A 71555-nucleotide genomic window follows, 5' to 3' on the forward strand; every position below is an offset into this window, starting at 1 on the left:
GTAATAAGGGGTGGAATGTTATGGTTTTGCAATTTGGTTGGTGTTGGTATTCCACATCAGAACACCATGCCTCATAATGGGAGTAAAGGGGACAAATTTTTTTTTCTGTGGGCTGCCTTAATGGGCATGTGGGGTGGGGCACCGGAAGGGAAGTGAGGAAGGGGACGGGGTTGCTGGCTCGGCTCCCTGCGAGGAGACAACGTGGTCAGAGCTTCCTGCCTTCCACAGCGCCATCGGTGAGATTGGGGACTTGGTATTCTCTTTGTTGAAACTCTCTTGTTGTTTGTTTAGCATTATTGGGTTATTAAACTGCCGTTCGTTCTCAGATCGCCTTTTTTCCCCCTCATTTTTTGTTAGACCTAATCGCAATCTCCCTTCCCTTCCCCTCTCCCTAAACGCACGTGGCCGGGCCGGGCCACGCCGCACTTTGCCGTACCGTGCCGTGAGAGAAAAGGGGGGGGGCTTTTGTTCCTGCTGCCCTGGGTTTGTGCACACTGTCCCGGAGTGAGCTCTAGAGAGAACTCCGTGACACTCTGACAGAAAACAGTCAAGTCAATGCAAAGTTTCCCATTACTTCCTAATATAGAATTAGGCTGGAGGGAGAGTGAGTGTGTCGTCCCACAGCTGCAAAGACCTAGCTCTCCAATTTCTGCTGTCAAACTATTTTTACTGTATCAGGTTTGCTACGAGCTTCCCTAGGCTTTGGCTTCATTTTGTATATCAGGAGCAGAGATACTGCAGAGTTACAGGAAAAAATCCAAAGGATATATGGGGTCTGCAGAAGAACTAGCAGCTGGACAAATTCCACATTTATTCCTCTAAGCACAGATGTGCTCTCCCTACCAGGAGGACTCTAAACATTGTTATGCAATTGCTGCTGAGGTAGGAACACTTCTTTAGCATGTGGAAAACAAACAACACCACTCAGGTGTAGTATTTCTTAAATACAGTTAATCCCAGCAACATGCGCTGTTATGTAAGTAAACATACAAGATTTTCTCATTTCCCCCAACCTAACCTGGAGCTGAGCTCCAGTCTACACTTGCCAACAGTGTACAAGCTCACACCTTTCTGACATTGCTAGCCACCTGATTCCAAAGTCAGTAATCAATATACATAAAAGAAAATACATGTTTTTACAAAAACAACTCATCCTTTCTGATCAACGCCTTTTGAGTTAAAGCACTGGTTGCTATAGTGAATCTCTATGCCATAGCAACAAGAAAATGCTTTAATCCATCATGAAGTAGTTGTGAGCTGGTTTTCATCAGTACATTTTCATAAATATTCTCAGGTTTCTGATTCAGATCTCCAGTAGGGAAACAAAAAACTTGTGTACTGATCACTATCGCAATGTTGTCATAATTAAAATACTTCCATTGGCTCATGAACTGATATGACTTTAAAACTAGCTCAAAATCTGAACAAAATCCAAGGAAATAAGTTCTTATCTTGGTTATCTTGGTTTAAATGAATAACAATTCAAATTTCAGAGATCATTCCCCAAGGTTAAACAGAAATAAATGAGAAAATATTTTGATACCGAATTTCAAACATAAATATTTTTAGGCTCTCATTATTTTCATGTTTCAAACCAGGTAACAGCTGAGGATGCTAGCACCCTTACTTATTCTGTGAGCCTGATTGCAAAGAAAGGATGGTGCTGCATGCGTGAACAGTGCCCTAAGCTCTCAGTGAATATGGGGACAAATGCCAGCTGTCTCTGGGCATATTCCTCTGTGCTAATAGAAGACAGTCAGGGCTCTGTACTTTCTGTACCAAGCACTGCACCAGGAGAAGAAGCAACCTTTGCTTTGGACAGAATCACATAATGGGGGAACCATGGACTTGTTGCACTACATTCTGAAAAGCAGTCTAACATAGCAGTCTGCATAGCACTATCTGTGTCAAGGAACGATGAAATTCTGGCTTGAATTGGTAGGGACCTTAAATATCATTTGGTACCAAGCAACCTGTCATGAGCAAGCCACTAGACCAGGCTGCCAAGGGCCCTGTCCAACTTGCCCTTGAGCATCTCCAGGGATGGGGCATACATAAATTCTCCAGGCAGCCTTTGCTATTGTATTTCCTCCACACTCATAGATTATATCTAATACCTACCCTTTTCTGTATCAAAGCTGTTACACCTTGACCTATCACTACACACCCTTGTAAAAAGTACTCCCTCGTCATTCCTTTAGCCTCCCTTTAAGTACTGGTAGGCCACTACAAGGTCTCCCCAGAGCTCTCTTCTCCAGGCTGAACAAGCCGAACTTTCTCAGCCACAAGAGAGATGCTCCAGCCCTCTGCTAATCTTTATAGTCCTCCTCTGGACCTGTCCAATTGCTCCAAATGTTGAGCTGGTGCCTCCAGACCTGGATGCGGATTGGGCCTTACAAGGGCTGAGGAGGGTACAAACCTCATCCTTCTTTCGATGTAGCTTAGGATTCTGTTGGTCATCCAGGCTGAAAGCATGTATGGCAGGTTCATGTCAAGTTTCTCAGCCACCAGGAATCCCTAAGTCCTCTGTAGAGCTACTCTCAATCCATCTGTCAGTCAATCTGTAATGATGTTTAGATCTGCCTTTACCCATGTGAAGGACCTTGCACTTGGCTTTGCTGAACTTCATGAAGTTTGCATGAGCCCATCTCCCAGACCCAGTAAGGTAACTCTGCGTGGTTTCCCATCCCAGTAAATTATCAGCTGGAGCAGTCACCTTGGTGTTGTCCACAAACTTATTGAGGATGACCTCATTCTGCAGAATAAATGAATTACTATTAATATTCTGCCTCCTTAGCAAACTTCCCCCTCACTACTCACATATTTTCTCAGAGAGAGGTGATAATAATGTTGGACCTCTTTTGGAGAAGATTTGATAGGCTCTGTTTCAAGGACTGTTTTGAGATATTAGAATTGGAAAAAAAAATGTTCCTAAAAGTGTTGTTTTTTTTCCAACAGCCTTTCAGTCAGTTAAAATAGAAATATTCCCGTTCCCTACCATTTTTCCTTATTTGCATATTTTGGTGCTTTTCTAGTTTAAGGCCAGAAAAAAGCAGTCTTATATTTAGGTTTTGATAGTTTATGTTTTTAACATAATAAAGGTTGCATGTTACATTTCCTAGAATTGTTGTACACCTATGTAAAACACTTCCTGGAATTGTTACCAGGGATTTTTAGTGACTAGATTAACACCCAGTTAATGTTTCAGTACAGAGCTTCACAATGCTTTCGGACAGATAGCGACATCCTGTGGATCGAGGCACGTACGGGTTAGTCTATCATCTGTCTTGGCTACAATGCAGTGTATGCTGCTGAGCCAGTAACTGCAAAGCAGGTACCACGCTCACTTTTTTAATCACTACACAGGCTTTGCCCATTGCTTAACCCTAAAAGTTTGCGAAGTTTGAATCTATACAAGAATGGAGTGCTAGCAAACATTTGATTAAGCAGAGCGTCTTTGTAGCTATGCGTTCTGTGTCTGTTGTTATTGATAACTGTGTTGCTGGAAATGTGTTCCTGAGCACTTATAACCCTGGGACCAAGCTGCCAGGTTAACTCAAAACATATGGCTCCCTTTCTGTTGTTGATAGAGCCTGCATTCCTGACACCATCACAAAGAAGGGGGCAAAATATTCACCTGGAACCATGGTGGTACTCAGCAGTCTATCCAGCTACCTCTGCTTCATTTGTTACGTTTAGGATGCAATGCACCATCTGTATTACCTTTTGACTGAGATAGCTGCAAAACTGTCAGACAACCTGTTTGACAGTTATTGTTTCTGCTACATTTCTCTTGAATACATGTAATTCTGTATTTCACGTCAGCTAACTCAGAATTTATTTGAAAGCTATGCTGCGCTATAGTGATAACGATCAATAAAAACTGTGCATGAAACTCACTCTGTTTTAATCTCTAAGACACATTCGCATCAAGCATTTGAGCATGATCTGCAGTTAACAGGAGTAGAATACACTTTAAGAGCACTGAAAACAGAGGTTGTCACGCAGTTTCCTAAATCTTAGAGAATGAGGCCAAAGAAAAACACCTAACAACAGGAAACCAGTACTGAAATTCAGAAACAGTAGTGATATTAGCATTTTGGAGAATTAAGTCAATAAACTGAATTTTACAGGAAACTCAGACCTTTTAGGATAAATCCAAATCAATGCCCACTGAAAACAGCTATATTGGCAGCTGTTTAAATTTATTAATTCCATTTTCCCAGAGCAGACTCTGCAAGAATTAATGGAAAGATGAGAAGTTAGTTGCATATTGTTTTGTCGGAATGGACAGATTCATCTCTATCAGTGTGAGTTATGCTCTAGAGGGTGTGTTCAGGCTATCTGACATTCCTGTACTTCAGAATTTAGCCCTTTTAATTTAATTTATTTATTTGTTTTATTTATTTCCCCCCAACTTTCTGGCATTGCCAGTGCCATGGATAGGAATATATATACAAATATTTTGCAAAACAATCCATACATAATTTTTCAATTCTTAAGCCCAAGACAAGAGCAGAACTTGAAGACATAACACACATACCTTTTTTTTTTTTTTTTTTTTTTAAATAGGAATTCTTCACTTGTGGCAAATAACACCTCATCCATCAGAAAGATTCAAAAACATACATAAATTTTATTAAAATTATTTCATTACCTAAATGTAAGTAATCTTTTATTATATTTACACACACAAACACAGTGTTCTGCATGGGGAGAGGTAAAGAAGGTAGTACAGCTGCTTGAAGACAATAATAAAGGAACGTAACAAGTAAATCTTACACCCTAGAATAAAAAAAAAAAAAAAAAAGGAATATAGCAAATAAATCTCATGTTCCTTTATGTGCTGGGAACCTTGCTTCTAGGCAGCAACAAACAGACCCCTGAAGGACCTCTCCATGGTTGAGAACTGCACAGATCACTGTGGGAAAATTCAGTCCTGTGTGAAATCAGGACTCCTGGCACCTGAAAGGATGTCAAATTTACTCACTACCAAAATTCCTGTTTTGTTTTTTTTTTGTTTGTTTGTTTTCCGTACCTTATTAAAACATCTATTCTATTATGCAACTTACTACAGGGCTTGTCTTAGTGAAATTTGGAAACAATCCTGCACCTGTTTGTTTAACATATTTTGTTTGATAACACATCCTTCTTTGTAGTGTCTGGTATTTGAGATCCACTAATGACGCTTCAACAGAGAGCTGGATTCTGGCTTGATCTTATACATGTGCTGTTGATGCTGTGTTGATTCTGCCGGGAATATGACAGTGAGTACTCACGTGGTGACTGTGGGATCAACCTTTGGCAACAAAGGTTGAGAAGAATTGATGTGGAAAACTTCCTTTGGGATTTGGACGTTTCCAATTCATGTGAGTTACCTGTAACCAGGAATCAGCCTCCTGAATCCAGATACAGACAGGATGCCTCCTACCTTCTGTGGAGGGCAGAAAGAGATGAACTAGGGCATACTGTGGTTAGTCCTTGGTTTGGGTAGTTTGTGACCAAGGGGATGAGGTGCATCCCATGCTAGAAACTCAGTTCACATGTAGCCATAGTTACCAGAAGAAATGTACAGAGATTTCTGAAAACAGAGGCATTTACCTTGGTGCAGTTAAATCACTTCTGAAGTATCAAAAAAGAGCAGAAGGGATGGTAATTCTAAAAATACTGTTTGGAGTTCACAACTTTCTATAATTGCATCATCTGAGCATGATTTTCTTCATGCCTAGAGTAGTTTTACACTACAGATTCATCAGTTTCAGGGTAGAAATGAAATCAGAAATGTTCTCCTCCTTTTCTGATGTTTAATGGGAGAACAGATCTATAGCAGGAAGTCCCTTGCTTTCATCCCAGTTTAATTTTGGAACTAATTCTATGTATGTCAAAAGAAATAGGCTTGCGGGAGATAGGAAACAAAGGTCCATATCATTCACAATCACAGAAAAGAAAGGTTTTTACTGCCTTTCTGCCAACAAACACAGCTCTTAGTTATGAATATCCCACTCCAGACTAAGGCTTAATTCAAGTGCAATCAAAAGTTGTTTGATTCAGTATTTGGCAACATTTTTTCCCGAAACTCAGGGTGTAGTTTCCTCCAGAGAAACTCTTGTGAGAACTGTTTGCCCTAGAGAAGAAGGGAAAAGCAGTAATCAGATTTATTCCTCTTTTGTGTGCAAGCACACACACATACACATACACATGGGCATGTGATTTTTAGAAAGGGACTGTAAATGCATTAAAATTCATTACCTGATGAAGATCTGCTGGCAGCATTCAACCAGCTCTGTGCTGTTGGCAAGAGAACTTGTGGAGTTGAAGGCATTTTGTAATAAAATGTGGCATGGAATTTCCACATCAGGGGCGGCCAGCATTCCTGTTAAGTAAGGAACAATTCTGGTAATTGTAAGATTAGGGAGTGTCAGTTGCTGGAGCAAGGTTGGATAAAATGTTCTGGCTGATTTGAAATCATCCCTCGTGACAGTACTATAAAATCCTGCCAGTTTAAAATCCACAAAAATCCACAAAAATTTTAGGAATTTTCAAAAATTTTACAGAACTGAATTAAGGAATCACTTTTTTTTTTTTTTTTTTTTAGTGACCCACTGCACTAAGAACATTTGGTCTTTTTATGCTTTTTCATGCTTCTAAAAATGTACACTAGTGCTGGGTCAGGGTGCTTTCAATAAATAAAATGGAGCTATGCTACACTTATAGCAACACAAATATATATGCAGGCCTTTTTTCTGTTTTAAAAGAATGTGTGTGGTTTATCTACCTGCTTTGCTAGATGTTCTCCAAAAGTACAAGCAGTAACATCCAGTGTAGGGATGCAGACACAACAGTGTGAAAATAACAGCTCTTCCTTCTACTTAGTGCTGTGAAACATGGCCATGTTTTTAATATGTTGTCTTACATGAGACAGTAAAAATTCTTTGACTCTTTCACCTTCTGGATGTAATGAAAGCATTTGCCATGCCAGAAGTGGGTAGAATGTAATTTTCTTTCCACAGCAGATTTTGTTGTTTTGGAAAGATTACCCAGCAGCTGTTCACAACTATATTCTTAAGGCCAAGTTTGTGAAATAACAACTTTCAGTAAGACTTCCTGATTCCTCAGTTATATGCAGCAGTGTCATGTATTGAAACATTATGGGGGCACTGTGCCTAATGAAATTTCAGGTAGTCTAGTACTATAACCTTCAGAAAATAGAGCAGAATTATTCTTACAACATGTATGTTTTTGCTGCTGCTGTGATCACATAGGGACAAGAAAGCTCTGATTCCTATAGATAGATTTCTTTTTCAGCTAAATAAACAAACAATTTTATTCTTCATTGAATAAATACCAGTGCTTATCACATGCCCCAGAAAGAAAGCTGTGAAATGCATCATTATATACTAGTGATGAGTTCTGCCTGCAGAATCATACCTGGGCATATCTCCTGTGAGACTAACATGTTATTTTTCATATACTCTCTAGAGTGTCTGTTTCCTTGTGATTCTTCACTCAATATGAATGTGAGAACTTGAAAACAAGGGTCTCCTGTTCAGTCCCACCTTAAGACAGTTGTCTTAACTTAAATACACAATGGGAATACTATTAGCCTCAAACATTCTTTATAGCACTAAGATAAAAATTTTGCAGCTTCTCTCACTTCTCTCTTGTGTACTACTTCCTGTCTAGTTCTCTGTTTCTGATCTGTAATTACTCCTTTATTTCTACAGATAGCAGTGTAAGGAAGAGATTTTATTTTAACTATAACTTGCTAACATCTATTTTTCTTGTTGGGTATTACACAAACAAAAAAGTTGAAACTGAAGAAATATATATTTCATATACTCCACTTTTCAGCAGCTTTTAATTCAACACTGACTTTTAATCTCTTGACACAAAAAATACAAGTTTTAAGTAACAGGAACTTCCCCCCCCCCCCCCCCAAGTTTATTGTGCTGATGCACTGCCGCCCTGTGGTCACTTTCACCAAATGCACCAAACTCCTGAACAGTACCTGCAATGCATGCTGTCATGAAACATGCAACAGTTCCAGCAATCATTGCTCTGAAAGCACCACTAGCGATTTCCTTTTTTTTGGAGGGAGCCATGCTTGCTAGGAAGAAAAGCAAAGTGTGCATAAAATAAAACGTTGGATATCGGGAAAAAAACTCTTCACTAACAGATTATTCCAGCACTGGAACATCTGGTCTTGTCCAACCCCTGCAATTCTGTGATAAATACATGTAGATACAAAAGAAAAATTGACCTGCAAGCTTTCCCTTCATCTGAGAAAAGCCCCACCCTGTGGCTCTAACCAGAAGAAATCAGGAAGGAAAATAAGGAACATTCAAAAGCCTTGTGGCAAGGTTTGCTTACACTGTTAAGAAGTTGGCTTGAGCATAAAAAGGCAAATTATGTTTGCTTCAGCAATTTGCACATCTCTGCCAGCCAACAGATGCTTTCAGAAGTGAACCTTGGTCATTATACTGGGATCTGGCTCCACAGCAGAATCCTGCTTTTACACACTGGCATTGCAGAGCCCATCTGGGCTCCATGTTAAAGAGACCTAATAGCAATTCTGGTTCTCAGTAAGAAAGTTAGATTGATTTTTTATTATTATTTTTTTTTTAATCTGAGAAGTCGGTGCCTCTTTCTCTTTCTCTCTCTTTCTCTTTCTCTTTCTCTTTCTCTTTCTCTTTCTCTTTCTCTTTCTCTTTCTCTTATCTCTTTCTCCTTTTCTATTTCTTTCTCTCTTTTTTTCTTTGTCTTTTCAGTCAGTTACATATGTGTAGCGTTTTTAGAGAAAAACACTGATTTTGTCTTTCATACTAGTAGGCTACAGCCACAGTTTGTTTAACCCCAGTGCCTAAGATCTGCAGTAGCTGCAGTGGTTGGCAGCATGAGTTCTTGACAGGGAGACCTGTGGACAGGGCTTGGTCCCCTCACCTTGTTCCCAGCTCATTTCCTGTACCTCAACATGTACATCCCCCACCCATGCCCAGCTGGGTACTGGTTCTCTCCAAAGAGAGACTCGGCCGCTAAAACTGCCAAGCTTCACCCACAGCCCATCCCTCTGGGTGTTTCCTTGTTATTTGCTTGCTAAATAAATAATCCATGAATGGCATTCTTACTTAGACTTCCTATTACCATTCCCAGGGAGCCAAAGTTGGCAAATCCACAAAGAGCATAGGTGGCAATGGTTTCAGAACGGACCTGAAAAACAAACAAATACTCAACTGAATGAATTGAGGCAGCTTGTGCTGCTTTAGAAGTCTGAATGCAAGGCACTGTGGCCCAGGGCTCTGAGAACTGAAATCACATTAAATTTCACATGGTTGTTATCCCAGTGTGTGACTTGCAACAAGGTTAGCTCATTCTCTTCCTGCAGGTATGCAGGCTTTCATATCTGAGGACTCACAGACCGTGTGGTGAATTTCCTCTTAGTGTATATTGATAAGTACAAGTAATTAAAGACAAAAATTATTCTTAACTCTTAATTTCAGAGTGCCACAGACTCACAGACTCATAGAATGATGTGGTTTGAAAGAGACCTCAAGGCCCAGCCAGTTCCAACCCCTCTGCCATGGGCAGGGCTGCCACCCACTGGATCAGACTGCTGAGGTCCCCATCCAGCCTCGCCTTGAACACCCCCAGAGACCACATGTTCTTTGAGTTGTCTGTTTCTGTCTTGTGGGAATACAAGAAGGACTTTACAGAGTAAAGTATTACCATACTGTCTCATACCACCCTCTGAGTGAAGAATTTCCTCCTGACATCTAACTTAAATCTCCCCTCTTCTAGTTCAAAACTGTTCCTCTTTTCCTATCACTATCAGACTATTTAAAAAGTCAGCCCACATCTTTTTTATAAGCCCTGTTTTTTTTTTTTTATTGGAGGGCTGCAGTGAGGTCTCCTTGGGGCCTTTTCATTTTAAAGTGAAAAAATTCCAGCTTCCTCTGCTTGAGTTTGGGGAGGTGCTCCAGCACTGATCAACTTTGTGGCATGCCTCTGGACCTGCTCCAACAGTACTATATTTCTTGTGCTGGGGGCCCCAGGCCTGGTTGTAGTATTCTGGATGCAGCCTCACAAGGGCAGAATAGTGGGGGACAATCCCCTTCCTCTCTCTGCTAGCCATCCTTCTTTTGCTGCAGCCAAGGAGATCGTTGGCCTTCCAGGTTGCAAGCACGCACTCCTGGCTGACAACCAGCATTTCATTCACCAGGTTTTTCCCTGCAGGGTTGCTCACTGAGATGAGTTCTCCCAGACTGTATACATGTTTGGGATTGCCCTGATCCAAGTGCAACACCTTTCACTTGGCTTTGTTGAACCTCATATCATGAGTCAGAGAGCTTTAATTCATCTTGCTGTTCATAGCTGTCCTGCCATTGTAACACTGCTGAAATCTCAAGTTTTGTTATGTTGTCCCTAACAAGCAGAGATTTATGAACACAGCTGCTCTGTGTACACTCCACCCTGTGTATGGAAGAAATAATGGAAATGTATTTCCTTCAGGGTGGGTGCTTTCACATGATACAAGGCAGATGAATGTTATGATTTATGAATCCCTATTAGTAATTTATTTGCTTCCTGACTTTAGCAATCTTCCTTCTCTTGGGCAACACACAAGCATGGGTTGCCCTTTGCCAACATGGATGAACCGTTACAGGACGCAGAACGGCTTTGAGTGGAATCAAGCTAGAAACTTCCAGACAAATGTAGTTCCAACACTTGGGAAAAATGCAGCATTTCTCAGCAAATAGACTTTCTCCCCCAGGCAGCTCAGAAATTCTATTTACTGTATTTTATGTGCATGGCAGCTGAATGAGTGTTCTAGTAGCTTTCCTATTTATTAGGTTTCTCTGTTTCCCTTCCTGTTTTATGAAAACAAATTTGTAGAAATTTTCAGCCTGCATATATGTGGGAAAATGTTTTTCAAGTGCACATTCTACCTGCTCTTCCTAGAAGAGGCTTTGTGTACTATGACTTCCCTGCTTTCACTTGCATTCTTCCAGCTCAAAAAAAAAACTGGAAGGTTTGTTATTAGTTACTCAGATGAGGCAGTAAAAAGGACTGGTTGTTTGCTTTCTCTCTCTGAATATCTGTGACTGGATATACTAGAGAGTGTTTATGTGGAACAGAAATTAGAACTGGAAGCTACACTACTCTCAGATGAATGGTTGTGCCAATTAAAATGATTACTTGGCCATTTTTACAACTGTTATGAATCAAAATTGCTTTTACATCTCAGAGGTTTTTATTGTGGAAGCTAATACAGCTCTTTGAAGGTATTAAATATGAACAAAGAAGTCTTACACTGCATTTTACTGAAAAGAAAAAAAAAGGAAAGCAAGTAAAATACAGGTGATGGGATCTAAATCAGACTAAATCTAAGCATTCATTGAATTCACAGCCATTTTCCCTTTGTAGAACACAGTATGACTATAGTAAGGGTGATCAAAGTTCCATCTAGCTCAGAGATCTTTCTCCAAGACAACAGATAATGGCAACATGGGCAAGAGTGTGTGAGTTTGATCAGAGTAACTGGCTTTATACCTCAATTTCTGAAATATGTTCCAGGAATAAGGAATGCAAGTGCTAAGGAACAAGGTTTTCGTTTTGTATCAAAGCAGGTATCCGAAGTATCATACTAAAGTAAATGAAAATTGAAGCTTGTACCTAAGTAGGTTTCCTAATTAAAGGTCCTCTACACTGACAGCTTATCTTGACTGGAATAGTAAGGACCAGTGGAGGTGGCAAAGCTCACCAAGTGGAGATGCTGGAGTCACAGCTGCAAAAATCAGTCTTGGTCACTGTGTTCTTTGCCCCTGTGCAAATAAGTGCAAATTATATGGCATAAAAATATATGGTGTATGCCATGTAATATGCCTTGTACTACTGCCTTCTGCATGGGGATAATAACTTCCAGTAGAGGTGTGGTATGGACAACAAGATGATAATATTTTAAATGGTATGAGGTAGAGCTTCCTGGATTCGTCTCCTGAAGCATAATGCTTGAATAAATCTTTATGGACAGGAATATCCTCAAGTTCTTGCCCAGACTATGCTTGTCTGAGATATAGTGTGATAAAAGTCATGGCAGACTCACAAGACAATGCTGTATTTTAATAATTATGACCTGCTGCTGAAAGGCACAGTTTAAACCAATATGTCACCAATAGTCACTATGAGACTATTCTAAAAGATAACTTACATTGCAGCAAAAAAGAGTTTGATCAAATATTCATAAAAGAAAATGTTACTTACAGTCATATATTGTTTCACATCATTTATGTACATGCTCCCACCCTTTTCTCGATTGTGAATCAGTTTTGAGAGACGTTCATAAGCCACAAATTCATTGAAGAAAGTTTTGTAACCCAGAAGTCCACCAACAATAAAGCTGTCTTCCCAGTCTACTCCCATCATAAATGAGAATGGCATAAAAACATATGCACAAATGTTCTGCAAAATATGTAAGACAAAACTGGTCAAAAGTGATAATTCACCAAAGAACAATGACATCTGGTTAAGTTCCATAAAATGAAAGTAAAGGTAGATTTATTTCAGCATAGGAACATTGGTCTTCTTACTGTCAGCAGATCTGAGAGACTGGGAATTACTGAATAATTTTTAAAAGACCAACCCAAAGTTTAGATCAAAAAAAGTAACTGGATATGTCCTTAGTTTTACACTTAAAATAATTCTCTGTGCCATTTTTTTTTTTTTTTTTCCCCCAACAATGACTTCAGAATGGACAGAGCATTTGAAGAAAATAAAGTGTTGAGTTATCAGTGTTGGCAAAAGAATAGAGAAGTCTGGTTCATATGCTGTCTAAGTCAGGTGTTTTAATGAACAGGCTTTACTAATCCAGTTATTGAACTCCAACTGGTATTAAAAAAGGGCTTATATCTGCATAAAAGCTGTACTCATGACATAATTATGACAATACATATTTTTCCTAGCATAAAAACTATGCAAGAGAAAACAAATCTTATATTCCAGTATAGTTTATTTTTGCCAGTGAAAGAACAGAGGTCCAGCAATGAAAGCATTTTATCAGATTGTCTTTTGTGAAACTAATGGAGATGTTTAAGCAGTTACTGTTCTTGCATGTCTCTCTGCCCCCCCAAAAGTATGTCCTCACACCAACATCTTTCTTTTCCATTCAAGACAGGAATGCACAGCGAGGTCTGTATGTCCACAGCACAGTCCCACTAGGCTTACAGACCAAACTGGACCTTCTTCAAGAGCAGAACAGAACACAACAGAAGTTAGTGACTCTCAAAAGGAATGGCTGAATGAAAACATGCTTGTGTGCTGCATCTTCTTATGATTTATCCGTTCATCCAAATCCTGCTACATCCAGTAGTTACTGAAGCACCACCCTTACAATAAACATGGCTGAGGAATGCATATACATGCATTACCTCTGCTGTGGTTGCCTGTGTGGTGGGATAATCTGCGGAAGTTCTGTAGGGTAGTATCTTAGTATTGCTAAATTCTGTGTGAGTGTTTAGCCACTTCTTCAGCACCTGTATCACAGTGCTATATCCATGTTTCACACTGCTGCTATATAAGGAACTTGGAAAACATAAAGTCCAAATCCATTGAATCATTGTTCTGTTGAGTCAAAAATGATTTATCATCCTAAGCTAAAAACAAACAAACAACCACCACCACCACCAACAAAAAACAACAACCTAAAAAACTAAGCCCCGTTTAAAGTCTGTTTTCTCAGCTGGTTGATTCGGGTGTAGTTTTTTGGTTTTTTTTTTTTTTTTTTCAGAATTACCCGGGTTGGAAGGGACCTCAAGGATCATGTAGTTCCAACCCCCTGCCTAGCAGGGCCACCAAACATACACATTTACAGATCAGGTTGCCCAGGACCCCGTCCAACCTGGTCTTGAACACCTCCAAGGACGGGGCATCCACAACCTCACTGGGCAGTTCTACATTTGTGCTGGTAACAAGTCTAGTCTTGTATCACTGTCCTTATTTAGGTGAAGCTGGTGAGCATTAAGGACTAGCTGAAGCTGTCTAAAGCAGAAGGCACTTCAGTGTTCGTTTAAAGGAGATGTTTGGCAGTACACAGCTAAGCCAGAGGAGGCAAGTATTAGCACACATTACTCAATAAGGTGCACTGCTGCTCATCAAAAACAATCCACAGGGAAACTTTACATGTAATAATGAGCAGAAATACATGGCAACAAGTTCCCTTTGATAGTAAAGACATTTTTGAAGAATACGTTTTCAAAAGTATAAATTTTCAGATCATATTAAAAAAAAAAAAACAAAAAAACACAACAGAACAATTAACAACAACAAACCACACAGATCTATAATGGAAGAAAGGCAAATTATGTACAGATATAAGCTGTATTAAGGACTTGAAGACCATACCTCTCAAAATTCAGCTGTGGATAGTCAAACAGACTGCCTACCCACGAGAGGGCTGAGTCAACGAAAGCCAGCAGGGCAAGGAATGAGATGAGATTCACAGCGATGTTAGCCACTAACAGAATAGAGCTGGATGCACCTTGACTGGCTGCCTCCAGCAGGTTATTTGATTCACTTTATCGGTGGAAGAAAAAATAAGACAACAGAGTGTGAACATTTTGTAACTCAAGAAAAATCACAGATCTAAAAGTTGCATGAATGTGATTTAAGAATCAGCTCCCTAGAGCTGCTTATGCAGTCATAGGGAAAATAATGGTCAGATGAGTAGGTTTGTGCCATCCTCTTGGGAGGTAGTGGGAGGGGTGTGTCTTTTGTAACCTGAGGGCAAATTCTGTTGTGGTTGAGAGTGCAAGTGTTTTGAAGTGAAGGTTGGGCAGCTATGTATCGCACTGCTTGAGACACTGCTGGGATGAGGGAGTAGGCACTGATTGTTTTGCAGGCAGCCCTTGCAGAGATGCTTGTACTATTCAGAAACAGCTCTTTCCAAGACTATCTGCTTTGTCTGTCATTCCTGAGGCAAGTGAACCTTCCTGCAGATGGGCAAAAATTTTGCTGCCGCTGCCATCACTGAAATGATTGCTCTACCTTTGTTTTTGTTTCCTTTTAGTTATAGATTTGTTGCAAAGACAAATGGGAAAAATATTTTGGTGATTCACTTTGGACAGGCATTTCAGTCCCAGGTCCATGGCAGCTCTTCACCTGTTCACGTGAGTGGTGTACCTCCAGACAGAATATAGTTGGGCATGCTGCACTTGAATTCGAAACTTTTAGCTTGGCATATAGCAGCATGTACTTGATTTATTGCCTGCCCTCATTCTATCAAATGTGCTGCCCCTAAATTATGTGGAGGAGTAATTGCTTCTCTGAATTGTGTTTCCACAAGATTATTACTATTAACCCAGAAACCTAGATGAGCTTACCCTTTTGCCATTTTTAGGCCACTCTTCAAAGTTACTTTAGGCTTTTCAGTTTCAGGCCAGAACAGTTTGGAGGTGGCTAATGATGCTGGTGCAGACATGACAGAAGCAGTCAGTAGATGGGAGGCAGAAACCTAGAATTTTGAGCAACAGAAAATATACTGTGATAACTGCATCATGAACATCATAAACAAGCATGCAGAAAGCAATTAAAATCATTAGATGACTGGATAATTTTTCTACAGGGAGTCATTAAAAATATCACATTACTTACAGGGAAAGAAAGAAAATGGGAAAAATTGGAGACAGGGGAAGCCTAAGAAGTAAAAAGTATAATTGTACTCATTCCATAGGAGAGCTGCTTAAGAGAAAGAAAGAAAGAAACAAAAAAGCCAGATGCACAGCATACCAAAACCAAATCTAGGTCCTGGATGTAGCATTAGAAGATGTGTGCCCCAGTGGCGCAGTGGTACGAATGCTGCGCTGCAACACTGGGGCCCGGGTATTTGAATCCCCCTGTGCACAAGTGGTAGAAGTGCTGCTCTGCAGCACATCGAATCCCGGGGGTTGGACTCGATGATCTCTAAGGTCCCTTCCAACCCGCACGAGACTATTACTATTACTATTACTATTACTATTACTATTACTATTACTATTACTATTACTATTACTATTACTATTACTATTACTATTAGAAGAACAGGGTAGTCAGAGCTAGCTTCTATAATACTGTGTGTGTGTTCCTTGATAGCCAAATATTGTTTCTGTCCTTTGAAAGTGTAGTTAGAAAATAAATTACATGGCTTAATTCCTCCATTACCCTTTCAACCCTTCTTTCACAAATTTCTACACAAAAAATTTCCTCTTTGCTAGCTTTTGCAGTATTTTTATCTCTTCCTCTCTTGCTTCCTGGTCTTTCCAGTCAGTCCTCCCTTCTTGCTTCTGTCTCTCCATTGTGTTTTATTCAGATATGGAACATATTTATCATCCATCTCCTGGTGACTTTGATAGAAATCACATCTTTGGCCTTGCTTTTCTGTTTAGCCTTGTGCTGCTAGCCTCATGGCAGACAAGGCATTCATTACTTGTGCTTAGCCAGCACTATTAGAACATTGGTCACAAACAGAGTCTTTGGGATCATATGGCTAGCAGCCACTCCTGAGGGACTTCATCTGTGTCACTGCAGCAGGCATTGACCAGCTAGCATATTCCATGTTAGTTCATCTGGACTGTAGAAGTGTACAGAAATCAGTAATTTCCTCACAGCTATGGCAAGATTCTCTGTACACCTAAGGGGTATTGCTCTACTTAAGATCAGACCATGTTATCTTCTACCATCAGGAGACAAGAAATTTTTTTGTGATTACTTCTTTCAGGAAGAAAAAAAAAAAAAAAAGGAGTTAGAGGAGTAACTCAGGTGTACTTCTCAATATTTTAGCTGGGTTTCTGGTTTTAATGATTTAACCTAAGCTGTATGTTTTCAGTTCTCCCTCCTCACTTACCCCAAAAGAAATATATGCTCCTAAGACGCTTCCAGCAATAGTTGAGAATCCTGCTGTCATGACTGCATGGAGTTCAGATTTGGTGATGTATGGTAAGTACGGCCGTACCAAGAGAGGAGATTCTGTCTGAAATTGAAAAACAAACAACAAATTCAGAACTTCCCAATAAGTCCTCAGAAATTTCTCTTACTAAATGGGCAGGAAAATCACTGGCTGTGTTGCACTTTCCTATGTGTTTTTTGCTAGTCAATATTAGTGCTAGTAAGGGCTTGCTCTTTTCTGTGGGAGGGAAAATTATGCCAGCATGTATATTGCTGATAATTTTTGCAGATTTTAACTCTCCTCCAAATGCCAAGTGAAACTGCCAAGAAATCCAAATCTAATTCTAAGTGAGCCAGAAACAGCCATGGATCTGAGCTGCAGGTACGGCTGTACATCATACCAGCCAGTATTTATAGGCATGTCAGGCCTTCTGGCATGAGTGGGAACTGAGGGTAATGTTAAATGGACATACTAGAAGTATGAAAGAGTAAGGCACTGTTGCAAAATAAGTATGACCTGTTCAATGTGTTTCTGGAATTGGACACTACTCATTCATCTTTTCACTCTTCTCTGAAGACATGGACGGATACTGCTGTAGTGTTATTTTACTAAATTTTCCATTAAGTGAACTATGTGCTATGTGCTCTTGGCTAAGGCCTTGTGCAGATGAACCAGGGTCCTATTCTCTCAACCACTGTCTATCTTCCTCATGGGCCCCCTTTTCATCCCATTTTTCTTTTCTCCTTAATTTAAGGAAATTTAAATATATATATATATATATATTGCCCTAGAGTAGTCTCATATGGAAGACCTACTACCTACATTTATATCCAAATTCCTTTTGGGAACAGATGTGTTTCCCAAAACATGTCCTGTTGTGTATCACAGCCAACATACAAACTTAGCAGAATTGTATCTTCCAGAAAATCAACCACCAGACTTTCTGTACTATTTGTCCTACCTTCATATGAATTGAGGATTATTTTTATAAACAGATGTTGAGTAGTCCAATGTCACAATATTCAATAATCCCATTTTAGCATGTTTTTCCATGCTTAAACTCACCTGTCCCACAAATATGTTACCAGCAGCTACAAGAGACTCAACAGGAGTTGTCCCCATAAAAATTTGCATTATCCAACCAACCTAAAGTGATTAAAAATGAAAAAAGAAAGAACAAATAAACACATTGGTGTGCCTGATCCATTAACTCCTTGAATTAATCATGTCAGCGTCAGTTCTCTGAGACTCCATATTTAATTAATGGTTTAAACATCAAGATAATGTGCATTCGTTTAGGAGTAGCATGCTCAAATAAGACAAGAAGGAATAATTTAACAGAATTTAGAGTAAAATGCTGAAAGACATCAGGCTCCTCCTGGGCACTAAGTGCTGAACTAAATTAACTGAAGTAGATATTTTATTACATCATTATTACTTATGTATTATTACCTTTCTAGAGGGATTTTGACCATATGAATGGGAAATAATGCAGAATTTTATTACAGCTAAAAATTTAGTACACAGTATTTCATCTTGGTCAGATTTGTGGTTAATATGTAACAATCCTGTGTATGTGAATGACAAAGGACTTTTCATGTTTATCCAGAAATAAGCTTTAACTGTCACCAACAAAAAGATCTTTTACCTCATCTGATAAATTCACTGGGCATATAGGTAGAAAGATTAATTGTTGACTTTCTAACAGTCTTTCCAGACTGGACTCAGGACCTAAGACCTGACAGAAATTAAGACTTAAAGTACGAGGTGAGGAAACAGTCTCTGATCTTTGATTTTGGAGTGGTATTGTGTGGATCCAAGAGTTGGGACTAGATCCTTGTGGCTCCTTCCAACTCAGAAAGTTCTGGGATTCTGTGATTCCATTATCTTATTCAGGGAGACAGGTTCCCTGGGGAGCCTGTGTGTGAGTGGTGTCCACAGTCACTCCTGCAATACTTAGCAGTAGGCAGTACATCACTGGCTGTGATGTAGCCTTAATCCTGCATTTTGTGGGATGGTCAACAGACATGGGACAGGTGCAAAGGAAGATTTACGTAAATGTGGCATCAGAGGGACACTGAAGCAGCCGTGCAAAGTCATTAGCTACTGTGGTGTTAACAGTACAGTCTGGGGAGGATAGTGTGCTTGGTGATGTCAGTTGGGATTTTGTATTGTTAACATTCAAAACTACGGCCGGGTTAAAAATAAACTACTTTCCATATGTCTCTCCCTGAAATGATGCAGGTGTTCAAGAAGTGTCTCATATTAGGCAAATAAGAACCTACTGTCAGAAATTCCTACCTTTCCAACGAGCCACTGCATGAATCCAGTGTGATAAAGCATAGACATTACTGTGCTGAAGAAAACCACAATTGGCAGTACCTGGTTGGGAAGCATAAAATCATTATTCAACTTCTAGAATGATTTTCCCGACCTGGATTCTGTAGGCCATTTAATTTTAGAAGGAAAAAAAAAAAAAAAAAAAAAAAAAAAAAAAAAAAAAAAAAAAGATCATGTTTTTTGAGATACACTTAGAAGTCTTGAAAACTAATCATACAGTTTACATTTATACTGTAAAACTTTTAACCTTCTTGAATTATGTTTGTATTGTGCTGGAATTATTTATTGTGTATGTGTGAAGTATTTGTTCATAGATGTACTTATGTGAGTTCAAACATTTCCTGAGCATTAGCACTTTCTAAGGCATGTACAGACTTTGTAAGCCATGAAATATATAGAATGGCATAGAATTCAGAACTTAGCTCCTCTGTGTTTATTTCTGAAAAAATCCTGATTAGACAGAAGGGACAGAAATCTTTCAGAAGACGGAGAGATTCTAAAGGGAATTGTAACTGCCTTGATTTCCCACAATAAATGGCAGCTTGCTTAGAAAGCTCAAGAAGCGTAGCTGCCTCTTAATGACACAATATAGCATATATTTTTTCATTATTCCATTATATTGGTAAGACTGAGTGTGGCATATTGAAGAACTCTGTAACTGCAAGCACAGACACATTCTGCTTAAGAACAAATTCATGTGTGTATAGTTATTAAATATAAGGAGAATTAAATATGTACCCTTCAGTGGAAGTGGAAGGAATGTTTTCCTTAAACATATGATTTAGAACAATTCCAAGAATGTCTAACCCACTATGTGATAAGTTATTTAGTGTCTTGGTTTTTCATGCTGAATAAAATGAGTGTCACTTAATTATCAAGTTGCTAAACACACAGGATCACACCATTTCTATGTCAATATATAAAAGGTAAAAAAAAAAAAAAAAATCACTCAGAAGTCTCCAGGATTAGTCAGGCTAATTAATTATGGTTAAAGCAATGCCACTAACACTAGTAAGATATTATGTGTGCTTATCTGAGGTCATAATATATCATAAATAAAAGCAGTATACGGAATGAAGTAAAACCAAAACATGTTGTTATTTCAGAACTTTCCAGCAGACTAAAGTTATTCCTCTCCAGATGGGAGTTAGCACAATCAGCAGTTTTGATGAACTCTAGAAACTCAATTCAGATAACCAGAAGTCAGCTGTGTATGTCAGATGTTAAGATCATAAGTGTCTTTCACTTCAATTGGATGAGAAGAGCCATCAGTTGATACAGCAGAATGTTCCTTGGCTGAAGGAGAGAAGAGCCAGTGCTCTCTGTGGTAGGTGACAGCTGACATCCCTTTACCTCACTTCAATCACACCTTCCTGTGAAAATAACTTGGAGAACTCTAAGTCATGCTTCTTCATTTTTGGGTTGCAGGCAATTCTGGATGTAGCTTACTCTTTATGAAACAGATAGGTTATTTTCCGGTTGTGACAATTTCTGCCTTGACTGCATAAAAAGTTGGAGACTATTTTAAAACTAAACTCTTCTTCCTGAATCCCGAGTGACTTAACGTTGTACCTACTATGTCACATCTTCACCAGAAAATAGCAGCAACCATTTCATAGGTAAATAGCTATTTTAATGATCTGTTCAGGCTAGCAGTCATCTAGGGTGTAATAAAATCACATGGAAAATATTTGCAAATCATTAATATAAGCACATGGAAATCGGCTACTTGCAACATAGTGCACTACAATGGATTTTCAATTACACTGTCTGCAGAAATAAATGCAATGTAAAACACTTAATGTCAAATGACTAATTCAACTGAAAGCCAAACCTGTTCATCAATGAAGCTTGGGTATACACACAAGTAGAAACTGTAGATGAGGAATATATTAGTGCCAAGAAAAGCAGATTACAAAAAGCCACTAGGTTGGTCAAACAGGACTTCCCCTTGGTGAAGCCACCATAATTCTCCTGTATCATCTCACTGCTTTCCATGTGCCTCAGCAGAGCTCCCAGGAGGATCTGCTCCATTATCTTTGCCAGAACAGAGGGGAGACTGGCAGGTTGGTGGTTCCTGGAGTCATCCTTATTATCTTTCTTTAAAATGTGTGTGATATTGCTTTTTTTCTAATCACCAGGGATTTTACCTGGATGACACAACTTTTCAAATAACATTGAGAGAGGCTTGGTGACTACATCAGCCAGTTCCCTCAGGACTCTGAGATGCATCCACTAGGACCTGTAAACTTGTGGATATTCAGGTTCCTCAGGCAGTCATGAACCTGATTTTCGCTAACAGAGAGAGGGACATTGCTTCCCTGATCCCCTCCTACCAAACCAAACATCTGAGTTCTGTGTGGCACACAGTTATCAGAGAAGACTGAGGCAAAAAAGTTGGTAAGTACATCAGCCCTCTCTTTGTCTGTTGCTACCAGTTTGCCTGTGTCACTCACTAGGGCTTGTATACCCTCCTAGACTTGACTTTTCTGGTTGAGGTATCTGTAGAATTCATTCTTCTCGGCATCCCTTGCAAAGCTTAGATTAAGCTAGACCTTATTTTTCCTAACCCTATCCCTACACAGCCTTGGAGCTTCCTTATACTCTTCTCACATTAAGTGCCCCTGTTTCCACTGCCTCTGCATTTTCTTGCTCTTCAGTTTGAAAAGCAGGTCCTGGTTCAACCATACCAGTCTCTTGCCTTCCTTTCCTGACTTGTTACACTCACATAACATAATAAAATATAATTTTTATTTCTTGCTGAAACGCTTCTCTCTCTGTCCCCTCCTCACCCCCCCCGAAATTATTAAGAGCATTCTTAGTAACAACATATTTTACAGGTAGAATCTTTTTTTTTTTTTTTTTTTTTTAAATTACTTATAAGAAGTGATAGAGCGAACTGTGAAGAATATAAGAATATCCTGTTTTGATATCTCCAGGTAAGAAAGAAGATAAAAGCTGTGTAAGTCCATAATCAGATGTCTAAAGTGCTAGACTAAGAAACAGCCCCAATCAGAATCCTGATACACTTAGTGTGTTTTTGTTGTTGTTATTTTGAACATATAAATGCTCTTAATTCCAAACTAAACAAGTGCCATGACAGGAACTACGTGTGGGAACAAAACCACGCAGAATGTTGACCCAAACTAGGGAGCATAGTGCACTTGAACTGTATTTCAGTATTTTCCCAACAAATTCTAAGGGAGAGATGGAGAATATCCTGGGGATCACATTAATGGCAGATGTGACTCATGCAGTTTTCCCTGCTTCTGCATGGGCACCTTCTCTTTGGTTTAAAAATACACTTAGGCCTTCCACTTTTACATAGGCAATGTCTGTCAATTAGTGGTCTTGACAGCAAATCAGGATATGACAGTATAACACAGTATAGAACCTTTACTTGTGAAGACATGAAGATAGGCAGGAGATAATGTTTCTTTACAGTGGAAAGGACACCTTTCACCAGATCAGGCTGCCTGTGTCCCCATCCAACCTGGCCTTAAACACCTCCACAGATCAGGCATTCACATCCTTAATGAGCCTGTGCTGATGAGCCTGTGCCTGTGCCTTGCCATGCTCTTGGTAAAGAATTTTTCCCTAATATCTAACAGAAATCTACACTGTTCTATCTTAAAGCCATTAGAACATGATCTCTAACTACAGTCCATTATACATGAGGTTCTCAGATCTTCTATGCAGAGTAGAATACAGAAGAGTTTGCCTCATAGCTGATCTTTCTGGTTACAACACTCTTATCATAAGATATATAATGCATATATTTCCCAAACATTCTGTTCCTTTCAGCAGCCTATCTTCCCATACTATATTTATAAAAGCTGCCTTACCTTAAAAGCAAAGAAGTGATCTGTGTATTTTTCACCAAACACAAACTTAGCACCTGTGTCAGAGTACTCCAGAAAAGTCTAAAGGCAGATATAAAGTGAAATTAGTCACAGGCTCTGTGTCACTGACAAAAAGCATGCCAATACTGCTAGACTTCTTGCAGCGATTTTGTGCAGTTCAAGGACCTTGTGCTATGCTCTTTATGGGTCAAGGCTTAACTGACCTGTGTCTGTCAAGGGTCTCTGCTCAGTTCTGCCATGAGTGCAGATTGTTTCCAGCTGTGTAGGTGAACAACACAGGGCAAGTTTTCCTGCTTTACTAAGAGGAGAATATGTTTTTTAATTCTGACACTGCGATACATCTCTACATTCCCTGTAATGTAAATATGTACAATAAATGATACAGTCTGAAAGGATGATATAATGGCTGAAGTAATGAGTTGTAAAAGGAACAGCCAAAAGCTGGCATAAAAGATTTTACTTTTTTAATTCAGGTATTGTGGTTTATTTTTATGTTCCTGATGCCAACATGTGCTATCAATGATAAAACGTAAAAGGGACATGTAGTGGCTAGTTACAATGGCAGTGGCCATAAGCTGCTAATGGAGCTAATGAGAGGGGGCATTTAATGCACTTCTGTAGGAACTGAAAGGGGAGGCTGAGAATCTGATAACAAAACCCAGGTAATTTCTGTTGCTTGTGGGTTAGCAGCAAACAGATGTCAGATGTGCGCCTGTACATTCTGCTCTGTCTTACTTTAGATGCAGTTAGATATCTGTAGTGTGAAGAACAGTCGTATGAATAGTATCTCTGTGATGAAGTCTCAGTGTCCTCCAGTGAGTACTCTCTAATTTGATTTTTGGATTTTTCTTATTTAGTACTTTACAACAGTGAACTTTTATACAACCCTTGTGAGTGCAGACTACCTGTACAGATAGATACCTATGGTAAGATTCTCCCCTACTCTAAAGATCTCTTACTCATTGCAGTGAGCTAGCTGTTTTGCCTTGTCTCAGTGGTGGATTCTTCTACTTGTTCTTTACTTTCTTATATACTGTGGTAAGTATTACAAGCCCCTGGAATTAGGACTGTTCTGAAGATAATGGTACTTCCACCTTACTAAATTTATAAGCTTTTCAGCTTTGAGAGGGTATTCTGATATTGGACAAGGTCTTATGTATTTCGATGGGGGCACTGGGGCAAAAGTAGTTTTGCATTTGGAGAGATGCAAGATATTATTTTATCCCATGGAAGGTAAAGACATTAATAGGGTTATTCTGGTCACTCTTTATCAATCTGTTGCATGAGGTCTTGTGGTATCTGGATGGAACAGAAATGAGAAGACTTGAATGCAGGTTGTCAGTAACTACTCAGTTTTCCTCATGAGGGGAAAACATTTAGGGGCAAAAGGTTTGTTGCACTGCCTGACTGTTAGGTAAGAGACTCGAGACACAAAATGATATAATAAATAAACAGTTATTTCCGGTAGCTTACCTGGATCTGAATGCCTAGCCAGTTAAATACATTGAACCCTACTTTTGTCCTCAGGATAAGAAGCCCAAGAAGAAACTGCATTACTATGCCTGAAAGCACAGGTCTCCAAGCTACCTAGATGGACAGGAAAATAAAAACAGTGAAATTACTTGTTATTTAAATATATAACAATGTACTTTAGTTATTTCTTGAGATAATGCTTTATGGATTGTTTGGCTAGTCTGCAGGATAGCAGCAGCTGCCAAAGGAAGGCTCTCAGAGCATAAGTCTCTCCTAATGGGAAAACTCTGGGATGTGGCTATCTCCCTCTGTGATAAGCGTGAAAAATCTGGCTATATAGGTGTCAACATGCCCATTTCACCAATACAGTCTGCAAGCGAGCAAGTAGAAAGAAAAGGAGACAGTTCTTCCTGTGTTACAGTTTAAAGCTGAAATAAACACACTTGATGGCAGCAGGCAAGTGTTACTTTGACAGGGTTCTTCCTGACTCTCTTCCTTTCTCTCTCCCTTTCTCTCTTCTCCTTTTTTTTTTTTTTAATATATATTTTTAATTTTTTTTAATTTATTTTTTTATTGGTGAGAATCTGATAATTAACAAGACAAATTTCTGAGATGGCTCTTGTTAATTCATTCAGTTGGTATTGTAATAATATGAACAAAGTAAGTATAACGAGGACCCATTGGAGAGCACAAAGCTTTTGGAAGCTGAGGTGAGTTGCCATGGTTTTTGTGATATCACAGGGGTGCAGAGAATTACAGTGGAAATCTCGGTTGGAAAGTTAACATGAATGGCATCAAGGATCCTATAACAATCTCTTAGTGAAATCTGTTTGGCATTTGCAGTGGGAATCAAATTTATGAGAGAACAAGAGCTCCAGTTCCATGCAGTGTGCTTTGACATGACAATAATGTACATTGTCAGATACATCTGTCATTCTGGAAGCGGTGGTGAGCCTGCTGAGGTTGAGAGGCAAGGAGCAACCTGCTCAGACTTTCACTCGTGGTCTCCAAGTAAATGCATTCCCACCCACAGCTCTGCAAGTTCAAAGGACAGGAAATGGCCTGAACAAGTAAGGGCCAGCTGCTCATACAGCCCCATGAGTGTTTCCCAAGATGTCAGAGTAGACTGGCTTTCCTCCAAAGTGAAACACATATTCTGACAAGATTAAATTCTAGTTTTAATGAGTTTTCTGCTACTGATCTTAGCCCTAGAACAGGGAAATAGTTTTTGAGATATTACACTTAAAATAAGAAAGATCCAAAACAGACTAAATACTCACTCTCATTGGATATTTGGAGAATATAAACATCAAGAGAATATACATCACAAGCCCACCAAAGGAGATCAGCTGATGAGATCCTTGTTTTGCTGTGTCGAGGATGAGCCAGAAAATGATAGCTATAATAAGAACTGCACGTAGTACCCTGCAAGATAAAAAAGTGCCAGGCATTACATTGTGGAGGAGTTCAGATACTCCTTCCCTCCAGTCTGTCCCTGACATTTACCTCTCTGTAAAAAAGATCTCTGAGCACCAGTATTAAGCTGAAACATTTATTTGTACACAAACGGGATCCTGTCTTTGTGCTGCTGTCACAGTCACACCCCTCAGTGTCATCCTGTGCTCCCAGAGTAAAAGGGTTGGGAACATTCAGTAAAATACAAGTGACTGTTGCCTAGGCATTATGTTTACTAAGTGAAATGTGAAAACTTCCCATCCTTTCCTACTCCATCTTCTTCTCCCTTTCTGTCTTCCCCATTGACTAGTTTCTTAGATCTGGGCAGGAGCTTCATTTCAAACTGCACTGTGCAGATTAACTGACGCACAAAATGCGTAGCACTGAAGAGCAGGCTGCAAACTGCTTACTTCTTTGCAATTTACTGTAGCCTGTTTAGAATAATAACTTTTAGTTGCAACAATTTTTATTACTCTAGAAACAATGACGAAAGCAATGTATCCATCAGTCTCCACTAACAAAGAACTACTTGTGGTTCCATATTAGGGTGACTATTCTAATAACAGCCTGAAAGGTAGAGGAACATGGCATCTGGGTTACAGAGGGGAAAACTAAACAGTTCCATTTATTTCATGTTAATTATGTCCAACTGCTGTTTAGCTTCCACTGATTTGAGTGGTGTTTAGCTACATTTACCTGTGTAAATTTCCCTTTGATATAAATCACAAGTACCACAGGCTAATTGTCCATCTTTGCAAAATTGTCCATTGCAATGCTGAATAACACTTTCTGCACCTGACTTTCTTTCTCTTGGTGATCTGCGACCCACAGTTAACCACTTGATCTGGAACATGCTATTTAATGGAACATGCACTTACTTCCTCTGAGTTGTTCCATCTGCCTGTCAGGACTCTCCCACTCTCTTTGTTTCTTCCCCTGACAAATTGCCTAAGGTAGGTATTTGTATGCAGCTGCTACCTGATGTGACTGATGTGAGAAGAAGGACCACAATCTTTATAGCATCTTTGAAATTTATACTCCTGGGACAAACCAATTAAAAATCTTAAGAGAAGGACTAATTCATGGTTATTTGCAGAACCTGGAATGATTTCTCTTTATAGCTCAGTCTCCCCCTGAGGTGAGGTGACACAACAGAGAATGAAGGATATTGTACAATCTTTTTTTATTTTAAAGATATTTCACTTGGTCTTCAGAATCTTGGTGAGCCTCCTTTCACCCCTAATTTTCCCAGGAATAAGTTAGATACTCCTAATAGTTGCTAAGAAGTATTTGGACTAAAAATCTACCATATATAAGCATATACAGTTTATCTACCACTCCAAATAAGATTGCATGATGTTATTACAACACCAAACATGGCTATGATCCAACTTCTGAAGATTAAATCAAAAAAGTTCTTAGCTCATTGCTATGGGGATATGTAAACAAGTAGTTCTTCAATAACACATTTCAGTATTCAGCAGTCTACTAAAGTTAGAGTTAAGGTGTTTTTGTTGTTGTTGTTTGTTTTTCACAAATTTCACAGTTCTCTGAGTGACTGACAATGACATTTTTGACTTGTAGAATGAATACAGAAGGCTACAACATCCCTGAACTTCTCTGAATGTATTTTTTCACAGCAACAATCCCAACATACCTTAATTTGAGAAATTTTTTACTCTTTCTGCTAAGAAAGCTTTTTGCACTGCAGTATTAAAGATATTTCTGATGTGCTTTAAGTGGAAATAATTTACTAGTCTGTGTATAGTATCTAATCATGTTGTACTTTTGATGATTAATCTATCTTTCATTGCTTATGGACCTTAAGTTTTAAAAAATCTGTAAGAGTAAATTAACACTTTGTTCTTTTGCTTAAGTAGTCATTCATATTTACCATTTCAGCCAAAACCAGTGTTTCTCCAAATATCTTTCTCCAGGAGAAAAAAATGCAGCAATTCTGTCTTCATACTTCGCTACTAAAAAATCCCAGCAGATGAAGAAGATGGCTAGGATGGTAATGATGAAGAGTGTCAAGGCTCTCTGAAAATCCAAGCTGCAGGCTGCAATAACTGCTGCCAAGTAAGCTGCCACAGAAACGTAAGTATACATGTCAGTTATGTCTTGATTCTTTATAGAGAGAATCAAATATTAAATTCAGTGATAAGGTTTAAAGTCAGGTCTAATCTTATCTTTGAGTGCTTTGGTGCTTTTCTGACTCTTCTAAATATTGAGAAATTTTGCTTTTGTGGATAGTACTGTATGTATGTTCATTGATATAAACTGTACTGCTGGAAATGGTGGGGTTGTTCTTCAGTGGCATTCTTCTGTGGAAGCAGAATATGTACAATTTCACCAAGTCAAGTTCATATCAAATATATTCATTGCTTGAGAAAATAAAACCACCTATAGAAATGCTCTGTCCTGTATTAAAATCAGTGAATTACAAATAATTCATCTTCTTTCTTTCACAAGAGGATGAGTTTATCCAGTAAGATCAGAAGCAATGCATAGAAAAATTTGCCAATTTCCTAATCTGATGGGCCTCTGAAATAACTGGGAAGCTTAAAAGAAGTTTATCTATTTCATAAAGTAGCAAGGAAATACTTTGTCATCTGTTATTTCATTGCTAATGAAACTTTCAATGCTTCTAAATAATAATCTGTTTTTTTTCTATGTCAGGTAAGAAAGAACTACGGATTTTTGTAGGCAGTTTTCATTGAGTTAATCTATAAATCCCTGACATAGTGTTGGACCTCACCTCCTTTCTCGAGCCAAGGTGCGTTCATACTATGACAAAGATGAGCTGATACTAGGACAGGACATTCACTACACAAGAGTCTCTCTTATAACCACTTTATATTATGCTGATGCTTGTCTCACAGACATGATTTAGGTCTACATGTTCTCAGTAAGTGTTCAAGTAGAAAGAAAGATCTCAAAAAGAAGCTTGGTGAAGTGGAAGGAAACAAACCAACCTACTGGATAATTAGGAAAGCAACAAGCAAGAATATCTGAATTACTTTGCAGTGCACGCTGACATACATCAGAATATTTCCTACAGAAAACATTTGCTGTTTGCTTAAGAAAGGTCAGAACAAAAAGCTTTCATTTCCTATGGACTTAAGTCTTATCCAGGTTGGTTCCTGAAACTTGCTAGGTTATTTCATGGTTTTGAGCAGTTCCTGACATTGTAATTTAGCAAGCCACGTGGTCTCGGCTGCTAACTGACTAGACACAGAGACTAAACTACCCTTTATGCCCTGAATAACAGCTAGTCAAAGTTAAGACATGCTGAAGGAGCAATGTATGCTCTTGTTATGTTTGGAAATGAACGGAGGTTTCCACGTTAGAGCTTTCTTTGGGACTAAATTCATTTTAACCTTGTTTCATATGCATTTTTAAGGTAGTCAAGAGTATTTTTTTAAAAAATTATTATTTTATTATTTCTTTTGTGGGTGTGTGTGTGTCAGACAAGCACAGTCTACAGTCTCAAATAGGTAAATAGATAAGGGTTCACAAACACTGGGTGTAATATACTGTACCTGTGATTAAAATGCTATACATCACATAGTTAATTCTGGTTCTATGTTTCTTGAAAAAATTGCAGGCTTTATCGTATTTCTTTTCTAAAAGCCTAGAAAAACATAAAAAACAAACAGATCAGAAAACTTGAGCTGCAGATAAAAAAGTGGTTTCCACAGATTTAACAGTTTAAATTGACTACTGGTGTAAATTTATCTACTGGAATATTTTTAACTGGAGTAAAAGCTGAATTTGGATTCATAAGTGCCAAGGAAAAATCATTCTGATATCTACTAAGGTTTTTGTGATTATTTTCTGCTTTGCTGCTGGACAAGTAAAAAGGAAAATCAATCAGTTATCTAATAGGCCAGTCCAGCAGGTATCTACATGATGAGCCAAAGTTAGCAGGCCAGTTCTGCCAGCTCTACTTGTGAGGAGCTCTGTTTACAAGGTTTGTGTAAACTAGATAAAGATTCAGTGCCCATTACTAGACCCACAGAGATTGTTAGTGTAGTCAGTTATTGCTACATGGAGTGGCTGTTTTGCTGTAGTTGTGAAGGCCCAAGGTTAGAGGAAAATTTCCTGTGACAATTTGACAGTAATAATTTGCCTCAAGGCTTGTAGCTTCCACCTGCACTTATGGATGCAAAATAATCGATATAAAGCAAAAATCTTAGTATAGTGAGCACAGATGTTTCTGGATTTTAAAATTTGTTACTTACCTGTGCTGGTCTGGAAGTAATGCCTGTCATTTATTTCTACAGAAACTACAACAGCTACAGGAGCACAATAGATCTTTCTAATAGAGTAAATTCTCAGCTATAAAACAGTGTTTTTCAACATAGTCACCACCATCAGCCAGTGATGCATTTAACCAGTGATGAACAAGTCTGCATGCTGTGCTTGTAGATATCTGCTGGCTATTCGGAAAATGGCTTGTCTTTCACAATACTGTCACCAGTGCTGAAATGTATCAACCACTGCCTCACATCCATTGTTTGGTCTCCATAAACCTTCAGCAAGCATCAGTGAATGCCAATGGGTTCGATTTTTTAGTATGTAGGAATTCAGTTCTACATCTTGGCTACATCAGTACTTCCATGTCAGATGCCATTTTCCGAGACTGTCTCTCTGCTGCCATCTGTCACATGGCAACAAAAAGTAATAGAATATTGGTGGGAAGGTTCAGCCTCTGCTGCCGTACCACCAATATCCACCTCTGATGCTGTGGGCCAACATAAAGAAATAGAAGGCATTACTTTAGGAGCAGCTCTCTTACACTAAGCATTCACCTAAGACTCTTCAGTTCATGGGAGGTAAAATGATTTCTAATACATTTTTTTCTAGTGTCTGTTCTTGCAATTATTAAATACTTGATTTTGTTTTTCTTTTCTCATCTTACTAGTGGTAACACCAAGTGATTTCATGAGGAAGGCTGAGGTTAAGGGAAACAGCATTTTAGATAATAATTCAGCATAGATTTCTGATGTTAAATGTTTGATGATGTAGGTGTATTTTAGTCACAAAAGCTGTAGCTTAATAAATCCATTAGTATTGCACAAGCTGAAAATGAAATCACAGCTATAGCTTGTGTCCTTGTAAAGTCATGTCTCCCACTCTTACAGCTTATAAAAGCAACAATATGTTTAGAGCTGCTAATTGTCCAGACTGTACATGTTGAAAAATCAGATGCATCTGGAGTCAGATACGTGCTGACATTCAGCATGAATACCCTACTTTTTTGCCTCACTGTATACTCAGTTTTCAGCAGAGAAGGAACATTCTTGTTCATTAGTTCAAAATGTAACTTTTAGAACATTAAGATGAGAAATCTTAATATTCCACTTTTTTTCCCCCTAAAAATTCCTGTTGCCTCACAGATCACAGTCCTTTGCTTTTATTTGTTAGAAAATTATGTTATCGACTCAGTCTCAACAGCGAGATTAGATACAAGAGAAGAAATAAAAGGGGAAAGACAGATGCATAAATAATCCAGAGTGATTTTATCAAACTTATCTTTCTTCCACCACCACCAACATAAAAGGGAAAAAATATTAGCTTTGGTTTCTTACTATATATTATGAGTCACCTGGAATTTTAAATCACTATTTAAAATTACAACTCCTTGCAATTTCTTATTTAATCTGGCATCTTTCTCTGTCTTGTTACTTTAACTGTTCAGTGATTATCCCTTTGATAGCAGTATATCTTAAATATATCAACATATATGTTATAAATATACAACTCTGTTTCTGAAAGGTAGCAGAAGAAAATGATCTCCCTTATTATGTTTGGTTCTCTTGCTAAGTAAACACTGTTTGCTAAAGGCTGACCATTGATTTATACTGCAGCACTGTGCTGATGGCTTTTACTTAACTGAAGACGTTGGAAAAGCAAATGCATTTTAAACAGACTTAAATGAGAGATTTAATGTGATACATTTTCACATACCAACTCTGTTACTGTTTGTATTTTACTTGTTCTGATCTGCATGTACTCTGTGAGTGAATGTGCTCATATTTTGTTATCTACAATCAGACCTTTCAAAGGTTTTGTGTCTCAGATCACAGTCTGTTCAGTGCCATCTATTGAAAGAAATCAACAATGCATTCAAAATTAAGGGACACTGTGAATACTCCTTTTGAGCAGCTAGAAATGAAACACTAGATCACATTAAAGCACTGCCCAGCAATATAGGAGAAGCCTCAGCCTGAATATAATTAGAACAGGGCAAAGTGCTCTTCAGCTTCCAGTCTGCAAAGGAGCTCTCACTGCCCAAGGGCACGATACCAGGTATTGCTGGAAGAACAAGATAACCTAGAGAATGGTAAAGCCCTGTGAATTAAAAGCTACTTAGCTCTTGGCTCTCCATGGGAGTACAAATAAACAAGAACTAGTGACAAATATAGAACCTCACCTCTGCCCAAGTGCCTATCTGGGCCGAGCTCCTTCTGGTCCAGTGAGGCTCTGGGCTTGGGTCTGCGGAGGCATATCCTACTAATCTCATTCATGCACTTGTGTACCAACACTTATGGTCCAATTAGTTTATTTCTGAATATGTACTGGATACATATCACTGACATTTGATCTATCAAATCTCAGCTTTTGTTTTGGTAAAAAAGACTGAAAATGTTTAGCTATGAAAATGTTTCTTGTTATGCACTGCTATAGGAAATACAAAATCTCCAAAGAACAGAGAAAAGAAATAAGAGAAAATTTAAAGACTTTAAGGACATCTAGAAAATTTTGCTGGCTCTTCAAAGCAGGATTTTAATAATATAGTGGCATCAGAAAGCCTAAACATATTCTTGAAAGTTCTTCATGCACAGCTCAAAAGCATTAATTCTACAGTTACTGCTTCTGTATACAACTGTGCCATTTGTACAGGCAGGAGGTCATTTCAAGTTCTTCAGAGGAGATCATTTCAAGTTCTTCAGACTGAGTTAGAAAAACTTCTGTTTGGAACATTCAGCAAGTCAATATCTAGAATCAGCTGATAAAAACAGAGACTCAAAGCTGAAATGGCATGATGTATATTAGAGCGCAGAAATGTAGGTTAGCAGAAAAATTACAGTATGATTTCTATAAGGTTTTAAACAATGCATCAGTCTGATGGAAAAGTATTAAGACATAAATTATTATTTTAAGTGTCCTGTCTCACTTTTTTTGATGTCTTACACAGGATTTATAGTTCTCATCAGAACACTAACCCATGAATAACTATTAGTGTGTACTTTCACTGTGTAGATTTAATGACACTGAATGAGTAGCAGAAATTCTGCTAGAGCAAAATGATTTTTGTTTTAGCATCTACTCTCAACTTGCAGTGGGATAACCAGGCTACGTAAAATGAAGAACAATGTTGAATCTTTGACCTTCTGCAAAAGTTCAGTGTTTTAAGGCCTTTCTTCTAAAAAGCCCCTTTCAGAATATTGGAAATGTAGCTTATTTAAAAATGGAAAAAAAAACAAAAAACAAAAAACACTCCTTTAGTTTCTTAGAGTTGTAGAATGGCTTGGGTTGGAAGAGCTCTCAAAGTTCATCAAGTTGCAATCCCCTGCCAAAAGCACAGTTGACAGCCACTAAATCAAGCACTAGATCAGGTTGTCCTGGGCCCCATCCAGGCTGTTCTTAAACACTTTCAGGGACAAAGCATCCACAACCAGCACCTCACCACTTTTTCAGTAAAAAACTTCTCTGACATCTAATCTAAATCTCTCCTCCTTTAGTTTAAAACTATTCCCTCTTGTCCTGTCATTATCTACCATTGCAAAAACTTGATTTCTCTCCAGTTTATAATCTCCCTTTAAATATTGGAGGACACAGTGAGGTCTCCCCACAGCATTTTCTTTTCCAGGCGGAACTTTTCCAGGCTCCCTCACAGCCTGTCTTCATAGGAGAGGTGCTCCAGCCCTCCAGCCTTTGGACCTCCTCAGGACCCTCACCAACAGCTCTAAGTCTTTCCTGCACTGGGGGCCCCACACCTGGATGCAGTACTTCAGCTGGAGTCCCACAAGGGCAGAGGGGGAAAATCACCTTCTTCAGTCTTCTGACTGCCCCTGTTCTGATGGAACCTAGGGTACCATTGGCTTTCTGGGATGCAAATGCACATTTCTGGCTCAATTTGTGAGGCTTTAGAATCATAATTTCACACACATTTTGGCTGAAAGGTAAAGTGATTTTAAAAACACTGTGTTTCTGTATTACTTGAATTGTGATACAAAGGTCTGCACTGCATAAGGGTATGGCAGCAATGTTTTCAGCTCTTGCTCCAGAAGCTGGAACACTGGTAGATGACTGCTTAGGCTGTGAGTGGATTATTTGCCCATCCAGAAGACATTACCCTTTTAAGCGTAGTTTCTCATCATCTGCTGAGTCATGTTTGTTTTCATGCAGATCACTCTCAATATTGATGAATTCATCCTCCTGGAAAACAGATCAGTACCAACACTGTAAGAGGGACTCATGCTTGGTAAGTAACATGAAAAACTGAGATCCCCACGGGCAGATGGCTGAAACAGTCACAAGACTTTCCCCTTCTGTGCTGAGTGCACAGCTACAGTTCTCCTGTCTGCCACCAACACTGTGATAACTAGTAGGCAAATGAAGTAGTTAAGCTGTGACTGCCAACTCATGACTGTTATGAGAGTTACAGACTTACCGACTTTCCCAAGTCTTCCACATGATTTCGAAAGAGAAAATAAAGGAAAAAAAAACCCACCTTCCAGAGTTATTTAGAGCTGAAGAGGCACCCATATAAAGCAGCTCTGCATGCCTACTGAAGTGTGAATGCTACAGGTGGGGATTGAATAGCTGCCTGAGCACCAGCTCACTCAGCACTTAGAACAACAGTGTGATCTTGTCCACAGGGACACATCCAATATCTGCACCCTTCTCATCCTGCTGGTGTTGCTGTGCTCCTGCCATGGCCTGTGGGCTGGGCACAAGCTGGCACCAAGCCTGTGGGCAGGAGGGCAGAGTACTGGGTTCATGTGATTTGTAAAAACAGGTGCTTGTGCTGACACCTTGTCTTTACCCAGAAGCATATTTCATTACAGCCAACAGGCTTAGCATGAAATCCAGAACCTGTTTCTGTTTCATACCTGGATTTTCTGTTATCATGGAAATTGATGTTTCTGCCTGTACCTCACTGCTCGCTTTAGACTGCTAATCTTACCTTGTACTGTGTATGTCTAAATGCAGTCTAACAAGGCAGTTTATTATCTGGAACACTATGAAGCTCCTCTTTTCATCTCATTTTGTGCTCTTGCATGTTCTGGTTAGTCCCCATTTCACTGCCAAAATGACAAGAAGCTTTGTTCCAGTGCTGCAGCATGCACTCAGGTCTGTCACACTCTGTGGCCATTCTCACAGTGTCTGGGAGGCATGTGGCTTCTCAGATGCCTCTGGGAACTGGCTCAGTGCCACTCAGAGGCCCACCAGGTGCCCATCCCACCTGTATGTACCTTGGTGCTCATGCCAGGGACTAAGGCGGAACTGGCACCCAGGCACCAGTTGCTGCTGAGTCTCCTTGGCATTGAAAGGCAGCACAGCAACTGAATGCTGCCATGTGGCCTAGCTGCCCTCCTGCCTGCTGGTTTTAACACCCACCCTGACCAACTTGACAGGTCATGTGCTCCGTGGTGTCTAGAAACTTCCACAAAGGCAAACATTGTGTTTCTGGGTACATAATGGACCATAATGGACCTGGGTACATAATGGACTCCTCCTCTAGGGAGGAAATGTCCCTACAGGGCTGTCCTGTTAATGAGTTCAACCTTTCTTTGTTACAAATATTTATAGCAGCTTTCTTCCCCGGGCTGTTTTTTGTATATCAGAGTATGCCCTGGAGCATGACCCTGCCCATTCTGAGATTTTGCCACTCAACTGAGAGTTCTGGTGAGCCCTCCATTAGCATCTGGCAAGAAAATCTCATGGGCAGAGCTGACAAAGGATGGACATGTGGCCAGTGATTAAAATGGCATGTAGAAACATGGAAACATGCATGGAAATTGCTATTCACTCCCCTATAACAAATCACACAGCAGTGCAGATGTTGTGAAGCAGTGCGAAGCTGTGCACTAAGGTATGGACATATTTTCCATAAACTTCTTTCTTTCTTTGATATCTACTATGAAATAAAGAAATGTGAAAATGCAGATCCTGCCACCTGCTGAAGTGCTTTTTTTTTTTTTGTAGCTGGCATAAGTCCTCCTAGTGGCTGCAAAAAGTTGCCTTCTCCTCTAAGGGACAGTGAGTGCAAAGGCTACAGAAATATCATTTTTTTTCTGAGCTCAACTTCAAGTTCTTGCTAGTTTTTGAATCTGCAGGGAAAAAAATCTCAGGCCTACCTTATAAATCAGGAGTGGATTGCATTCTGTGTTGAAGAGCTATGCTTCCAATTTTGTAGGTAACTGTGTCCTTTCCCCAGGTTACAAGTGATACCAGTGTCCCACACCTCCCACTTCTCTCTCCACCACTGTCCTCAACACATCCGCTTCACATGTGGCCAAAGCTAAACTGTACCTCCCTGTCCCTTTCCCCCATGCTGCTGTGTCATCCTAAGGCCAGGAGTTCCCCTAGATCACCCACCACCTGCACCACAATTCTTTAAATCCATGAAATACACTGGTACAATAAAGATTCCAGGAAGTAAAATCTGGGAAAGTTTGTTTTCAAGTATTCATCCTGAGAATATCACCTTTTTGTTTTAATTCAGTGATCTTTAGGTTCATAAAAGTATCATTCTAACTTTTTAAATTGTTTACAATACATCTTAACAGATCCTGAATATTATGTTAATCCTTATCGTCATAAATACCGTCTTAAATATGTATTAAAAAGATCTGAAATCAAAGGTCATATTGCGTCCAACTCTGTGCAGAGGCTCAAGGGAAAAAGTGAATGGAACCAAACCATTTCTTTCTTTTTAGTTTGGCCAAACATAATACCAGATTTGGGGAGGTTGAGGTCCTTGTTTCATAGTTTCATAGTTTCGTGCGGGTTGGAAGGGACCTTAGAGATCATCGAGTCCAGCCCCCGGGATTCGAGCCTGTGCAGCAGAGCGGCACTTCTACCACTTGCGCCACAGGGGGGATTCGAACTCCGGGCCCCAGTGTTGCAAGGCGGCGTCTTTAACCACTGCGCCACCGGGGCACACATTGCGCCACTGGGGCACACTAACTTGTTGGGGTTAACCCAAGGCCTATGTGAAAGACATAGACTTCTGCCACTAGGGGCACATAAATCATGTTCTAATTTGCTCCAAAACTGCCATATAAGCTCTTTCCTTACAAAGAAATGCTGTGCTTATAAGCCTGTGTAGATATACATATCTCTGGTGCAAAGTACTGACTCAACACTGTTAGCTGAACTGTTTCAGTGGGAAACTTTGTTTGTTTGTTTGTTGTTTGTTTTTGTTTTGTTTTGTTTTGTTTTACAAGGGCTGCTCTGAAAGTAGAACCTTGTTTATTTCTTTTATGTTGGTCCTTGCTGACAGAGGTACATGTTGGTGGCATGGCAGTAGAGGCTGAACCTTCCCACCAGTATTTTGTTACGTGTTATTGCTGTGTGACAGATGGCAGCAGAGAGGCACTCTGAGAATATGGTGCCTGACATGGAAGTGTATATGAAGCAAAGGTGTGTCATTAAACTCCTGCACATGGAAAAAAATTGCACCCACTGACATTAATCAAGATTTACTGAAGGTTTAAGGAGTCCAAACAATGGAAGTGAGCTCAGTGAGTCAGTGGGTGTTGCATTTCAGCAGTGGTGTCAGAGATGTGAAAGACAAGCCATGTTCCAGATAGCCATGCACAGAAGTCACACCATGAAATGAAGAGTCTCCACCAACTCATTTGCACAAATTAATGAATTACAATCAGGGAACTGTGTACAGAGCTGAATATTGGCTTCAGTGCTTTGGAAATGATGGCAGCAGCATTGGAATATCACAAAATTTGTGCCATGCAGTTCCCACAGATGGGAACACAGGAACAGAAAGAACACTGTATGCAAGTTTGTTAGGACCTATAGGGCCAGTACAAGGTGACAGTTTCCTGAATCATGTAATCACTGGTGACAAGATGTGCTGTCATCACAATGAGTTGGAGTTCAAACAGCAGCCTGAGGGAGGGGTGGTGACATGTAAATTCCCCATCAGAGAAAAAGTTCAAGACACAGGTCTCAGTGGATAGAGTGATGTGCACTATGTTCTGGTATAGGAAAGGGGTAATCTTTCTGGATTTCCTGCAAACTAGACAAACCAAAGACACTGATCACTACATTGTGATCCTAGATAAGCAGAAGGCTCAAACTTCCACAGTCTGTCCAGAGAAGACAACTTTTCTCTTGCAATGTGTTACAGCCAGGCCCCATATCAGCTGAAGCATCATGAAGCACATTGCCAATCTTGGTTGGACTGACCTGTCACCCCCTCCATACTGTCTGGGTTTGTCATCTTCTGAGTTCCATTTATTCAATCCAATGAAGGATGGGATATGCGGGCAACATATTCCTAGCAATTATGCCATTGTAGCAGTTGTTAAACAGACATTCAGTTCCACTGGTGCAGATATTTACAAGCGCAGCATGCAGGCTCTTGTTCATTACCAGCAAAAATGCATAGCTTATGGTGATGACTATGTTGAGAAATAGTGTTTTGTAGTTCAGACTTTCCTTTATCAAACATATTTAACCGTACACTTTGTAGCTGTTGTATTTTGCATGGAAATAAATAGAATCATGGAATCACCAAGGTTGGAAAAGACCTCCAAGATTTTCCAGTCCAACCATCTACCTACCACCACCAATTCCCCACTAAACCATGTCATCCCTTTGTACAACATCTACATGTATCTTGAACGCTTCCAGGGACAGTGACTCAAGGATCTAATCAAATATGTACATCTTTAGGCTCATATTACTTCCAAAATTCTTCACATGCATAAAGCTTCCCATTTTTCTGTGGACTCCTGGAGGGACTGAAGACTGATCATTCTTCAAGTGCCACTGCATAAATAGAAGGCATCACTTTCAGAGTAACTTACAGAAATCGAGCTTTCATGGACTGCCACTACTTTTCTGGGTTTTTAAACAGTTTCCAGCAATTCTGAAAATTATTTTACTCCATTCGTTGGATGCTTTCCTTCTTGATGATTTTTTTGAAGAGGCAGATACAGACGTTGTCTGCCACATTCCTAAGATCCCACATCCCAGTCCAGCTTCCAGGTCTGTGTACCAGAATAATGTGGGTGATCCCTTCCATCATTAAAAATCTAGAATTGCTTCAGCATTGAGAGGCAGGAGGAAAGCAGAGTTATTTCTTTGGCAACATGCATTTTCTGCCTCTGGTCATATGCAGAACTTATCAAAAGAAAGGAAAAATCAAACACCAGGAATGCTCTATTTCTTATATTTGGCTACAGATAGTATCATCAAACTTGTTAAGTGGACATGATCACAAAACAGGAACATATATGAAGACTGAAAGAGAGCATCAATAACAAATAATGTTTCCAGGTCCTCTGTTTTCAAGTTTTCAGGAGAAAATACTTCTGTATTGACTCTTTATCAACAGTATTTCCCCCGAACACCATTTCTGATACCTGTTTTGCATCTTGCACAAAGCCACTGCAATACTAGAAAAATTAGTTTTTCAGAATCCTGTTAATTTTCTATTATTTTATTTTATTTTATTTTATTTTATTTTATTTTATTTTATTTTATTTTATTTTATTTTATTTTATTTTCCCTTAACATATTTCAGGGAACAAAACTGGCTTCCCTGATAGCTTACAAATTTAAATCAAATTCATGTTTTGTTAAAATATCTGCTTTGGATATGTTTTAACAGCTGCTCACACTGAATTTGGTGTTAATGAATTTACATCAGGCTGTTTTAAAAGCTGTACTTTGTTTTTTTTCACCCATCAAAAGAAAGAAAAAGTTGGAAGCATACCTGATTAGTGTGTACATTTTTCTCATGTTCTGAATTTTTGATTCTCTGTGAATTGCTTCGAAGATCTTCCTGGTTTACAGTATCAATGCCTTCATTGTCATTCTGGGATACAAGAAGACCAGAAATAGTGTCAGTTTAAATCAAAAATGAAACCTTTTCTTATGTTGAGTAAGAACTGTTTTATTCTATGATTCCTGAGCTTCCATGTTTCACTTTACTAGTACAGAAGAGCCCCAAACTCAGTATACAAAATGCACAGGTTCATGTCCTTGCACTTTTACACAAAGCTGTGGTGATCACAAACAGAACTCAGCTAATGCCAATCTGTTGTTTTCTCAATCTAAAGCAGCATTTTCAATTCTTTGCCTCCGAACTTGCTTAACACACTAATAAAGTTGTGCCCATTCTTCCCATTACAACAAAATGGATTATTTGTGTCTTTCTCATGCTGTTAGCATCTTTTTTTTCCCAAGATAATGCTATCTATTAATGCTCAGCATAAGTGTATAATGCTTCAACACGTACTTCAGTTGCTTCTGGAATAAAACTCAGGAGTGTCTTTAAAGGCAGCAGTTAGCTGTATTGCTATAATATTTCTATATAAATTAGTTTTTTCTTTTATCATGCAGAACACATTTCAGTAATGTAATTCTTAAAGATGCTCTAATTTCAGTGTCAGGAACAGTGTTTCTTGGACTGAGAGAAGAGGGAGGCATCACAAAAGCTGTCTGTTCACCTGGTGTAGCCTTGATAAACCAAATGCCAATACAGTTTCCATTCCTTCTCCTGTTACTCATCTATTTTCCAACTATGCTGTCTTAAACATTTCCTATAGCTAGCCCTGCAGCCCATGCTTCTAAAGCATGGGAGTAGAACCCAAGCCTCTACTGAACACTCCACACAGTTCAAAATAAGCAAGAGCAATGCTTAACTATGGGAATTACATTTAACATATAAGAGATTCTACGTAGAATAGTGAAGTTGAATCGATCCAGTTCTAAAATTGATAAACACAAAGGACAATGTTCTCCCTGAAGATTTCAGCACTTGTTACTGAGAGCAAGAAAGGGCAGAGATTTCTTAGGATTTTTGCTCAAGAACATGTGAAAAACAGAAAGCATGCTGATTGCTGTCTTCTGACAAGAAGCACTGAATAATGTGTTGGGAAAAAAAAACACCTCCAGAGGTTGCTTTGTACAACCTTGTTCTCAACCACAACAATTACATTTGAGTTTCATTTTTAGAGTGACTAAAATATATGAATGTATGAGCAATATAGTAGATGACCTTGTTGCTGAAACTAAATAATCTGCACATTGGATGATAGCAATGTATTACTTTCTGCAAGCATAAGAAGTGCTCACTTCAATGGATCACACCACATTTCTGGCATATTCCAAATTTAGTACGAACTGATTAATTTCTATTAATAGCAAGATTAGGTCAGAGAGTTTTAGTAACAGACTAAGAAGAGTTTTTGAATGAGTCCCATGAAACAGCAGTTTTAATGTATTGGAAAATAATCGTCTTTTCTCCTTCCCATTTTAAATTTTGTTATACTATTTGGAGAAAAGCACATTATTTTAATGTTATTTGACCCCAGGCCTTGAAGGAAAAGAATTTAACAAATTTCTTATCAAACTAGCAATTTTCAAGTGACAAAAAATACCCCACCATGTTCTCTCCCCCTACTACTCTTCAGAGTATGTATACCAGTATGTGTGTTTATCAACAGGTACTATAGACGGCTTCCAGAGTACCCATCACAGAGAAGCATCTGCTTAATTTGCTTGTGTTTACTTCCATCCACTTCCCCATTAAAAGAATAAAACATAAAACAGGAGGAAATGCAGAGCCATTTCTGAATTAACTCGATATTCAGCGACACAAGGAAGCAGGAAGTTAAAAACAAGTTACTGTAAGTGAATGTGAAAATCCTCTTTCCGGTAACATACAAGGAAAAGGTCACAGATTTGCTTCATTTACTTTGAATAGTAGCAAGTATGACCAGCATCGCACAAATTTCACATTCTACTAAACCTTCCTGATGGGAGTTTCCCATTTGTAGGACATTTGATTAAATAGCAAAAGCATGGATTTATCTTGTACTTATACGCAATGTGCTCTTTCAGCGTCAGCATTCTGTTCCACAGATAAGCTGTTCGCTCACCAAGCATTTTGAATAGCTACATTCTTCGAGGTCCCTTCCTATCTCCTCCTTGATTTTCCAAAGAAGAGTAGTTTCTAAAAAGAGTTCAAACAAACTCGCTTTCGGTTGCGCTTTTAACAACTATGTCCACTCCAGATGGTTTTCTACCCTGCCAGTTAGCGATTACAACAGATTGGCCGTCAGCGCGTCCAAGGCACTTGCTTTAACTATTTTGCATTTAAAGGTGAATCATCAAATTAGCTTTTGAGATTAGAATCAGAGTGCTTAAGGAACTCAGTGCATGAGGTCCTCCAGAAGCAAATGTTTTTGTTTGGATTGTTTTCAGTAAATTGAAACGAAAGCACCTAGTTTACAGCTCAAACCTTTGCTAATCTTTTAGCATTCAGTGCAGTTTAAGACCATTTGCCTGAGCTTTCTACGCCCCTCTCCCTCCCTCCCCCACCTCGTCGCCCCCGTGAACTGTTTTTGATTAGCCATTGTCACCACTGTAAAAGATATGAAATGAATCTTGAATACCGAGGGGAACCATTTCTAATCAATAATCACAGAGTTCACGTGTTGAAATGTGTTGTAAATTAAGCTCATCGACCTCTGAGTATGTTAGAGTTTTCTTTAAAAGCTCAAGTTGTCTGCACTGAGTAGGGCAGTTGAATGGCATCTTGAAATGCTGGATGAACAAGTTATAATGACAGACTGGCACAAGTGGCAGCCATTAAAAAGAAACAGAACAATTAAGTGTGTGAAAAACAGAAAGCAAAATCTGGAAAAAATGGAAGAGGGGAAAACATCTTCACATTCTTGAGAAGATGATGAGGTGTGTATGACCACTCTAGTTGTGGCACTGTGTTAAACAAGCACACAAAGAAAAACACAGGGACAAAAGTCCTAAAAATTTTGTGTGAGCACAAAAGACCCTAGAGGTATGGCCACCTTTTACTACTTCCCACAAGGAACAGAGCAGCATCTCACAGGAGGAAAACTTCTAAGCATTTTTCGTTAAAACAAATATAGCTTTGAGAAGCAAGTTTGAAAAAATGTGGGCCAACATCAAATGCTTTCCTACCCGGGTCTAGTGGTGGTATACAGTACAATGCCTTCATAATTTTCCAGGAAAATTTAAACAATGATGTCCAAGAAATGGAAATATTTAATAGTTCATTTACTCTTCATTAACCAAGGACATGAAAATATTCAGGAGACTTTGATAGCAATAAATACAGAGATTTATCAAAGGCGTTTTTTAAGATATATTGTAAGGATGTATGCTTGAATGGAATAGATTATAAAAGCTTGCTATGTCATGGAAGTACTAATGTCCTTATCAGTAAAAGGCAGTTATAAGAGGGATCTTTCCTCCGGTAAGCTTCTTGAAAGCACGATGCACAAGGCTACAGAAACCGGTTCTGACTGCATAATGCATCTTAACACCATCAATCAAGGCCAGTGAACAATAAATATTTACAGGCTGCAGGTCAGCTCTTTGCATAGTATTTAGTTTATGCTGTAACTCCAAGTTCCTCCATGAGTCAGGGTGTTGGGTTTTTTTGTTTGTTTGTTTGTTTGTTTTTTAATTTCACCTACCTTTTTTTTGTATGAGCCAGCTTTTACTGTTCCTTGAGGGATTTATGACTTTTTGTTTAACATCATTACCAGCGATCTGAATCATCAGAACTAATTAAGTAAAACCTTTGTGTTTTAAATAGACGATGAACACAAACTAGGTATAAAAAATCTAAGTTTCAAGGTTACTGTTAGCATTACTAGGCTTATCAGTGGGAAATCCTTAGGGCAGCTACAGTGAACCTAATCTAGTGAGAGGTGTTCCTGCCTACAGCAAGAAGATTGGAACTAGATCCAAGACATTCTATGATTCTATGTTGATGGTGATCCTCCTGCTGGTGCTATCAGAGAAGTAAACTGACCCAGGCTGAATGCAAGGGATACACTAGTTTTTCTATATATTATGACGTTATTGTGGATAATTGTAAAGAGTACTTACCTATTTCCTTCTCTATCTTATTTTCCTCAGAGTAAGTTACATGTTGAGTCAGAGATGAACAACATAAACATTTACTCCTTCTGGTGTCCCAAGTGAGGGGGAAAAAATCAAACAAATTCAAACCACCAGAAAATCTGACTCAAAGCCCAGTATTCACTAATGGATGGTCTCAATAGTCTGGCACTTAGATTATCTAAATCAGAGATTTCCAGGCTCTTGCAAACTTCTGCTGTGAGGAGGAAAAGAGGCACCTGGGTTACGTGCACACTGACCATGTGAGGTAGCTGCACAAAACAGAGGTTTACCAGAGTCACACCACAGAGACTGCTGAAGAATGTATTGATTTGGGATTTGGGAAGATCAAGAGTACTTGGCACTGGGCTTCTGCACCTATGGAGGGACTCCTCTCCTCCATGGGTTTGTATGCACAGATTTTACAAGTTGGTTCAGGCCCCTGTTTTATGTGAAAATGAAGCCAGGATGATGCTCTCTCTTACCTCAACAATTTAAATTGAGAGAAACCCAGGTTCACATTGCTCATCTACCTGCTCTGAAGCAGAGATGTGATGAGAGCACTGTGATTACCCAGGAGAATTCCCTGACTACCAGGCTATCATGTTTTAAGAGTTACCACTCTCTCCTCTTGAAGCAGTCCCACTTACTGTGAATTACTAACTACTGATGGGAGTAGGGAATTGCCCCTAGCTCCCTTACATCCCAGATATTCCTCAGCTGGCACATTATCAAGTCAGCCTCTTGTGTGTGTGTATCATATAGCCCAATTAATATTTATTAGTATAAAATGCTTGTATGTCACTGGTGCTACGTCATATTTAGCATCTGCAAATATTCTTCTGTACTGGATACTGCTGGCTGATATTAACGCCCACAGCAGGCTGCCCTTCCTGTTAGCTGGGCTCTGAGACAGTGCAAGAATTGAAGGCTGCTGGGAAAGAGCAAGGAGTATTTTGTCATTGGAGAAGTCTTTATATCTACAACTTTTCCCTTGCCTGTTCTACTTTCTGAAATAAAGGACAGTGAACTGGCCTTTCTGAGGATTCACAGGTTTCTTTTTGTTCCCACTCTGAAATTCCTATGACAGTGCAAGGATGCCAAGCACTGAGAAACAATAACTAACACTAGTGTTATTTTGTGCTTCAGCTTTTGTAATCTGCTTTTTAAAATGGCTGTTAACATTCCCTTGTCGGCATGATATGCAGAAACTTCTGTGTTGACTCCTTACCTCCACTCTCCATTCTTCTCAGGAGCAAAACATGCATTACACTTATACTACAAATGGAAGAAAAGTATGCCCTGCTCTGATTCTATGAATATTTTTCTCATGCTATTAATGTACTTTGCTTTGCTGTCTGCTGCACAACACTGATCTTTTCAACACGACTGAAAATCAAGCATACTTAAGAAAAAAAGCAGTACTGGTATAAGAAGAAAACTGGATGAGTTAGTTGTGAGACCTGTCAGCTTATCAAATGTTACCAAGTCAGAAGACTTCTCAAAGATACCAATATACCAAGTAATGGAGGGAGCAAGAGAAGCCTATGTCAGTTGTATCTCTGCCTTTTTGTATAAAAGCCATATATTTTGGCAAGACATCAATGCAAAGCATGTAGAGTGTTCAGGGACTGAAGTAAGCTTTGTTCATTGTTCTAAGTGTTTTCCCAACAGAACAAAAGAAACCTTGCTTACCTGGAAAGTCAAATTGTGCACTCCTGAGTGATCACGTGTGGTCTCCTTCAGCTCCATGTACCCAGCATGGACACAAGAGTTTTGGATGCGTTTTGAAATCTACTTCCAGCACAGGACAACAGCAGCCAGAGTCTGGTCTGTGATTACCTCTTGAAGACTAATTAAATGGAAGGATTCTCAGGTTGCACTTGCTTACTTCTTGCTCCACCTCCTCTCTCCCTTGGACGGCCTCTTTTGGCTGGTGAGGGAGATTTAATTCAGTGTTTCTTGAGAAAGGAAGTGAGGATTTCTTCATTCTCTGAAAGGTAGATGTCTCTCTGGCATGTCATGTATTCACAGGGCTTCTTGCTTGGGGAAGCAAATTGTGAATGGAAAATTTTCTCCACCCAGATCTTTATGATGTCAGTACAGTTTTTGTCTTTTTTAAATTTATTTTTTATTTTTTAAAATTTCTTCTTGGAAACTGAAAATGTTATGTGTTTTTCCATTTCCAGTGAAAGAGCAAAAAATTATGTCCTGTTTTAGGAATAAAAATACAATTGACTACTGTGGAAAAGCAGAACTCTGTGAAAAATAAGGTGATGCATCTTTCTGAGAATAATCTAAATATATTTTATTTTTTCTATAAATCATATTTGCAGCATATGGTCTTTGAATCTAACTATTGCTTAAAAAGATGGGTACTTCTTCCCTGTTCAAACACAGGAAAACAGAATATACAATTAAGAATCTTTTGAGCTTTCAGGTTTTGGAATCAATGCTTGTTCCATTTGTATATATTTCGTGAATAGAACAATTTCTGTGACTAATTGCCTCTTTTTGTTTGCACACTATTTGGCAACAAAAATAGCTGCTAAAATCTTTAACGAGTTTGATATAATGGCCCACTGATTACTGCATACCTCTGCTGTTTTTCTCTTACTTCCTGCCTTCTATCTCCCTGCTAGTTTTGGAAATGTTTTTACTATCACAAGGAAGATGACAGAGGAAATGTGGCGCTGAGTCATTTTCAGATCCACACTCTTCAGTACTAAAATCTGAAGTCTAAACTTGCACAGCTGGAAGAAAGTCTTGCAGTAGTATCTAGATCAATACACAATTGCTTTCTGCTGTTGTTCTTCTTCTGGCAACACATTCAATCATCTTTAAAACTGGTTCTTTTTTCATTGAAAAAGTGTCAGGATGACAATGACTTGTTCATTTTAGTGCAAAGTTTAGTCCTTCAAATTACATTTTATGTTAGCAAACTCTCAGAATACTGAAAGCAAAGTGTACTTTGGACAAAGCACCCTGTAGTTAAATATAAGGTATGCTTGAAAAATTCTCCTCCAGTAGGCTTGCTCAATTATCCTTAACCCAAAAAGAGATAGAGGGGTCATTAACTTTTTTTTTTTTATTCATATAAAGGGATAGTCCACTGGAACATAGCCCTATGAGATTTCAAAGTGTCAGACTTTGCAGTCTCCCTTTAGTCCTAAGTTCTTGGTAGCACTGTCTGAATTTCTTAGAAGTTACAGGTTTCCCAGTCTGCCTAAAATATACCTGTTCTCACTTGCCTGTGACCTGTTAGGTCTGTGTAGCAAATCCAAGGTTCATAAGTTCATGTTGTCTTACAAAAGTCTGTAGACTTTTGTAACTAAAATTTTATCTGGTGAGAGTGTACAGACTGAGTGGAAAGGAATTTGCAAGCTTCTGCACAACTTGTGAGCAAGGGCATCTTATTTGCAAGCCTCTGTATAAATGATTTTATTTGCAAGGCATCTTCCAGCTTCTTGTATCTCAGCACCTGGTGGGAGATTTACTCTTGCAGTGTATGCAAAAAGGATGAAAGGATGTCCTATCTCTCTCTCTACTTTTTTTTTTTTTTTTAAATCTTTGTATTGTTCCACCTATTTTTGCTTACTCAGGCTTATGTTTTCAGCACAGTAAAGCTCTGGATTGTGCCCTGATTTACTTCTTAGACCAGGACCCCCAGCTTCCAGTCCTCTTGCCTCACAGCCTTCTTACTATCATAATAAATTTAGTAGGGAAAAAAGGAATGGAATGTATCTTACCCAAAGTATTTTTCTTTAAGTACAGTACTCTTCATATAACATACTGCTATAAGAAATATTTTTCATCTAATACATCCAACTAGGCCTGCAAAAAGACTTGAGTTGTGTGTGCTTTCAAAGAGGAAGTAGAAGAAGATCTTTAATAAGGCTATAGAACCAAAACAGTGAAAGTTATTTTGGGGCAAATTACTTACCCACTTGTCTTTCTTTCTTTCTTTCTTTCTTTCTTTATTTATTTATTTATTTATTTCTCATATATCTTCATTAGCAGTCTTGCTTTAATTACATGTCACAAGATCAATATGATGAATAAATTTGAAAAAGAATATGCATTTGTTGTAGTTTTTAATAGATATTCCGTGTGTCTACAGCAAGAGCAAATAAGCCCAGTGAGGAAATGAAGTCTTGAAGACAAATGAGTTTGAATATAACCTATTTACTTGAATTGACTGAGCTAAATCTCTTGCCTGTATTGGTTCTCTAGATCTACTAGAGAAAAATGTAGTGTCTCTCAGCATGATGTAATGAGAACATCTGGTATGATCCTGTTAAAGGTCATCTCTTTTAAATAAAGTGCTGAAGGCAACTTAAAAGAAATAGGATGAACATAAAAACTTTTTAAAAGAAAGAAAGAACCTTTTCCTACAAATATCAGAGAATCAATTCACTGAAACACCTAGGCATGATAAAGAATAATTTGGTATTTTCCATATTTGTATGCTTTACGCATTTTGACCAGATGCAGAGTTGAAGTAAAATATGCCTCAGAAGAAAAGAGAATTCCCAGGGTTGTAAAATTCTACACCAGCCAAGAACAACATGTTCACTCAGTCAGAACTCCAGGGATTTTCATTTATTTATTTATTTATTTATTTATTTATTTATTTAACTACCAATGCCTGGGGAGGGAGAGGCACCATTTAGAATGTTCTTTTCAATTTTTAATAGCTGTTTAGAAATTCGAGTCTTTGCAGAGGCTGATGAGAGGAAGAAGCCAACAGTGGCTAAATTCCACTGTTAACACACTGCTCTTAACACAGCAAAAGCTGTTATCATCCTGATAAGAAGCTGAGTATGGCTTTCTGGGGAGGGTTTGGCCTGGAGCACATTTGTAGGGCAGCTGCAGGTGCCTCAGATTCTCAGCACTGCTGCTGGACCAGTTTTGTCAGCTAAAATGAAACTTACATTGGAGACTGGAGGCTCCGACAAAGCACTGTGGAGGCTCCAACAAAGCACTGTTTCACCTATCTCACTTTTCTGCCTGTCTTCTGTCTTTTCTGAGATGCCAAACTTGTATCTATGCCTAAGAGTTAAAAAAAAAAAAAAAAAAAAAAAAAAAAAAAAAAATATATATTCCAATCACAATTTACTATAAGGAGCTGCCACTTCCTGCCACACATTAAGTATTTCACCTGTCAAGGTGAATGATGTAGTAGAACATAAGTGGATTTGGAAAATCAACAGCATATAATCACCCAGAGGATTAATCCTTCTGCCAGCAGAACCTGTGTTTCCACAGCTAATCTTTCCATGGGTAGTTTAGATTTGCAAACTCTATTTTGCACATCTTGTTCTATTCTGCTTCAAAAAAATCCAGAGCTCTCATCTTCCATGTTTATTATGTTTTCACACAGCAGGTTATGTGTGCTTGTGGTTCATTAGTATCCTTTCAGTTAAATATTTGCTGACCTAATGACCATTTTGAATTTCTTAAATATATTGCTAGTGAAAGCAATCTATTCCATAAAACTGACGTAATATAACCTGAAGACAACTTTTCCTTATGTTCCTGACAGACAAAACCATAATCTATTCCAGCTAACTGTATTTAATTTGTAATTTTTCTACCAGCTTTTTCAACAACAGAACTCCCTCTAGCTCATTTTTGCTACCTAGATCCAGTGATTGGTGATGCACAACAATATTATTGCAGAAATAACTAGTTCTTATTGACCCAACTAACACAGGAAACACTTCTGTAATTGACTGATACATATTACACAAAGTCTCTAGATACAAACGTTTCCTACTACTTAAGTGATGTGATCCTATGCCTTCATGGCCATTACTTTTAATTTTGGCACATTTGATCACAGGGTGCAATTTAATCATAGAATTGCTCAGGTCAGAAAAGACCTTAAAGATCATCAACTCCAACCACAACCTAACCATACTACTCTAATTCTGTAGTTTTTCTCCACATCTTTGAATTGAATGTATGGATCTATTGTGATCCTTGAGCTCCACTAGTGAATGAAAAATAACTTCTTGAAAAATTAGAAGGGGAAGAAGACTACTGGAGAGAAAGCCAAGTTCAAATCCTTGCAGGCTCCATTTCCAAGCCTGAGTTGTGTATCCAAACATACATCAATATGGAAGGAGAAGGGCATCTTGTGGAGTAACACTCTGCTTAAAAAGAAGAGTAGGAAAAAAATTAAGGTATTTACTTCTGGACCAAAAGAAAACATATTATATAAAAGCAGAAAGGAATTGTAACTATATAGCTGAGGAAGATGTTCTAGTTAAATACAGAATTGCCTACAGTACATAACAAGGTAAAATATATTTAGTGCCAGGAGAGTAGCAAATGCAACTTGAGTACTGAACTCCATATGAAATACATATGTGTACATGTACATATATATACATGTACATATGTGTGTTTGTGTATGCATATATTCATATATGTAATGAAGTAAAAGGCATGAGACATCTTGGTAAAAACACTAAAGAAGTATTTAGTAATTCCTTTTCTGTCCTTGCTTCCAGTTGTGGCTTTTTCTCACATCAACAAATTGCCCATTGACACTTTCTGCTCAGGGCCTCTATCAGAAAAGTTCTCTTTTGGACACACATAAACAGTAAACTAAATACTTGACACATCTGTTTCTGACTTTGACTAACTCCTCTAGGGGCAGCTCTAATTATTTGTGGCAGATTATTTGTTTTATGAAGCTTTATACTTAAGTACTTTAAAGCATATTTGAAAATTCCACTGGAAGGAAATTACCTTGCTGAGCTGCCCTGCACCAGCTGTGTAAGAGATTGTTAGGCAGCATCAGACCACAGTGTGTGGGAATTGTATTACAGTCCTTGCAGTGATTGATGTGACTAACTATGAAAGGTCAGGTTCACTTCTCTCCCCCCTCACCCCACTCTCCACCCCTTTTATTTTTCTTGGGTGGGAGGACAAACTTCAATAAATTATCTCATTCTAAGCAGTGGAGTAGTGGAGTAACTTCTGTTGGTAGCAGAAATTCATTGTATGTGTGGTGTACTCCAGAAAGGCCACACAACTCCAGAGACTGTCAGAGTAGGAAGCTTCTGTTTATCCTGCACTGACGTTATTAGTAAGCACTGATCTTTCAAGCTGTCTTTGAGGTTTGAAAAGTGAATAGAAGCAAATATAAGCATTATCCTAACTATTTGTTTACACGATTATTCGTACATATGTCCTTACTCGTTGGCCAAATAACAGAACAAAAAATATATTTTTTAATGCATGTGAATGGGCACAGTGGTTTTTGTACATTTGGATCAGTTTTCCTGACAAGAATTGAAATGCGACTTGGGAGAAGTTGCTGGCTTCCCCTGTTCCTGGGAGGACACCAAGATGGAGAGTTCACCTCTGGTCCCAGAGCCTCTGCCAAAGCAAAGCAGCAGCCAAACTGTTGATTGCCTCTTCTTCCACTGACACCAAAATTCCCCCGCTTCTATCACCTGGCTTCTCCTAGATGAGCTCTGTGTAATTGCTGACTTACATTACATTATTCCTTAGCTTGTTTATATGTCTAGTCTTCTAAGTAAAGGATTTTTTATCTGTCATAGCGTAAGAATCAGCAAGTTCGATTAAGGCAAGTAATGCTAATTATTGTAATACTAATGTTTTACACACAGAGAAAAATCTAACCCTCACCTACCTATACAGTTAACTTCTTGTATAGTGTCTTGGATCACCTCATCTGGAAACATGTTGTTGATTATTTTCTACACTGTATGCAGGATTTTAGTACTCAAGTTTAAGATTCATACATACAACAATGAAGCAATTTAACCTATGAACTGATATCTGTTATGTCTGAGTGTCCCATGTAGTCATTCTTTGCTTTAATCTTCACTTATGTTAATTGTAATTTTCTCCTAAATCACCCTTTTGAAACTAATGTCTTCATTTAGTGTTTTCTTTCCTCTCATTCCTACATCTCAGCCTATCTCCTGCATTAAAAAGTTGCAGTTTCTGCCCAAAAGCAGTTCCCTTCAAGGCCCTGTGGAGTTTATTTGACCTGCTCATTTGTCTTACTGATGATCATTTGCACTCACTTCTCTCACTCTATTTGTTCATGCTGCTGATACAATCATTTACATTTTAACATTTAACATAGCCAGAGGACATGGAGGACATGCGTTCTTTTTCTTTTTTTTTTCTTTTTTTTTTCTTCCCCTTCCAACCTTGCAAATATTCCTTGTACTTTAACTGCTCAAAGTAACAGATAGTGAAAATATAGATAAACTTATTAATAGTGAGAACGTATCTGATCTAGATTCTCATGACATATCAGATGGGTCAGAAGAACGATGAGGAAAAAAGTCATCTGCCTCACTGAAGAATGAACCTTCTTCTTCACTGAAAATCGCTGATTTTCAAAAAGGTCTTCAGTTCAGTTAGTTGAAACCGGCATGTGAACCCAAAAGTTGAGGAGGGGAAGACTGACAGTAAGCAGGAGAGCCAAGCTGGCAGCAGTCTCACTGCCATGGCACACGCAGTAGAAAGGAGCTTGCAAGAGAGTGGTCACAGGCAGACAGGAGTCCTCCCAGGAGCTGCGGGCTGTGTTGTGTTATAGTCAGGGTATTGTCCATGCTGGTGCTAGCCCCCATGGCTGCTGGCCACAATTCCATGCCTTTTATTGTGCTTTCTCCCAAAGCCCTTGCCAACACACATAAGTGTTGAATCAGGAAAGAAGGTTTAGATTTAATTTGGGGGGCATGCCAAGAGATAGAATAGGTTTTGCAAACACACAGACAATGCCATGAGCAGAAAGGATGGCTTCTTGTTTAAATCTTATGCAGCTCTGATGTTTCAAATAGGATTGCTAGTGCCTTTACATGTACGTTCAGATCCTTCAGCTATGTGACACTGTGCCAGAGGGACTTGTTTATGAGGCTCCATGACTCATAAATGTGCACATCCCTGAGTGTAGCTACCAGCAGGAGTCTGCACTGCAGACAGATGTGTTGGGCACTTGATGGCAGCATGTGCATAGGGTTCCTGCACCAATAACTCCATTACCAATGTAGTTCGCATTGCAGACTTGGAAGAGCTGTGGGCTTTTTTGGCTGGGGGAAAGAAGGGAAAGAGATAATCACAGAGGAAGATGAGAAGGACAATGAATTTGATTTACAGTATTTCAGTTCGATTGCCATTGTCTTCTGGAACAGTTTTGCTTTAAGTACCATGTTTTCCTGGTTGTTTTTGTTGGCCTTCGATCTCAGCAGCTCTTACTGATTTTATTTGCTCAATCTCAGGACATAAATTATATTTGAAATCTATCACAGTTTAGCTGATAACGTTGATTGGGGTTATATTGATTAACAGTCAATGTAGGGTTGTTGTGACAGATAAGTAGGTAGAGTGGTCCCCAGGAGCTATGAGGGACAGCTTACTGCACAGCTTACTGATTACGTGGCACTGGGGATACCTTTAGAAATGGTTATATGAAGCTACATTCTCTGAGCAGGTGACTGAATAAATCCCATGCTAATATTGCACAGAAGTGTCAGAGGTAAATGTTGGCAAAAACAGCTATTACCGTGGAGAATTTGTAAAACACATATATTTCAAATACTATTTCCATCCTTTTCTAAGTTTTTGAACTTGTAGTCTGTAACACATTTTCAGTTCTACCCTATTACCAAATAAGACATATGGAAATGCTTGTTTTTGTATTGCTGGTGATTTTGTTTGTCTGTTTGCTTGATTATTTGTTTTTCAGGTATTAGCAGCAGACACAAGTGTTTATGGTGTGAATAGTAAAATCTGCATTCTGGTACTCTGGTAAAACTGTAAAATGACAAACATTTATTCTGGGTAAATATTTGTTTTGTTAATGCAACTTTGATTTTGCAGTGAATTAGAAAAACATTTTAAAAAATCCTGCTTGTTTTGGTGAAACTTATTCTTTGGTTTTCATAGGTAGTTTTCACATCTTTATGTGTTCAAAAATGCATGCATTCCCCCGTGTTGCTCAAAACAGCCTTTTTGTTGTAATACACAATATTAGAATCTAAAAGAAAATAATGTAAGACAGAACTTAATCCCTGCAAAATGCTAAGACAGTTCCTCAGCTGATGTAAAGCAGTATAACTTTTACATTGCATATTTTTAGTGACTTTGGATCTAATCCACTGAGTAATTAATTAATTTAGGGATGAAGCTAGGGAATTTTCATTTCCAGTTCAGGGACCATTCCACCTGTTTTCATCTTAAAAGCTGGGAACAAAGATTTCCCTCTCACTATGTAGGAGGCTCCATCTCATTTTTTGCTGCTGATGTCTTTATCCAGCTGAGTTATTCCTCTGTTCCCTTGAAATGGTCTGTAATAAATTAATAATTTATGCTAAGTGGAGCAATACTGCTGGGAGTTGAGAGTTGAACTAATCAAAATTCTGAAGTTGTGGGGCCCATTGAAAACATTTGCTGAAATCACTATGGCTCCAGGAGATATTAAGATGCATATGTGTGTGTTTCAGGAGAGAGGGGAGAGCTTTGGCCCCTTTTACTTCCCAAAGATATGACTAGCAATGGCAAGATAAGGAAGAGAACAATACACAGAGCAATCTTGCTCTGCAGCAGAACACTCTTGAATCTGAAATTCCCCTACATGGAAATGTCTAAAGATGTTCTCTGTGCTTGGAAAAGGTTGATAGATTTTCCAGCATTTACAAAGGGATTAAGAATTTGCACCACTTTCTATTGATCTATTCAACTTCTCCTCTTTCTCTGAAAATATTATTTCCCTCTAAACAATGACATCTAATAAAAGGAAATCCAAACCTTCTGAGAGAAAAACATTAATCAGATACACTAGTTTCTAGTAGTGAGAGAACAGATGAAGTGCCAGTAGGTGGTGCTCGAGAGTGCGCACTGCTATTTTTGGCACCATTGCTTTTTTATATCAGAAATGAATTCTTGGAGAGAGTTTCCCATTATCTCCTTGAGTACACAGATGTTAATGACTTGATTTCTAAAATGCCCATCTTATACAGGTGGCAAAAGTTTAATCTAAAGCTGCAAATGTCAGTCATCAAAATGAAACTCTCATTGATGTCAACTGTTATTGTTTTTAGGATTGGTTAGTGGATTCCTATGTATTTGAATAACCTGATCTACTCGTGCTCAGTTTCTCCACAGTAGCTCAAGGAAATATAAAAATAATAGAAACTTATTAACTTCATATATAGATTTTCTTCAATCTTATATGTTTAAAGAAGCTGTTGTATGGCGGAGAGTCTGGCCCAAATGTAGACCTGTTCCTGAGCTGCAGAAATCTAATCTGAAACAGGACCAGGGATTAATCCAAGAGAACTGAAGATTTATTTATTTTTTTTTTTCACAGACATTTTAATTTTATTTATTTATTTATTTATTAGGTTTTGGTCTTTACAGTGATCACTTCAAAATTCAGATCTGGATTTGCTTTCTATTATGGTCAAGAATGATTAATTCCCTAAGTCTGCTTACTTAAAGTATACTTGCTGTATACTTTATTTCAAAGGTTCGTGCAAGCAATGCTTAGGGTAAATCCAGGTCTTTCATTCCATCATCTGCCCCAAGCAACATCATTATATTTGATTTCCAATGTTTTGAAAATTTTGGTCATCAATATGTAATTTTCACAATAAATTGTTAAATCAGAACTTAATCTACCAGCTTATGTTTATGGGCAATAATGAAACACATAAAGACATCATTAAAAATGTTTGCTCTTAGCTTGGACATAGGAGAAAAGGCTTGCAGATAGTAAGACAGGATATTTCAGAATATATCAAACAAATATTAAAATCAAAGAGATATGCAAAGCAGATCATAGCATACCATACATGTGAATCTGCATTGCAGTTTGAGCATTGTCAAGTTTTTGTCTTTTTGCCTAAACATGAGATGCTTCCTTCTTCACTTGTGGTCCCAGTTATCTTGATATGTTCTTTTACCATGGGTTTACTTGTGAAGTAACTATTTTGCATGAAGAAGGCTGTTCCAGTTTTTCATAGAGTTAGAGTCATAATCAGACTTTCTGTCTCCATAGTTTCACTGTAAAACAAGGGCTCCCTCATCAACATTGGCAAAGTAGAGTTGCCCTTGTTCCTATAGAAAGACTTCTCTGAATTCTTAAAAACATAGGAAGCATGCACTCTTTTATAACAAATCATTAGAATAATAACAACATCCCAGAATCTGCTTCTGTTAAGCAGCAGTACCAGAAGATGGTAAAATTGATTTTGAATAATTATATGTAGGAAAAAAAAAGATGTATTTTTCCGACATAGAGCACAGAAACAATTTAAATTGATGTTTCTTTTCCAAAGTTGTTTTAATATATTTTGTTTGGGGTTTACTCGTATGTTTCTGTTGGATCAGAAATTATTTACTATTGCTAATTCGTTTAACATCAAATTCATAATTTTTGGTAATTCAGTAGTGAAAATCTCCAGTATTACTGCCTCTGAAGCTACATCTTATTTTATGAGCAGATGCTCTATTTCGAGTGCAGCAGCATCGACTGAAAACTTTACTGCCTGCTCTTTCTGGGTATTTTTCTTGGCTGTCTTGAAATTTTCACCTCCCACAATTGTGGTTGCTTAAAAGGATCCTGGAATACTCCCTAATCCAGATCATACAACATAAACGAAGTTAATTCAAACCACTATATGAACTGTTTAAATTGGTGCAGCTGATTTTATGGGAAGTGGATTAAGCATTCGTCACACACACATTGTTCAGCAAGGGTGGCAACCTCCAGCATACATTTGCTAACAGCTGGGGAGTGGAGAAGGAGGGAAATATTTAAGTAGCACATCTGTGAGGAGCAAAGGTCTCTCAGTTTGCCTTTATTTGAAATACTTAACACCTCATTAAAAGCATGTTGCAAGTGAGCTAAAAAGTGAGTAAGTCTGAAATGAGGTAGTATTGTAATTACTGCATCATGTTTGCATCACATCTTTCTTGAATGCTAGCGGTTTTTAGTGTTCTTCTGACATAATTCATAGGAGTATTCTGAAGGGCTAATTTGTTACCACTTAAAACTGAATATTCAAACAACAAACAGAACATAAACGCCCAGAAGTTTAAGACATGGTGCAGAAATGGAATATAAATCCCAGAGCTTTCTTTCCTTTCATATTCCTTAAGGACAGTTTGTGTTTCATAAGGACAGTTTATGTTTCAGAGCAGGGCTGCGAAAATTTTGCGTATGGAGTAAGCCAATGGGAAAAACCTGAAAGGGGTGTGCTGAAATCTTATGCCTTTCTTGGAGGGGTTGCTATAAGCCATCTTACTATGTTAGAGTACTAGATGCTGTTTGAGGCCTATTAAACATAGATCTGAGTTAATGGTCCTCCAGTATTTGCACCTAGTCAAGGCACTTATCTACATGCAGAGTTCTTGTCTCCTGTTTAGATTTTGTGATGGAGTAGAAACATATAACATTCCTTATTCCAGAAATAACTTACTGGTTAAGTTGGTGGGAGAAGAGAATACCAGTCCATATCTTAGGTCTCGCTTTACATTTTCTTATGATCTGTATCTGGTGGTCAATGATTTTATGGCTTGAGCGAGGAAGTCAGACTGAGGAGAGCTAGAAACTCAGGCTGTCTCACTTATGGACTGCTTCATTCACAGGGGATGTTACTTCAAGTGAAGGGGTCTTTCCTTGTTGCACTTTGAAAGAAAGGAACTAGTGAATTTTGGTTAGCTCTGTTAGTAAGGAGTGTACTCATGGGGCATCCTACTGGATGGGGCTTGTCAAAGAACTTAAAAATTACTCCACTTATTCTTGTATTTCTTTATGGAAGTCAAACATCTATTTGGTTTAAAGTAATTCTGATCAAATTTGGAAACAGAACTCCTGATGTCTTGCAAAGTTGTAGGTCAGACAGGAGATGACTAGTTCATGTACCTTTCTTTGCCTCATTTTTCCATCTGCAAGTTGAATACATTTACTCCACATCCTGGATATAAATCCTGATTAAGCATATCAGTAAGACAGATAACATTTCAAGAAGTTCAGTGTCACCTTTCCTAGTTCTACAGAGTTTGAGCTGTGAAAGACAAGCAAAATAAATCAAGCATTTTGTCCCAAAGATATGTTTGCTGTACCTTTCTCCTCCCCCTTCCTCCCCCCACGACCCCTCCCACCCTTTTTTTTCTCCCATGGTCTCTCTGTTGTGATTCTTAGTCCACTGATCCATCATTTGCTACTTACTTATATTGTCTTTCAAGAAAAACTAAAATACTGCATTACACTTCTGAATTTAAGTTTGGCAATAGATTTCAAAGTTGGAGGCAGATCCACCACAACCCTAATATATATATATAATTATAAAACATAATTAGTAGAAATGTGCAGATGGTACTGATAAACTGTCACAGAATAAATATGAATGATGTTGTAGAGAATGCATAAATAATAGGGATGGAGCTGTATTTCAATTATTAATAGATTATTTTCATCAATAAACAAGGGTATCAATCTCACATGCTTGCTATAAATTACATCCATTAGGTTCTTCTTTCCTCAAGCACATAAATCCTTACAATCTGAATATATACCCGTTTTAAATCCATAAATATATTATGTAGTAGTTCTCTTCAAGGAGCTAATGCTTTGTTCAATATTATGTTAAAATGTCTCAAATGAAGCAAATGGGCTTCTAGAGTCTTATTTATAGGGGCTCAGGAGAGCAAAGCATAAAACATGGAAGTAAAAGCACTTGTAAACTCAGAGACTACAGCACTGTATTCTTCTAAACAAACTGAGAAACTGAGTTTCTGGATTCGTCTCACTGGTTTGTGTGAGCTTAAAAAAAACCAAACACCTCAGATTTCCTTTTTCTGAGACAATATTTTACTCAGTGTTGATACTGGATATAGAAGGTCAAGTCAAGATGACAGAGACTTCAGCTTATGGTCAGACATGGTATGCATGTGTGTTGCGTGTTGACAGTAGAGATTATACCCCTTCTCGTGCAAACACAACTGAAACATTAAAGTTACCCATGACACAACAACAGGAACTTGGAATTGAGCTGTGTAAAGCACTAAAATAGAGTGCATTTTCTGAACAGTCCCTTTACAATACGGGTGTTCTTTGATTGTTCTCACATGTAATAGATGAGAAATGTATAGTAATGATGAATTTCTCTACTAGCTCAGATGCAACTGAAGTCATATTTTATGTTGTCTGAGTAAGTAACATCCAACAAAGAGGTAGTTTTGAAAACTCTCGCTGAACCTTGCTTATGCTGGAAAAGCACAGGAGATAGGGTTGGGATGAAAATGAGACAGGCTGGTGTGGGAAAAGAGAAGGGAAGCAATCAGTTAAGGTGGTTTACTTATTTCATATTAACACTGACTTCTGATTTAAGAGCTGGGAAAGAGAAGAGGAACATAACCCTATTGTCTAGGCCATCTGTACAATGCCAGGCAGTGCTACTACTGAATATGGATAATATCATAAATGCCCCTCTGACAATTTTGCAATGACCTTAAATAGGTTACTATAATGTCTTTTGTGTCAAGATCACAATACACCAAAATGCAGTGCTGCTATAAGGAGCAAAATTGTTTATACTGATCACATGGTATCATTCACCTGCAGTTTTGGTAAACACAGTCCTGCAGAAAAATACAGAGAATCCTGGTCAGATAGTTTTCACTTATTTCAGCAGGATATTTCTGAGAGTCATTTTATATTCTGTGAACATGGTGTAAATTTTCAGATAACACTGAACTTTAGCCATGACAACTGTAGGTGTATCTGGCTGGAAAATTGCCCAGTGAACTGTTACAAGCACATAATTGACCATTTACCCTCTGGATTATATCTCAGCTGTGATAAAAGCTTGATGATGCTGGATTATTTTAGGAATTTACATGGCTGTCATCCACCTCAGTCAAATCCATGAAATGGAAAGTATCAGTGCAATGTAGAACTAATTTCTTTTGAAATTATCACATTACTTATTCCTTCCCATATATTCCTTCACCTCTAAACTGTGCTCACAAGCATGTGCTTTAGTGAGACTAAATAATTTCTCTAAAGGAATCTTAATAAAAGCTTACAGTTCTGATACCTATATTCAATCCGTCAAGGCACTACTAGACTTTAGAATTTGATGGAAATGTTGGTCCTGAATACTTGCAGAAGAAAATGTATTCACATTTACTCAGATTAAGAGTAGGTTATGTCTAATGATAACAATAATTGTACTGTATGTCCAAATAAGTAAAAGGATAAATACAAAATTATATAAAGTTATATAAAATTATATATAAAGACTTCATGTAAGTGAAAATGAAAATGTATAAAATAAAACCAAAATATCAAAACAATAACTCAACTAAAACATGATTTAGTTGAAATCAGTTGGAATTTTGCTTTCATTTTGGTAAGACCACAACTTAACCAAGTTAAGGAATTTAAAATATATTCCAAAAGAACTTAAAAAACTTTAATTTCTTGTATGTTTTCTTTTATAAACTATTTAAGTCTGTAGACTTTGACCTTACTCATCTATAACGTTGAATATATAGGAAGAAGACTGATTCAAGCATTCAGATGCATGAATTTGAAAGTTTAGTTTAAATAGTAGTTTGATTTCATATTAATTTGATTCCCTTCTATGACAAGGTCACTCCCTTAACAAATGAAGGTCAGGCAGTGGGAATAATCTTCCTGGATTTAAGTCTCACCTTTTATGCTATCCATTCCACCAACCTTCTGGATAAATTGTTAAACTCTGAGATAAAGGTATGCTGGGTAAATGAACTGTGTGAATGGTGGGACTCAAAGTGTCATAGTGAATGGGGCTACATCTGGCTGGTGTACAGTCACCAATGGTGGTTCTTACAATTAATTCTAGAACTGATTCAGTTCAACATAGAACGTGTTTATCAATTATCTGGATGCAACAATGTAGTACATCTTCAGCCAGTTTGCCAACAGTACTAAACTGGGAGGTGCTTTTGACTCCCTGGGGTGACAAATAAGAGGCCTTGCAGAGGCATCTAAATAGATCAGAGCATAGGGTGATCATCAACAGCATCAAATGCAACAAAGGTAAATGCTGGATGTTGCACCTGAGATGGAGTAATGCTGGATCTATATCTGTGACTGGAAAGCAGCTCAGCAGAAAGGAATCAGGGATGCTGGTGACAGCTGCTCAGTGTGAGCTACCAGCACTCCTGGCAATACAGCCAACCAGCCAAAACAGGTGATTCTTTCAGTACATTTAGCATTGATGCAGCCTCACTTTCAGTATTCATAGAATCATAGAATTATGGAATGGTTTGGGTTGGAAGGGACCTTTAAGATCATCTAGTTCCAAGCCCCATGCTATAGGACTTCTTCTAAGACCAGGTTGCTCAAAGTCCCATCCAGCCTGGCCTTGAATGCTTCCATGGAGGTGGCATCCACAGCCTCACTGTGCAACCTGCTTCAGTGACACATCACCCTCACAGTAAAGAATTTCTTCCCAATATCTAGTTTAAACCTACCCTATTCCAGTTTAAAACCATTTCTCCTTGTCCTATCTCTGCATATCCAAATAAAAAGTCCCTCCCCAGCTTTCTGTAGGTGCACTTCAGGTACTGGTAGGCCATCATAAGGTCTTCTCAGAGCCTTATCTTCTGGCTCTCTTAGCCTGTCTTAGTGGGAGAGGTGCTGCAGCCCTCTGATCATCTTTGTGGACTTCCTCTGGACCTGCTCCAACAATTCCACGTCCTTCTTGTGTTGGGGGCTCCAGAACTGGATGCAGTACTCCAGGTGGGGACTCACAAGTACAGAGTAGAGGGGCAGAATCACCTTCCTTGACCTGCTGGTCACAATTCTCTTGATGCAACCCAGGATATGGTTGGCATTCTGGGCTGCAGGCCCATTGCTGTCTCACGTTGAGTGTCTCATCAGTTGACACCCCCAAATCCTTCTCCTCAAGGCAGTTTTCAAGCCATCCTCTGCCCAACCTGTATCTGTGCTTGAGATTGCCCCAACCCAGGTGCAGGACCTTGCACTTGGCCTTGCTGAACTTCATGAGGTTGGCATGGGCTCACCTCTCAAGCCTGTCCAGGATGCTCTGGATAACATCCTTTCCCTCTAGTCTGCACCACTCAGCTTGGTGTCAATTGCAAACATGCTGAGGGTGAACCTGATCCTACTGTCCATGTCACCTACAAAGATGTTAAATATCACCAGTGCAGTTCTGGACTCCACAATATAAAAAACATGTTAAGGTCCTCACAAGCATCCAGAGAAGGGGAATGCAGCTGGTAACAGGACTGGGAGACATGTCCTCTCAAGAGAGGCTGAGGACACCTGGGTTGTCCAGTTAGGAGAAGAGGCCAAGAGATGACTGAACGGCACTCTGCAGCTCTCTGAAGAGGAGAAGCAGAGGGAGCTGCTGGGCTCTGCTCCTGGGAACTGATGGCAGGATGTGGGAACAACACAAAGCTCAGGCAGGGTAGGAGTAGACTGGACATAAGGAAATATTTCTGCACTGTGGGCATGGACAAACACTGGCACAAGCTTCCTAGAGAGGTGGTTAATGCCCCAGGCCTGTCAGTATTCAAGAGGCATTTTGATAATTACCTCAATAATATATTTTAACTTTGGTAAGTCCGGAAGTGTTCAGGAGGTTGGACTTTGAAGATCTTTGTAAGTTCCTTCCAAATGAATTATCTTATCTTATCTTATCTTATCTTATCTTATCTTATCTTATCTTATCTTACTCTATTCAGGTACTTGAAAATCTCCATAACTATGTCTCTGCATTTACAAGAATAATTCTTCCTCATATTTAACCAGTGATGTTAATCAGATAATTTGCAAATAAGTATTATATTAAAATAGTTCCACCAAACTGAATGATACAGTTCTTCCTGACTGAAGAGGGAACAGAATTCTTCCATTATTAGACATTACTAGGATGATATCAACTTGTAATTTCTTGGTTGTAGCTATAGTGGTAATTTCTCACGATTGGACTCCATCTGGGTGAAAAACTTGTGCTAGACCTCTGCTCAGATCCCAATTTCAATATATAATAGATATGACTTTCAGAAATATATGGAGACTAAAGCAGAAGATGAATGAATTCCCAAAAACACTGATGGCAAGACTGACAAGAAGCTGTGGACAGTAGCTGCAGACTGAGCGGGGAATGCAGCATGATAGGCTGGGTGAAACAGCTGTGACCACAGTGCTAGACCTCTTGGTCTAATTCTTGTTTGCTGCTGGCAAAAGAGCACATTCAGCTGCACAATAGGTCTAGTATTGCCAAGAAGCACAATTTAGCTTTGCTCTCCTAAACAGCTGAAAGTGGGGACAGACAGCTTTTGAAAGAGTGGTTGGTAGTTTAATCTTATTTACTTGGTGTTGCTGCAGTCTTATTCTCGGTAGGCACTCACACATAGGCACCAGCACTCTCACATCTCTGAGCCACGTCAGTGACAGCCCCTCTTTTCTCTCTATCAGTTACTGGTTAATAACCTTTACTTAACTAAGGGCTGAAACAAGGAACAAAACCCTGATAGGTCCACTCTGCTTGTTTTGCAGCTGCGAAAGAAAGAAGACTAAACTAATAGGTGGACGGCTCTGGTGCAGCCGCATTCCTTGCTGAAGCAAAGACTGCGTGCGCAGAGCACCTCTTCTGACAGAGCAGCCCCCGTGCTCCATCGCTTTCTGCGCGGCAGCGGCCCCGATGCGGCGGGGGCGGGGTCAGGAGCCGCCGCATCACACCCTGCAATTACAAAGGCGGCCCCTAGGGGCAGCAGGTCCCCGGAGAGCTGTGAATAGAGTGGGCACGTCCGTCACAGGGTGGCGCGGCAGATGGAGTGGAAGGACGAGCAGAGAGGCTAGGATATCCCTCTTAACTTGAGAGACCGGTTCACCTATCTGCTGCCTCCCAGAGAAGAAATCTGGTTGCAGTCTGCACTAGGTAGCCAACTCTTGCCGAAAAGAATGCAGCCGGAGTATCCTCTGAAGAGGGAACCTGACTGAAGAGGAAACAGAACAGGTACCCAGCCTGAATATCTGTTTAGAAATGTGGCTGTTCAGGTCTCAGGCTGCAGGGTTTGCCAAGCAAGCAGGATGTAAGCTGTTGGAGCAGCTCCCTGCCATATCTGTGAGAAAGGCAAAGGGGTGATACACCCCAAATAGTGGTGGACCCCCTGGTCTGTCAGAATTGTGCAGAGGGAGTGGACCTAAGACATGAGGAGGAGTAGAAACAAGCCCCAACAACAAGCTTGGCATTGTAGGCAATCTCCCTCCCTAAATGGATAAACTTTTCAGAAATTTTTTAGATGCAAAAGCTTAGAGGTGCTGGAATTTGAGGGATGGGTAGGGGAGGATGTGGTGGAAGGTGCACATGTTGTCTAGGGCAAGAAGGTTGACTGCTTCTCAAGCCTGCCTCCACCAAGAAGGAAAGAATGGCTGTTGTCATGAGTGACTCCCTTCTGAGGGGAGCAGAGGACCCCATTTTACAGCCTGCCTCTACCTATAGAGAAGTGTGCTGCCTACCTGAGGCCTGGGTAAGGGAAGTTTCTTGGAGACTCTATCGTCTGATTTGCCTCTATGATTATTATCCCTTACTGATAGTTCAGGTTGGCAGTGATGAAGTCACTGAGAGAAGCCTGAGGGCTATCAAAGGGACTTCATAGCACTGGGGTGGTTAGTGGATGGAGTGAGAGTATAGGTGGCAGTGTTTTCCTCTGTTCCTTCAGTGGCAGTGAGGGATACTGAGAGGACCAGGAAAGCTCATATGATGAATACATGACTGAGAGGCCGGTGGCACCATGGAATTTTGCCTTTTTTGAGCATGGAGTTTACTCAGAACCTGTCCTGATGGCTGTGGAGAGGGTCCACCTTGGTCAAAGAGAGAAAAGGATTCTGGCTTAGGAGCTGTCTGGGCTTGCTGACAGGGCTTTAAACTAAGTTTGAAGTGGGAAGGAGGGGATAGTGAGCCTGCACAGGACAAGATGTGGGATGGCAAAACTAAGTTAGAGGGACAAGATGCTAGCTGGGACACTCAACCTGCTGTGTCTTACAATGATGAAGGCAATAGTGTGACTAAAGGTAAATACTTCAAAGAAATTAAGAAGTTATCCTCCAGGAAGTTAAAAAGACCAACTGCCCAGCTGATGTGCCTCTACACCAGTACACACAACTTGAGAAACAAACAGGAGGAGCTGGAAGCCACTGTGCTACTAGAAAACCATGATGTAGTTGCTGTCACTGAAACCTGGTGGGATGATTCTCATGACTGAAATGTGGCTATTGATGGCTACAAGCTGTTCAGAAGGGACAGAGACAACAAGAAACCTTGTGGCTGGGGCCTGCTACAAACTGCCTGGTCACGTGGAGCCTGTTGGTGAAGCCTTCTTCCTCCAGCTGATGTTGCAATCACAGGCTCTTGTCTCACTGAGGGACTTCAACCACTCTGACATCTGCTGTAAAAATATCATGGTAGGCTGTAGGCAATCCAGGAGGCTCCTGAAATCTATCAAGAATAACTTCCTGAGTGATGTAATCGACAGCTCCACTATGGAAGATGCAGTGCTGGACCTGTTGCTCAACAACGCAGTGAACATAAGGATTGGAGGCTGCCTAGGCAGTGGTGACCATGCAGTAGTGGAATTCACATTCTTTCAGGAATGTCCATCCTGATCCTCTATAACATCCTTCTTTCCAAATTGGAAAGTTGTGGATTTGATAGGTGGACTGTTCAGTGGATGTGGAACTGGTTATGAGAGTGGTGGCCAATGGCTCAGTGTCACGGAGGTTCTCTCTAGAGCTCACTCCGGTCAGTGGCAAAACCCGGGGCAGCAGGAACAAAAAGCCCCCCCCCCTTTCTCTCGGGCAACAGCGGTGCAGGCCCGGTCCCGGCCAACGTGCGTTTCGGGAGAGGGGAAGGGAAGGGGAGAATTTGCGATTAGGTTCTAACAAAAAATAAGGGAGAAAAAAGAAGGTGATCTGAGAACGAATGGCAGTTTAATAACCTAATAATGCTGAACAAACAAGAGAGTTTCAACAAAGAAGATACAAGTCCCCAAATCTCACCAGATGGAGCTGTGGAAGGCAGGAAGCTCTGACCTACTGTTGTCTCCTCGCAGGGAGCCGGTCCAGCAACCCCGTCCCCTTCCTCACTTCCCTTCGGTGCCTCCACCCCCCTGCCCGTTTTGAGGCGAGTCCACAGAAAAAAAAACTTGCCCCCTTACTCCCATTGTGAGGCATGGTGTTCTGATGTGGAATACCACACAACCAAATTGCAAAACCATAACATTCCACCCCTTATTAACACATTCATCACATCAGCCTAATTTTATCAACATATAAACAGAACAGTAGTTAACATGCATTACATATGTACATACAGATATATATATATATATATATACACACATGGAATCACAGGCTGCACTCCCCCAGCATCAAATTTCCCTGTGGCACACACTGAACATCCCCATCCTTCTGCATCACCCACCAGGTGCACCCAGGTCCCTGTACAAAGACAGTTCCACGCAGGGGCCTCCCCTTTCCAGAGGCTGGAAGGACCCAAACCGCTTTTCCAGCATATTCTTTACATGCACCACAGGAACCTTGTCTCCCTCCACGGTACGCAGGAGTTGACTGTGTAGGCCGTCTCGGTTGCTGAATCCTCGGGTGTTTACCACCAGGTGGTTCCTGCTAGATGTTTCTCCCAGTTCTTAAATGTTCCACCACCCATCGCTTTCAGCGTGGTTTTCAGCAAACCGTTGTGGCGCAGACATTGCAGTAATTTTGTTGATCACGTCTGTTGGGATGTGGCGACGCCCATCTTGCCATTTCACCCCTAGAAACTGGATTTTCTTGGGCAGGGCCCTTCACTTTGTCTCGCTTAATAGCAAAACCAGCAGACAGGAGGATTTGGATTATCCGTTCTCACTTTTAAAAACCTCCGTCGCTGTATCACCCCACACAACGATATCATCTATGTACTGCAGGTGCTCTGGAGCACCGCCCTGTTCCAGCGTGGCTTGGATCAGCCCATGGCAGATGTCGGGCTGTGTTTCCACCCCTGGGGCAATTGATTCCAGGTGTTCTGGAACACCCTCCAAGTAAAAGCAAACTGTGTCCTACACTCTGCTGCCAGAAGGAGGGAGAAAAATGCATTAGCAATAGGCAAGTGGTGCAATAACATTGCTCTTTCGATTCCAGTTCATACTGGAGTTCCAACATGTCTGGCACTGCAGCATTCAATGGGGGTGTGACCTCATTAAGGCCACGATAGTCCACTGTTAGCCTCCATTCTCCACTGGCTTTGCGCACTGGCCATATGGGGCTATTGAAGGGTTAATGGGTCTTACTAATTACTCCCTGACTTTCTAAGTTGTTGAATGAGCTTATGGATAGGATCAAGGAATCCTCTATTAGTACGGTACTGTCATCTGTTGTACTGTTCTCCGTGGCAATTGCACCGTTGTTCTTCCACCCGCAGTAACCCCACAAGCAGACAGTAGTCGTCTGACGCCAGGCAAATCAGACAGCTTGCTTTTCTGTCTTTTCTAGTCAGCTACTTCCAAAGGCCCATCTGTATCCTTTGGGGTCCCTTGAAATGTCCCTTCTTAGCTTAGGTATCTATTCAGTATTGCAAGGAGCCCCTGGCCAGTCATTATACAATGTTTCTGCCAGTCTCTACCAGTGAGGCTTATCTCGGCCTCCAATACAGACAGTTCCTGCGAACCCCAGTTCACCCATGTATATGTATCCGTTCTGTCCCTTCGAAACCTAGGGTATCAGAGTGCACTGTGTCACCGGTGTCCACCAGTGCTTTTATTTTTTGTGGTTCTGATGTGCCAAGGCCAAAACCCCCTTGAATCCACACAGTCCATGATACACTCTAATTATCCCTCTCCCGCCCTGGCTGAGGGCAGGGCCCCTCTATTGGTTTTTGTCCTGAAGCGTAGAGGTCAACGCTCAGTAAGTGGTCTGACCTCTTTTGTACATTTTTCTTACCTCGGCTGGGAAGTAGCAAATTGGGTTGAGTCATGCCACTTCTCATATCCTTTCCATGGTCACGCAGGTAGTTCCACATGGCACCACGTGACATCTAGGCTCACTGCGGTCCTTCACTCGGATCAGGTGTGAGTGTTGCGTCTGCACAGCTTGAGGACTGCCACAGGTTCACTGTGGTTCCTTGCCGCAGACCAGCTCTTCTGCGTTGTCCCGTCTTTCTTCCCATTTGGTCCATTCTATTCCACCATTTTTACAGAATGGCTGCGATGGTAGGTACGGTGTGGCAGTAGTGGTAATTCGATATTATTGCGTGAAAAGATGAGATCTAAAAATTTCAGGTCTCTATCCAGTCATATCCATACCTTGTTGACAGTTCGGTTAATAGTAGCTACTGGAATACTTCCCTGGTGCTGACCGTATGATTTTTTGCAATATTTCCGGAGTACGCTCACCTTTTCTGGTCATGGTATCCTCTGGAGTCCCCAGGGACAACCGTCGGGATCGAAAGCATTTTCAGTGCCACAGCATTTCCTCAGATATGTGACTACCTTTCCTCAGCATGTACTCCATTTTTCCATTACAGGCTACCAGAATCACTTTTGAAGAAGACAGGCTTGCCTTTACAGCTAGATAGAATACTCTCTCCAGAGATTGGCGACTCCATCAGAGACATCTGCTGATCCCTCTATCAATAGATGGTTCTCGATCAAATGGTATTCCTAATTACCGAGCCTCATCGCAGTCAGGGGAACATGCAGGAGGCCGCCATTGCTCCCAACACCGAAGCAGCCATAGTGACAAGGCGTATCACTGGGAGTCGGGCAAACTCCTTTCTTGCACTTTGGATTCAGGTATTTTCAGAGGTTACGAGTAGAGGAAGCGATGGGACTTTTTCCCTCATCGATCAGACATCTTCTCCGCGTTGTTAGCTTCTGGGTTGCTTTTCTCATGGTGTTTGGGGAGGGTCCCTCACCAGGATCTCTCCTACTTCCCCCATCGTTCCAGACGTGAGAGGCACACGCTCCCATCTCTGGCCTTCATGCGTCACTATCTTCTCTATGGTTCTGTTAGTCTCTTCTGAGTTGCCTTCTTGGTGTTGTTGGGGGGCCCTCGCCCGGATTCTTCCTCTACTTTCCTCGTCCTTCCATGACGGCAAAAGTGAGGAATCACAAGTTCCCGTATCTCTGGCTTCCACTGGGAGCGACTGACACATGATGCTGGTGTCTTCCTGTGGCTTGCGCGTTTAATCCTTGTTGGTTGCCCTCCTCTTGGTTTGGATATCATCTCGAGATCTCTATCGTTTGTCATAAATTGCCATTTTTTTCTGTCTGAGATCCCCCTGATCTCGCCACTCACTCAGGGGGTTCTATTAATTTCCAAGGTCCCTCTGGTGTTCAGGGGTGAGATTACTCTGATTACTGAGGGTCCCATCCTTCTGGCCCCTTTTCCTGAGTCTCTCTGCACTACTTCTTTTGCAAGTCTCTCTGCAATTTTAGTTAAAACTACTACAATTTAGAGAGAACTAACAACACAGTATATTTCCATATTGACACCTGCAGTCATACTTAAGGAATCAGAGCATCGTGAAGCCAGTTCAAGCGCGTGCCTGTGATGTTCGTTAGTCTGGAAGGGATGCCAGGCAGTATATCTACTATTCCTGCCAGCCAATCGGCTTAAATATAAATCTAAACGCCTACCCCAACGATCAGGAAGTCTATAAGCCAGCCACAGAGAACCTAGGGATATTCAGTCCTAATAACAGGGCTGCTGAAAAAAACCATCCTAATTACTGTCGCAAACTATGCCCTGAGCTTGCCCGAATTCTCCACCAAGAATGTCACGGAAGTTTCTCTCTGAGCTCACTCGGACACGTGTGGCAACAACCTGGGGGCAGCTGGACATAAAGCCCCCCCCCCCTTTTCTCTAATCGGCAAGAGCGCCGGCGGCAGCCCGGCCCGGCCACGTGCGTTTCGGGAGAGGGGAAGGGAAGGGAGATTGCGATTAGGTCTAACAAAAAATAAGGGAGAAAAAAGAAGGTGATCTGAGAACGAATGGCAGTTTAATAACCTAATAATGCTAAACAAACAACAAGAGAGTTTCAACAAAGAGAATACCAAGTCCCCAATCTCACCGATGGAGCTGTGGAAGGCAGGAAGCTCTGACCACATTGTCTCCTCGCAGGGAGCCGGTCCAGCAACCCCGTCCCCTTCCTCACTTCCCTTCCGGTGCCCCACCCCACATGCCCGTTTGGGGCAGTCCACAGAAAAAAAAACTTGCCCCCGTTACTCCCATTGTGAGGCATGGTGTTCTGATGTGGAATTCCAACACCAACCAAATTGCAAAACCATAACACTCAGTGTCCAAATGGAATTCAGCAAAGGGTGGTGTCCCCTGAGGATCAGTACTAGGACTGACACTTTAATAACTTCATCAATTACATTGACATTGGGATCGAGTGCACCCTCAGCAAGCCTGCATATGACATCAAGCTGTGTGGTGCAGTCAACATGCCTGAGGGAGGTGATCTCATTTAGAGACCTAGAGAGTCTAGGTCAGTGGTTCCAAGTGAACCACATGAAGTTCAACAAATCCAAGTGCAAGGTCTTGCACCTGGGTTGTGGCAGCCTCCACTATCAGTACAAGCTGGGGAATACAATGATAAAGCACAGCCCTGGTGAAAAGGACTTGGCAGTACTGGTGGATGGCAAGCTGGACATGAGTGATGTGCCCTTGCAGCCCAGAAAGCCAGCTGCTGTATTCTGGGCTTCCTCAAAAGAAGTGTGGCCAGCAAGTTGAGAGAGGTGATCCTGCCCCTTTATTCTGTACTGATGAGGGCTCAGCTTGAGGTCTTGCAACCAGGTGTGGAGTCTTCAGTACAGAAGAGATATAAACCTGTTGGAGTGCATCCAGAGGAGGGCTATAGGAATGACCCAAGGGATGGAACACCTCTCCTACAAGGATGGGATGAGAGAGCTTGGGGCTGTACAGCTTGGAGTAGGAAAGGCTCCAGGAAGACATGATATTGACCTTTCAGTAATTAAATGTGAGCCACAGGAAGGAAGGGAACAGACTCTACATACTCTTCAGCAGGGTTTGTGGTGTTAGCATAAGGGGAAATTGTTTCAGTCTAAAAGAAGGAAGATTTAGCTAGGACATAAGGAAGAAGTTTCTTACAGTGAGAGCGGTGAGTCACTGGAACAGGCTGTCCAGAGAAGTAGTGGATGCCCTGTCCTTGGAGACATTCAAGGTCAGGCTGGACCAGGCCCTGAGCAACCTGATCTAGCTGCAGGCATCTTTGTTCAGTGCAGGGGGGGAGGGCAAACGGGGGGGGGGGGGGGGG

General features: G+C 39.9%; 1 protein-coding gene across 1 annotated transcript; it reads right to left on the bottom strand.

Annotated features, from left to right (window-relative positions):
• Positions 1 to 4616: 4616 nt before the first annotated feature.
• On the bottom strand, positions 4617 to 46333 carry SLC28A3 (solute carrier family 28 member 3). Its single transcript, XM_015849263.2, has 18 exons — positions 45901 to 46333; positions 40025 to 40126; positions 34409 to 34491; positions 29586 to 29677; positions 27938 to 28127; positions 25869 to 26013; positions 24589 to 24702; positions 23098 to 23175; positions 19214 to 19294; positions 17978 to 18058; positions 16871 to 16996; positions 15372 to 15502; positions 14382 to 14565; positions 12259 to 12456; positions 9126 to 9207; positions 8009 to 8107; positions 6250 to 6373; positions 4617 to 6124 (listed from the first exon to the last, which is right to left on the bottom strand). The coding sequence occupies exons 1-18, from the start codon at positions 45955 to 45957 to the stop codon at positions 6022 to 6024; spliced, it is 2070 nt and encodes a 689-aa protein (XP_015704749.1). The 5' UTR covers positions 45958 to 46333; the 3' UTR covers positions 4617 to 6021.
• Between the last annotated feature and the right edge of the window lie 25222 nt (positions 46334 to 71555).

Source organism: Coturnix japonica, chromosome Z (genome assembly GCF_001577835.2).
Source record: "Coturnix japonica isolate 7356 chromosome Z, Coturnix japonica 2.1, whole genome shotgun sequence".
NCBI lineage: Eukaryota > Metazoa > Chordata > Aves > Galliformes > Phasianidae > Coturnix > Coturnix japonica.

Excerpts from the sequence above, each read along its gene's own strand:
- SLC28A3 (XM_015849263.2), bottom strand. The coding sequence starts at position 45,957 with ATGGAGCTGAAGGAGACCACACGTGATCACTCAGGAGTGCACAATTTG. Across the intron at positions 24,703-25,868 it reads TCTCCAAATATCCAATGAGA|GTAGCTTGGAGACCTGTGCT; the intron begins GTGAGTATTTAG and ends CTGTCCATCTAG. Across the intron at positions 6,125-6,249 it reads TGCCAGCAGATCTTCATCAG|GGCAAACAGTTCTCACAAGA; the intron begins GTAATGAATTTT and ends CTTCTTCTCTAG.